This window comes from Notechis scutatus, chromosome 1 (assembly GCF_049901735.1).
Source record: "Notechis scutatus isolate UNSWTSFEM ecotype Mainland chromosome 1, rNotScu1.2, whole genome shotgun sequence".
Taxonomy (NCBI): Eukaryota; Metazoa; Chordata; class Lepidosauria; order Squamata; family Elapidae; genus Notechis; species Notechis scutatus.
In genome coordinates, this window is record NC_142009.1 from 127,823,684 (window position 1) to 127,895,772 (window position 72,089).

The 72,089-nt window shown below is 40.1% G+C and overlaps 2 protein-coding genes across 13 annotated transcripts in view; both read right to left on the reverse strand.

The window, feature by feature from the left end:
- Positions 1-1,011: 1,011 nt before the first annotated feature.
- TINAG (tubulointerstitial nephritis antigen) lies at positions 1,012-44,865 on the reverse strand. The gene is made up of 11 exons (XM_087945691.1): positions 44,514-44,865; positions 37,878-37,941; positions 36,871-36,960; positions 34,729-34,843; positions 34,202-34,325; positions 33,247-33,397; positions 21,946-22,123; positions 21,553-21,598; positions 12,877-12,991; positions 9,332-9,377; positions 1,012-1,259 (listed from the first exon to the last, which is right to left on the reverse strand). Exons 1-11 carry the CDS (start codon positions 44,863-44,865, stop codon positions 1,143-1,145), a joined length of 1,398 nt encoding a protein of 465 aa, XP_087801817.1. The 3' UTR covers positions 1,012-1,142.
- A 7,227-nt stretch (positions 44,866-52,092) lies between these two features.
- Positions 52,093-72,089, reverse strand: part of MLIP (muscular LMNA interacting protein) — a 71,644-nt gene continuing 51,647 nt past the window's right edge. For 6 of the 12 annotated variants that reach the window (XM_087945782.1, XM_087945778.1, XM_026665248.2 and 3 more), the window contains 5 exons: positions 71,220-71,264; positions 68,715-68,759; positions 66,401-66,526; positions 54,240-54,293; positions 52,093-52,477 (listed from right to left, as the gene is read on the reverse strand). In XM_087945782.1, coding sequence (XP_087801908.1) covers positions 52,334-52,477; positions 54,240-54,293; positions 66,401-66,526; positions 68,715-68,759; positions 71,220-71,264 — 414 coding nt within the window. In that variant the 3' untranslated portion in view covers positions 52,093-52,333. Of the gene's footprint in view, positions 52,478-54,239; positions 54,294-66,400; positions 66,527-66,886; positions 66,947-68,714; positions 68,760-71,219; positions 71,265-72,089 lie in introns of all 12 variants that reach the window. The other 6 variants (XM_087945775.1, XM_026665247.2, XM_087945755.1 and 3 more) reach the window with 2 other exon arrangements.

Here is a 72,089-nt window from a genome sequence, read left to right on the forward strand (position 1 = left end):
TTCAAAGTTACAACGGCAATGAAAAAAGTGACTTATGACCACTTTTCACACTTACCACCATTGCAGCATCATCCCCTTGGTCATGTGATTTATATTCAGATGATTGACAACTGGTCCTTATTTATGATGGGTGCACTGTCCCAGGGACATATGACCCCCTTTTGTGACCTTCTGACAAGCAAAGTCAATGGGGAAGCCAGATTCACTTAAGAAGAATGTTACTAATTTAACAACTGCAGTGATTCACTTAACAAATGTAGCAAGAAAAGTTGTAAAATGGGATAAAACTCAATTAACAAATTTCTCACTTATAGTAATATAAATTCTGGGCTCAGTTGTGGTTGTAAGTCAAGGACTACCTGTATAGGCCCCTTACGATTTATGGACGTCAACTCCCAGAATTCCTGATACAGCTCAGGAATTCTGGGAGTTGAAGTCCGCAGATTATAAAGAGGGCATAGTTGTCCACCCCTGCTTTATACATTTAATAAAAATATTTGTGTGGTGTGGGGGAGAAGAAAGACTTGAAAGTATTCCTGCACTGCTGTATTCCATCAAATTGGCTCTCAGAGGTAGGAATGAAACAGCCAGCCACAATTACTTGTAACTATCAGGAGGCCTCTCTTTCTTAACTCCTTTGAAAGAAAGACATAGTCATGCAAAGAAATATGTTCAAGCAAAGACAGGATACAAAGGCATGTGATTATAAATATAGTTAAATAATGATATTCATCTGTTATTTTTGAAGCAAGCCAGTTCTGGGGTTTTTTAATGCATTTTTCTCAGGGACTCTGGTGGTTAAAAATACACAATCTCACAAGACTGAGATTGATCAAAATTCAGAAGAAAAGAAAGAGACTGACCCAATTGTTCTCATTCCGTGTTTACTGCATTTGGACTGTTTCAATAATGAATATGATCATCTAAATACCAGTAGAAGTGAAGACAGAATAAGAGTCTTTCACTATGCTGGACTCACATTTAAATGTTCACCGACAGTTTTACAGCTGACATAGAAATGCAGTATATTTAGTGAAGAGAAAATAACAAATATAAGTGTGCCTCTATTGAGGTTAGAGGTTATATATTCTATTTGTACAAAAAAATATGTAGAACAAAATAGTGGCCATAATGAAAATCTCCTAAAGGTGACATTTGGTAGCTATGATCAGTTTTTCAATATCACATTCATTTTGTCCTCGTAAAATCCTGAAATAACCATTTTCTCCCCAGGAAATTCCCCAGGAATTTGCAGCAATCTAGGGGTGGAGAAGAGAAAATATTTTATTATAGCAAACACAATCAAATTATAACGAGAAGAAAAAGAAAGCGAAAGAGGAGCTTTCTCATCCAGTTTACAATTGTCATTTCCAAATATTTCTTTTAAAGAGCTACTTGAAGACCTAACATAACTATATCTCAGGCTGATGATTAATTAGCAATCAATGATCCTTTTTTATAATGCCAGGTAGGGTTATCTTGATCTGTATTGCAGGAAACAGGGAGGGAAGAGAAGTTTAAACTTTCTGTCTTCAACTGAGAGCCTAATAAATAGACTTCTTCTTGTGACACTCTACAGACCCTATGAGACTAGACAAAGATTTATTAAAGACACTTTCTCCCAAGAGGTTACCTTCATATAGTCTGGGTGCTACATGTCCCATGTTACCTGGTGTTTTTAGAGATAAGACGGTGCAAAAGGAAATGCTGCAAGATAGCTCTATATAGCAATGTTTTTCAAACTAGGCAATTGTTTGCTGGCTGGGGAATTCTGGGAGTTGAAGACCACATATTTTAAAGACCTGTAAAGTTTGAAAAGACCTGTAGACTTCAACTCCCAGAATTCCCCAGCCAACATGACAGCAGAGACATCAAAGTTTACAAGAACCTTGGAGTTGATTAAATGATAAAGTCTAATCAGAGTCTACTAAAATTATATTCCTAAAGAGAACGTCCCTGAAGAGGTTAGCTGCTGTTGGACAAAACTGTGATCAGTTCATGACTTTTTTAAAAAAAGTTTAAGAGCCACCTGACCATTTTTTCTTTTGTGCTTTTTAAAAATGTTCAAACACCTTATCAGCAACCAAGCAAGGCAATAACAGGATTAGGATTGACACATGTACTGTTTTTCAAGATATGTAATCTGCTTTGACTCCTTAGAATAAAGAGTTGGAGCAACAACTGTTGAAAGAGTCTGATGGTTATTGACCTTGATAAGAGCTATTAAGAGCTATTACCAAAAAGAGCTATTAAAAACAGGACAGAGAGGCTCACTTGGGAAAATTAATGCAGGGGGAAAATGTCATTTAGACTAATAAGGATTCTGCCCCCTGGTAATCCAGTTCTATCCCAAAGTGACTTTAGTTGCGGGAACTGAACTAAAAAGGGATTAACAAAATGGATGCTCTGAGGGGGAAACCTGTTTTAAGGATGTCAGTAATGTTGTGAATCAATAAAAGTGAATAACCTAAATGCAAATTAGGGGTTGAAAACCTGTACACTTGATTGGTCCTTATACAACAACTTGGGATTGGGCCAGAACTAGTCCCTGATTGGCCACTTTTGGGACTATTCTTATTGGTTAGTAGTTTGAACTTGTTGCACATTTTCATTGGTTAATAAGGCAGCAGCTAACCTTATAAAAGGGTTACTGCTGCCCATAGCGTTGCTCTGTTATGTTCTATTACTTTATTAAAGAGTTGAAGTCACTGGTCAGATGTCTGGTCTCCATTACTCTCCAAACTTAACACTGGCGACGAAGGTGGGATCCGGAGACCGAAGAGCTGACTAACCTACAGAGCAACTAACAGAGCACGTGGTCGAACACGCACCATCAACGGCAACATGGCGAGCGGTGCCGTACCACCCGCTCCATTCAACCCAGAAACCGAAGACTGGGAGGCCTACATGGATCGGTTCCAGATGTTTCTGGAGACCAACAATTTGAAAGATGCGACAACCGGCAAAAAAGAGCTATCTTTCTAACTCATTGTGGGCCAACCGTCTTTAAAATGGCAAAGTCGCTTGCCAAGCCAGCAGAGGTAAAAGAAATGGACTGGGACGTCCTCGAGCCGTTACTACGGGCTCACTTACGCGCCACCGTACCAACCCTAGTAAGAAGACACCAATATTACCAGAGGGACCAACGGAAGGGCGAAAGCCTCGCCAATTACATTGCGGACCTCCGGAACCTAGGAGGCCTCCGCGGGTTTGCAGACTTAGAAGAAGCCCTCCGGGACCGCCTGGTTCTGGGCCTAGAAGACGGCGCGATCCAGAGCAAAATTATGGCTAAGGGGACATCAGCCTCACCGATGCCCTTAAAGAAGCCTCGGCAGCGGAGGCGACCAAGAAGTCGGCAGCCCAAATGCGCCGCACCAACGCACCTGTTAGGGATAACATTGTTTTACCCTAACTGTTTTGGGTAAAGATAATAAAATGATGAATCATGGTTTGTCAGATAAAGTGTATGTGACTTTAAGCTAAAGGAATGTAATTAAGGGTGCAGCTGTAAAAGTACTATATAAGCAGCAAGGCACTCTCTGGCTCTTACTGGCTGGCTTATTGAAGACTGCGTTCTTGCTGAAACGGGGAGTGAAGAAGTGTGTTGATATTTCTCAACGGAGAGAAGATTGGACTGATTTATTGTAAGTGTACTGACATTGGCTATTCAACACGGACTTTGCAAATAGAGTATCCCTGACAAGACTTGACTGAAATTGATATATGACTACTGGACTGTTTACATGACTATGCTATAATTCTTAAATGGAATAAATTATAATTTTTGATAGCACAAGCGTATCTGTATTTTTACTGCGTGTTAACTAGAAAACTTATCTCACACATTTACCTGTCTTCCTATCTGACTTCGCTGCACGTTCTGTTTAGTTTGTTTTCCTTAACACCCGTTGGGGAATCCAGGCTTAACAGCACCGCTCACGTAAACTCGCCACTGATACCTCGCCTCACTCGGAGAGACACCTGGTATCAACTCACCACGAAGACCTAGAGTCCCCGTCCGACAGCGATGAGGAAGAGGTCAACCGACTTCGAACGGAGAGAGACCAGTCCACACAACACTCATTGCGACTGCGTGCCGGCTGTGGAGCCAATCACCCACGATCCGGCTGCAAATTCCTCGACGCACTCTGCCGCCATTGCGGAGACGATGTCACATCGCAAAGGTTTGCAGAAGCAAACAGAACTCCAAACCCCGACAGGCCGAATACCAGTCTTCAGGATTCTTCGGCACACACCGAGAAAAATTGAACCACTCCTACAGAAACAAACCGGTCCACCACTTCCACCAGGCGTGAAGAAACCCGGCAGGAAGAGACCCACCAAACAATCACCATAGGCCACGCCACATCCCTTGATGCCGAGAAAATCCGAGTAAAGGTCGCCATCGAAAACAAACCTTGCATGATGGAGGTAGACTCGGGATCTTCCTCTCGATGGTATTGTGGAAAACGCTCCAACAGCTCATTCCCACGATCCGCCGCCAAGACCTTAACCCTCAAAGGGTTATACTCAAAGACTATCAGGGTAACAGAATTCCCGTTGTCGGGTCCCAAATTCCAGGTCTCATTCAAGGACCGCACCGTCGCACTACCACTAATGGTCGTGGATCGTGACAGGCCTAGTCTTCTAGGCCTTCAATGGTTCAGGCCGCTCGGGATCACCGTGGCCGGAGTCCACAAGGCCGAGAGCGTCGATTGGGAGGAAGCACTCATGCAAGAATTCCAAGACGTTTTCGTGAACGGACTAGGCAAGTATAAGGGGACCCCAATCTCGTTTAACTTGAACCCTGAGATAGCACCCATCCGCCTTAAGCCGCGTCGGGTGCCATTCGCCTTGAAGCCTAAAATCGACGAACAACTTGATAAACTAATAGCGCAGGGCGTACTGGAACCCACCGACCACGCCCGTTGGGAAACCCCGATAGTGACGCCTATCAAGCCTGATGGGTCCCTAAGAATTTGCGGAGACTACCGGGCCACATTAAACCACGCACTGCAGCAAAGTGCTTATCCAGTACCGGTAGTGCAACATTTACTCCATTCCCTGGGCGGCGGAAAGTTTTCGCCAAACTAAATCTAGCCCAGGCGTATCAACAATTGCCTGTAGACCCAACCACAGCCGAGGCGCAAACGATCGTAACACATAGGGGCGCATTTAAATGCAACCGGCTCCAATTGGGTAAGCGTCGCCCCTGGAATCTTCCAGAGTTTAATGGAAAGGTTGTTACAAGGGATAAAAGGCGTTGTCCCCTATTTCGACGATGTACTCATCGCGCACCTAACAAAGACATCCTAGAAAAACGACTCAGAGAGGTTTTACGAAGATTCCAAAATGCAGGCCTCAGAGTAAAAAAAGGTAAATGCCAGTTATGTACCGAAAAAAGTAGACTTTTGGGATATCTCCTGGACAGCCAAGGAATTCATCCCACCTAAGACAAATTACGAGCAATTAAAAGGCACCCACTCCAAGGAACAAGGCAGACCTACAGGTTCCTTGGACTTATCAATTTCTATAATGTGTTTTTACCCCACAAAGCAACAGTAGCTGAACCATTGCATAGACTATTAGACAAAAAAGCAACATGGGTTTGGGGGCAACGGGAACAACATGCTTTCCAACAAGTAAAGAAATTGCTAACTTTTGATTCAGTACTTATGCAGTACAACGAGACTCTGCCGCTCACTATCACGTGTGATGCATCACCTTTAGGGGTTGGGGCAATTCTGGCCCACGTGTTACCAAACGGAGCGGAGGCCCCATCGCGTTTTTTCGCGAACCTTAGCTAAAGCTGAACGAAATTATAGTCAGCTGGACAAAGAAGCTTTAGCTATTGTTGCTGCAGTTAAAAGATTTCACGAATATGTTTATGGCCGTATGCGTTTACAATAATCACTGATCATAAACCGCTACTGGGGATCATTGCGGGAATAAACCAACCCCGTATATATTGTCCCCCAGAATGACCCGTTGGTCAGAATTCCTGGCGCCTACAACTACACCTTGCAACACCGCCCGGGAAATCGATTCTCCACGCCGATGCATTGAGCAGAACACCGCTCCCAGACGCTGTTGTGGATCCAGCCCCAACCCTCTCAACACTACAGATCGAAGCTCTACATGCACCACCCTTAACGGCTAGAGACATTGCTTTTGAAACGAAACGTGACCCAGTTCTGCAACACATACTGCGCTGGGTTGAACGGGGGTGGCCGACGGACCAAATAGCACCTGAATGGCGCCCTTCAAAGCCCGCCAAACTGAGCTGTTTTCCCAAAAAGGCTGTATCTTGTGGGGCGATCGAGTCGTAATCCCTGGCAAATTGCAACAGACTGTTTTGGCGGTATTGCATGAGGGACATCCGGTATTGTGCGGATGAAATCACTCGCACGCAGCTATGCTTGGTGGCCGGGAATCGACAAAAGAATCGAGGCCTGGGTCGCTACGTGCCAACGCTTGCAGGACGTCAGCAACGCCCCACCTAAAGCAAGCCCAACCGAATGGGAAACGCCGAGGGACCGTGGTCCCGTATTCATATTGACTTTGCGGGGCCTACCAAAGGTCACACTTTCCTGATTACTGTCGACGCCTATTCTAACTGGCTCGAGATTCATCGAATGCACACAACTACAACAGACTCAGTTATTAATAAATTAAACAGACTATTTGCTACACACGGGTTTCCGGACGTGTTCGTCTCGGACAACGGCCCACAGTTCACTGCATTGCCCTTTGAACAATATCTTGCTGATTGGGGCATCCGCCATGCGTTAACCTTGCCCGCGCACCCTGCGGCGAATGGACGTGCAGAACGCATGGTACAATTTGTGAAAAAGACCCTTCACAAAATGGAATTTGGCAACATCGACGAGAAAAATCAATCGAATTCTCTTGTTGCAGCACATCACGCCCACAGCGTGACCAACAAAACGCCCGCTGAACTTCTTATGGGGCGGAAAATACGATCGCACCTTGACCGGCTCCACCCCGCTTTGCACCGGAAAAACCTTTCGGCTCCACTAGCAAATGCCGGGAATTTAAGGTAGGCGATTTAATCTTTGCCAAAAACTTTTCCGGCGACCCGTTATGGATACCGCAACCGTTACCCACCTCACCGGGCCTAGATCTTACCGCCTGCTAACAGACGATGGGAGGGTGTGGAAACGCCACATAGACCAGCTCCGATCGAGATTACCACCCAGCGGCCATGACTTCCCGGTTCACCAACTCAAGGGGGAGGAAGTATCGAGGGAATTGACTTTGATACAACTAATAGCAGGTCAACGGGAGCCCTACAGCCCAGCGAAGCACCGGAACGTGAAGCGGGGGAGGGAGTTGACGTTTTCAGGGAACTTTAATACGGGGAAAACGAACTGCAAAACCCCGAAGAAACACGGAGTAGCAGAGACAACCACAGTGAATGCAGCACGGAATCGCCGTGCAGCGAAATAGAATTTAACAAAGGTCATCCAAACGCTCCACGGAACCAGACATTAGACAAAACCCGGTGGAGCCTCGAAATATCCAGGCAGACCTAACGGCCTGCCTATCTTGAGGATTTTATTACAGCTCCCTCAAACGGAACCCAAGGGGAGGGTGTTGTGAATCAATAAAAGTGAATAACCTAAATGCAAATTAGGGGTTGAAAACCTGTACACTTGATTGGTCCTTATACAACAACTTGGGATTGGGCCAGAACTAGTCCCTGATTGGCCACTTTTGGGACTATTCTTATTGGTTAGTAGTTTGAACTTGTTGCACATTTTCATTGGTTAATAAGGCAGCAGCTAACCCTATAAAAGGGTTACTGCTGCCCATAGAGTTGCTCTGTTATGTTCTATTACTTTATTAAAGAGTTGAAGTCACTGGTCAGATGTCTGGTCTCCATTACTCTCCAAACTTAACAAGTAATATGTCCCTTTTGGTTAAAATCAGTCAAGAAAGACCATGAATTTGGACACACAAAAAAGTGAGCACTTAGCTCTTAATTTTGGGTTTGTTTGTTTGTTTGTTTGCTTGCTTGTTTTGAAAGTTCAAAATCAAACTTCTTGCTGCTTTTTTGACTCTCAAACTTCCCTGCTGGGTAGCGTGCAAGGAATAATTTGACCACAAAATGACTTAAGGGGAAGCTAAGCTTAAATATCTTCTCTCCATCTGTATTCCATAGCTGATTTAGATAATTAAAAATGCAGAACTGTATGTGATAGGAACTTTGAGCTATAAAATGGGATGGGATGTAGAATACATTCGGTGGACCTTTCACTTATTTAGTTGAACTGCAGTCACTGAACAATGATTGTTATTATCTAGTGAGGAAAAAATCCTAACGTGGCATTTTTTTGCCCCCAAATTTGGTATGTACTGCAAACTTAACACAATATCCCCTGTTTTGATAGTGATGAGCAATTAAGGCAATATACTATAATGCTCAAATTACAAATATACGGCAAATAAAATAAAAACAGTCCATTGAGGTTAAATCAAAAGGAGATTTAGGTGACTTCACTACAAAGTAGCTTTGTGTATATATAGAATATATATACACAAAGCCAGTCCCTGCTCCAACCCCTTGCCCAGGCAGGAAACCCTATACCATTTCAGACAAATGGTTTCTAACCTCTTCTTAAAAACTTCCTGTGCTGTCCCAGCCAGTCTATGGGAATTGGATAGTTACTTAGGAATTATGAGCTGTCCCCTTAAGGGAATGCATCATGGTAAATGTAGTTAAAGGTATCCTGGGAAATGTAGTTCATGTCACGTGGCGACCTCTGTAATCCTGATTGGTCACTAAATTGACCCTTGAGGGGTTGGGAGAGGTTTCCCTCCATTCTTGCCGGGACTCATGACCTGATAAGCAGCTTATCGCTACGAGAAGGGTTAGGAAATAACCATCTTTTACCTGCAAGGTTGATATACAAAGGATTGGTCATTATAGAAGAATTTTTGTCATAAATGTGAGTTATGAAGAAACCTGATGTACCAATAAATGTGCTTTGTTATGGATGTTTTGTGGAATTTATATATCTGCATCTGCACAGCTACAAATCCACCTCTGTGCACGAGACAGGACAAGTCCAGTGTTGGAGCATCCACAACTTCTGGAGGCAAGTTGTTCCACTGCTTAATTGTTCTCATTGTCAGAAAATTTCTCCTTATTTCTAGGTTGGTCCTCTCCTTGATTGTGGAGTGGATATATGTTTTGCTGAAAACTGAGCATGGTTGTTAATTACAGCTACTTTTTCTACTGATTTCAAAGGCAAACAAGCACAAATAACTTTATATTTGGATTAGAGCTTTGTTCCTATGCACTTACCCAATATTTTTGCCATTGTCCTTCTGCATCTTCTAGCATGCCCCATCTATTCAAAGAAAAAACACAAGTAATATACTTTTTTTTGGGGGGGGGGGGTTGGACAACTTGAGGGTATCTGTAATCTTACAATTCAAATCCTTTTTTTTATTATGTTCCCAAGAGTGAATATGTTGCCATCATTCTGTGAGCACACAGCAACCCTCTTTTTTCCATTACTTGCTTTACATTTTAGAGTATACCCATTATTGAACAGCATCTGTTATAAAGCACTTGTTTCCAGGTGTTTGGTTTATGGGCAAATTACACTTTGTACTGCATTTCTTTGAGAAATAGGTGACTTTGTGTTATAGCCAAGCATTATGTGAACAGCACAAGTAATTTCATTTGATCTATTAGGCTAAAGGATTTCTGCTCTGTCTGAGTGCAGCCATGGTTTCCAATAGCTTATTTCATATTGCTCTATTTGTATAGAAATCAGAATGCATAACGTTGGCCTTATTTGTATTCTCAGTCAACCCCACAACTGCATCTACTCAGCTTGAATTACCAACAATAAACCACCACAACAAAATAAATCATGGTGTACCTGGCTTTTTGCTGAAGCTAATCCATTGCAAAACATAATAATTAATATTTTATCTTATTGTTAAAGAGAGACAGACCAGATCATAAGGATACTATTTTTTAAAACAGACATCTGGTCCAAGGACTAATTTCAAAGGCAGAACACAGGACATGCCAACAGGATGTCCCATTGGGAGAAGAGAAGAGAAGAGTTGGAAGGGACCCTGGAGGTCTTCTAGTCCAACCTCCTGCTTAGGCAGGACACCACTTCAGACAAATGGTTATTCAACATCTTTTTAAAAACTTCCAGTGTTGGAGCATTCACAACTTCTGGAGGCAAGTTGTTCCACTGATTAATTGTTCTAACTATCAGGAAATTTGTCCTTAGTTCTAAGTTGCTTCTCTCCTTGATGAGTTTCCACCCATTGCTTCTTGTTCTGCCTTCAGATGCTTTGGAGAATAGCTTGAACCCCTCTTCTTTGTTGCAGCCCTTGAGATATTGAAACACTGCTATCATGTCACCCCTAGTCCTTCTTTTCATTAAACTAGATATACCCAATTCCAGCAACCGTTCTTTTTTATGTTTTAGCCTCCAGTCCCCTAATCATCTGTGTTGCTCTTCTCTGCACTCTTTCTAGAGTCTCAGCATCCTTTTTGCATCATGGTGACCAAAACTGGATGCAGTATTTTATCCCTCTATTAATGCACTTTAGGACTGTCTAGTCTAGTGCAATGAAGGACTGGGCTGACATGATAGCAGTGTTCCAATATCTAAGGAACTGACATTAAGAAGAGGGGGTCAACTTATTTTTCAAAGCATTAGAAGGCAAGACAAGAAACAATGGATGGAAACTAATCAAGGAGAGAAACAACCTAGATTAAGGAGAAATTTCCTTAGAGTTAGAACAATCAATCAGTGGAATGGCTTGCCTTCAGAAGTTGTGGGTGCTCCATCACTAGAAGCTTTTAAGAAAGCCACTTGTCTGAAATGGTCTAGGGACTCCTGCTCAAACAGGGGGTTGGACTAGAAGATCTCCAAGGTCCCTTCCAAATCGGTTATTCTGAGACAAAATTAGTAATAACCCTTGTCAGCACTAACTGTATTAAACTCAATAAACCAAGAGCTTGATTGAATAAAAACATATTTCCATTTCTATAATGTCTCCTGTAGGAAAATGCAAAATGTAGGATCAAATCCTACAACAGTATTTCAATTTCAATTCAATTTCTAAGTGGAAGTTGAAATAGAAAACAGGAATAGAGATGTGTGATATCCAACAGAACAAAGAAAACTTGACCTTCCTGTTTAAAGAGTGTCCTACAAACCCTGCTCTTGGCAGTTCCCTCTTCTGTGCCCTTAACTCCATTCTCAATATTCACACAAGACAAGATATATATATATAGACAGACAGACAATTTCACAAAAGGAGGGGATGGGAATTTATGGCCTCCGGTGCTCTTCCTTCATGGTGCACTAGAATGGCTGCATCTCCAAACTGCTAGAACAACTTTCCAGAAGGGGAAAGAACAGACTATTTCAAAAGAAGGTGTGTTGATGCTCTTCACTCAAAATTTATAAGGAAGAGTAAGCATGGTGGAATCTTCAACTAGATTGGAGGAAGGGGGATGAGCGTAGAGGTCTTGCACTGCAGAAAGCAGCATCGAACGGACCTCCCCCACAATCCTTGAAGCCTAATCTGACCATCCCCAAGGGAATACAGTCAGTCTTAATGAGATTCTTGTAACATAGGGGACTAACAATAAAGCTTCTGCTTGAGAACTAACTATTCATGAGTGGTTGTGGTTGCTTGTGTCTGATAATAAAGCAATGGCTGTCTTAAACAGCAGAAAAGCCAATCTTTTGTGAGTTATTTCATATTATCACCATTGTAGTTTTTGTACAAGGAGAGAAGTATCGCTGGAAGCTCCCACCTCAGATAACAAAATAATTTAGGTAATTCTTTGTGTGACTCAGATTAATTAAATCAAGGAAGGACCATTTTTGCGTCATCTCAGGCAGAACAGAGAAGATAAAACATGCATAATGAGCTATCCCTAATTTTATAATATTGTATGCGTGTGTACTCATGTCTTTTCATTACTTGTTTGTCTTATCTGTGTATAATACAGGGTATGGGATGAAATTTCTGCCCTGCTTCAGGCTACAAAAGACTTTGCCACATGGGTAATATCTATTAGCACTACAAAACCACTCAGAAAGCAGAGAAGATTATCTTTGCAGTTGATATTCCCTCCTTTCATGAGGCATGAAACATTCTTGCATCTTAAAATGCACCACTGAATAAGACTGAATAAATCTTAAATGCGTTGAAAATGTCTTTTAAATATGTATATCAAAAGTAAACAATATTTTAATAACCCATAGAGTTATAGTTATGAGATGGCATTGTGTAGATGAAATTTGACAGCTGCATTGCAATGAAAAGGAAAGTGAGAAAAGATGTGTTGCATTGGCTGAAATCCAGTTGTATAGCATGTATCCCTTTACATAAACCACTATGTCACTATTCTATAGTTGTGGTCAATTTTAGTCTCTTGAGAAAGCTTCTCTCCACTTAAACCGAACCTTCAAGCATCAAAAGAAGGAAAAATTCCATGTTCCTATGCAAAATCCATTGTCTGCCTGTTATATACAGGTAGTCCTCGACTTATGATCAAAATTGATGTTGCTTAGTGAGACAGTTGTTAAGTGGGTATTACCCAATTTAATGACCTTTCTTGCCACAGTGGTTAAGTGAATCACTGCTGTTGTTAAGTTAGTAGCATAGTTGTTAAGTGAATCTGACTTCCCCATTGACTTGGATTGTCAGAAGGTTGCAAAAGTGATCACATGACCATGCTGCAACCATAAGTGTGAAAAATGGCGGTAAGTCACATTTGTCAGTGCCACTGCAACTTCAAAATGAAAGATTGTAAGTATGATGGAAATGAGAAGGAGCAACAGCCATGGATTCACTTACCCGACTAATTTGACAGAATGGAGTCTCTCCTGGTGCTCATACTGTGGTTCTCCACTGGTATGCTTATAAATCCCACTCTTATAAAGGAAGAAATCATCGTATACTTTCATGATGGCTGAAGGGTAGCAGTGAATGGAAAAGGGCAAAAAAAAGATAGCTGTAATTTTAACTAGTGTTCATTACAGAGACATCATTTTAATACAATGGAAATTATTTCTCAATCCTCCGCAAGACTAAAAGCTAAAACAAATAATTCACAGGAGACCTTGATGTGAATAGAAAATCTACAGTCACAGTCTCTGGTGTATTCCTGCCCGTTTCCCCCAGATTTAAATATTTTATGCAGGGACATGAATCCACTGTTTCACTTGATTTCTTCCACATCTTACGTTACCGTTTTTCATACTGTTCTGAGGTTTCAGTTAAAACACAGAAACCAGTGAGAGTCCTATTCTGACTGGGAGACAAAAAGGGTGTGTGATAAGCATCTGTTGTGGAAAGAAGGGAAATGATGATATGTCCATCTGATGCCATGACACAGATGATGTGGTTGATGTAGTTCCATCAGACATCATGACACGAGGCGAGTCAGCTGCCTCTTTTGCATGATAATGGCACAACACAGGTGTCACTAACTTGATATCAACCTTAATATTGTAATGCCTCTATCTGTGAATCTTTGTGGTACACCACAGCCTGATTCATGCTTATAAGGAAAGGAAAACTTGCACTACTTTCAGACAGCTAATAAAGCATCATTCAATCATTTTGAGAAAGCAGATTATTTGTTTCTTTTCTTTCATTTTCTTCCTTCATTCTTATCCAGTCAAGATGGTGTGTTCCTCCTTATACTCCATCTTATTTTTATATCTTGGCTTTTGCTACCCTCCTTTTGGAAATATCTGCCTCTGTCTCATCCAATCCCTCTCATACCTACCATTCCCTCAAATCTCTCATGCTAGAATCTCTTCATTTCTTTCATGTTCATTGAAAATAGGGATTCTCTTACATTAGAAAGTAAGAGAAGATCTGCTAGACCTGGCCATTGGTTTATCCAGTCCTGTATTATATGTCATCCAGCCATCAGCTGAATGCCTTGAAAAAGTGCCTGTGTGCCTAGACTGGACAGTTATTATCCCTGTTGCTTGTAATAGAATCATATCATAGAATCCGAAGGCCAGAAGGAACCTTGGAGGTCTTCTAGTCCAATTCCCTGTCCAAGGCAGCAGTCCTTATACTGTTGTGAATCAATAAAAGTGAATAACCTAAATGCAAATTAGGGGTTGAAAACCTGCACACGTCATTGGTCCTTATACAACAACTTGGGATTGGGCCAGAACCAGTCCCTGATTGGCCACTTTTGGGACTGTCCTTATTGGTCAGTAGTTTGAACCTGTTGCACATTTTCATTGGTTAATTAGGCAGCAGCCAACCCTATAAAAGGGTTACTGCTGCCCATAGCATTGCTCTGTTATGTTCTACCACTTTATTAAAGAGTTGAAGTCACTGGTCAGATGTCTGGTCTCCGTTATTCTCCATACTTAACACTGGCGACGAGGTTGGGATCCGGAGACCGAAGAGCTGACTAACCTACAGAGCAACTAACAGAGCACGTGGTCGAACACGCACCATCAACGGCAACATGGCCAGCGGTGCCGTACCACCCGCTCCATTCAACCCAGAAACCGAAGACTGGGAGGCCTACATGGATCGGTTCCAGATGTTTTTTGGAAACCAACAATTTGAAAGATGCGACAACCGGCAAAAAAAGAGCTATCTTTCTAACTCATTGTGGACCAACCGTGTTTAAAATGGCAAAGTCGCTTGCCAAGCCAGCAGAGGTAAAAGAAATGGACTGGGACGTCCTCGAGCCGTTACTACGGGCTCACTACGCGCCCACCGTGCCAACCCTAGTAAGAAGACACGAATATTACCAGAGGGATCAACGGAAGGGCGAAAGCCTTGCCAATTACATCGCAGACCTCCGGAACCTAGGAGGCCTCTGCGGGTTCGCAGACTTAGAAGAAGCCCTCCAGGACCGCCTGGTTCTGGGCCTAGAAGACGGCGCTATCCAGAGCAAAATTATGGCTAAGGGGAATATCAGCCTCACCGATGCCCTTAAAGAAGCCTCGGCAGCGGAGGCGACAAAGAAGTCGGCAGCCCAAATGCGCCGCAACAACGCACCGCTACGTAAACTCGCCAATGATACCTAGCCTCGCTCAGAGAGACACCCGGTATCAACTCACTACGAAGACCTAGAGTCCCCGTCCGACAGCGATGAGGAAGAGGTCAACCGACTTCGAACGGAGAGAGACCAGTCCACACAACACTCATTTCGACCGTGTGCCGGCTGTGGAGCAAATCACCCACGGCTGCAAATTCCTTGACGCACTTTGCCGCCATTGCGGGAGACGCGGTCACATCGCAAAGGTTTGCAGAAGCAAACAGAACTCCAAACCCAGACAGGCCGAATTCCAGTCTTCAGGATTCTTCGGCACACACCGAGAAAAATTGAACCACTCCTACAGAAACAAGCCGTCCACCACTTCCACCAGGCGTGAAGAAACCAGGCGGGAAGAGACCCACCAAACAATCACCATAGGCCACGCTACATCCCTTGATGCCAGGAAAATCCGAGTAAAAGTCGCCATCGAAAACAAACCTTGCGTGATGGAGGTAGACTCGGGATCTTCCCTCTCGATGGTGTCGTGGAAAACGCTCCAACAGCTTATTCCAACGATTCGCCGCCAAGACCTTAACCCTCAAAGGGTTATACTCAAAGACTATCAGGGCAACCGAATCCCCGTCGTCGGGTCCCGCAGATTCCAGGTCTCATTCAAGGACCGCACCGTCGCACTACCACTGACTGTCATGGATCGAGATAGGCCTAGTCTTCTGGGCCTTCAATGGTTCAGGCCGCTCGGAATCACTGTAGCCGAGTCCACAAGGCCGAAAGCGTCGATTGGGAAGAAGCACTCGTGCAAGAATTCCAAGACGTTTTTGAATGGACTAGGCAAGTATAAGGGACCCCAATCTCGTTTAACTTGAACCCTGAAATAGCACCCATCCGCCTTAAGCCGCGTCGGGTGCCGTTCGCTTAAAACCTAAAATCGACAAACAACTCGATAAGCTGATAGCACAGGGCGTACTGGAACCCACCGACCACGCCCCGACCACGTTGGGAAACCCCGATAGTGACGCCTATCAAGCCTGATGGGTCCCTAAGAATTTGTGGAGACTACCGGGCCACATTAAACCACGCACTGCAGCAAAGTGCTTATCCAGTACCGGTAGTGCAACATTTACTCCATTCCCTGGGCGGCGGGAAGGTTTTCGCCAAACTAGATCTAGCCCAGGCATATCAACAATTGCCTGTAGACCCAACCACAGCCGAGGCACAAACGATCGTAACACATAGGGGCACCTTTAAATGCAACCGGCTCCAATTTGGAGTAAGCGTCGCCCCTGGAATCTTCCAGAGTTTAATGGAAAGGTTGCTACAAGGGATAAAAGGCGTTGTCCCATATTTCGACGATGTACTCATCGCCGCACCTAACAAAGACATCCTAGAAAAACGACTCAGAGAGGTTTTACGAAGATTCCAAAATGCAGGCCTCAGAGTAAAAAAAGATAAATGCCACTTATGTACCGAAAAAGTAGAATTTTTGGGATACCTCCTGGACAGCCAAGGAATTCATCCCACCGAAGACAAATTACAAAATACCTCCTGGACAGCCAAGGAATTCATCCCACCGAAGCAATTAAAAAGGCACCCACTCCGAGGAACAAGGCAGACCTACAGGCGTTCCTTGGACTTATCAATTTCTATAATGTGTTTTTACCCCACAAAGCAACAGTAGCGGAACCGTTGCATAGACTATTAGACAAAAAAGCAACATGGGTTTGGGGACAACGGGAACAACATGCTTTCCAACAAGTAAAGAAATTGCTAACTTCTGATTCAGTACTTATGCAGTACAACGAGACTCTGCCGCTCACTATCACGTGTGATGCATCACCTTTTGGGGTTGGGGCAATTCTGGCCCACGTGTTACCAAACGGAGCGGAGGCCCCCATCGCGTTTTTTTTTCGCGAACCTTAGCTAAAGCTGAACGAAATTATAGTCAGCTGGATAAAGAAGCTTTAGCTATTGTTGCTGCAGTTAAAAGATTTCACGAATATGTTTATGGCCATGCGTTTACAATAATCACTGATCATAAACCGCTACTGGGGATCATTGCGGTAATAAACCAACCCCGTATATATTATCCCCCAGAATGACCCGTTGGTCTGAATTCCTGGCGGCCTACAACTACACCTTGCAACACCGCCCGGGGAAATCGATTCTCCACGCCGATGCATTGAGCAGAACACCGCTCCCAGACGCTGTTGTGGATCCAGCCCCAGCCCTCTCAACGCTACAGATTGAAGCTCTACAGGCACCACCCTTGACGGCTAGAGACATTGCTTTTGAAACGAAACGTGACCCAGTTCTGCAGCACATACTATGCTGGGTTGAACGGGGGTGGCCGACGGACCAAATTGCACCTGAATGGGCGCCCTTCAAAGCCCGCCAAACCGAACTGTTTTCCCAAAAAGGCTGTATCTTGTGGGGTGATCGAGTCGTAATCCCTGGCAAATTGCAACAGACTGTGTTGGCGGTATTGCATGAGGGACATCCGGGCATTGTGCGGATGAAATCACTCGCACGCAGCTACGCTTGGTGGCCGGGAATCGACAAAAGAATCGAGGCCTAGGTCGCTACGTGCTAACGTTGCCAGGACGTCAGCAACGCCCCACCTAAAGCAAGCCCAACCGAATGGGAAACGCCGAGGGAACCGTGGTCCCATATTCATATTGACTTTGCGGGGCCCACCAAAGGTCACACTTTCCTGATTACTGTCAACGCCTATTCTAACTGGCTCGAGATTCATCGAATGCACACAACTACAACTGACTCAGTTATTAATAAATTAAACAGACTATTTGCCACACACGGGTTTCCGGACGTGTTGGTCTCGGACAATGGCCCACAGTTCACTGCATTGCCCTTTGAACAATATCTTGCTGATCGGGGCATCCGCCATGCGCTAACCTCGCCCGCGCACCCTGCGGCGAATGGGCGTGCAGAACGCATGGTACAATTTGTGAAAAAGACCCTGCACAAAATGGAATTTGGCAACATCGACGAGAAAATCAATCGAATCCTCTTATTGCAGCACATCACGCCCCACAGCGTGACCAACAAAACACCCGCTGAACTTCTTATGGGCCGGAAAATACGATCGCACCTTGACCGGCTCCACCCCGCTTTCGCACCGGAAAAACCTGTCGGCTCCAGCAGCAAATGCCGGGAATTTAAGGTAGGCGATTTAATCTTTGCCAAAAACTTTTCCGGCGACCCATTATGGATACCTGCAACTGTTACCCACCTCACCGGGCCTAGATCTTACCGCCTGCTAACAGACGATGGGAGGGTGTGGAAACGCCACATAGACCAGCTCCGATCGAGATTACCGCCCAGCAGCTATGACTTCCCCGGTTCACCAACTCAAGGGGGAGGGAGTATCAAGGGAAGTGACTTTGATACAACTAATAGCAGGTCAACGGGAGCCCTACAGCCCAGCGAAGCACCGGAATGTGAAGCGGGGAGGGAGTTGATGTCTTCAGGGAACTTTAATACGGGGGAAACCGAACTGCAAAACCCCGAAGATACACGCAATAGCAGAGACAACCACAGTGAATGCAGCACGGAATCGCCGTGCAGCGAAATAGAATTTAACAAAGGTCATCCAAACGCTCCACTGGAACCGGACATTACACAAAACCCGGTGGAGCCTCGGAAATCATCCAGGCAGACCAAACGGCCTGCCTACCTTGAGGATTTTATCACAGCTCCCCTCAAACGGAACCCAAGGGGGAGGGGTGTTGTGAATCAATAAAAGTGAATAACCTAAATGCAAATTAGGGGTTGAAAACCTGCACACGTCATTGGTCCTTATACAACAACTTGGGATTGGGCCAGAACCAGTCCCTGATTGGCCACTTTTGGGACTGTCCTTATTGGTCAGTAGTTTGAACCTGTTGCACATTTTCATTGGTTAATTAGGCAGCAGCCAACCCTATAAAAGGGTTACTGCTGCCCATAGCATTGCTCTGTTATGTTCTACCACTTTATTAAAGAGTTGAAGTCACTGGTCAGATGTCTGGTCTCCATTATTCTCCATACTTAACATATACCATCCTGGATAAATGAATATTTAATCTTTTCTTGAAAATTTCCAGAGATGAAGGACTCACAAATCTGGGAGGCAAGCTATTCCATAGATTGTTGTCACTGTCAGGAAATTCCTCCTTATTTTCAGGTTGGATTACTCTCTGACAAGCTTCTACCCATTGCTTCTTGTCCTTCCCTCAGGTGCTTTAGAGGATAAACAGATGCCCTCTTCCCCATAATAGCCATTCAGGCAGAGGTGGTATTCAGCAGGTTCTAACCAATTCTGGAGAACCGGTAGTGGAAATTTTGAGTAGTTCGGAAAACCGGCAAATACCACCTGTGACTGGTCCCACCTCCATCTATTCTCTGCCTCCCTAGTCCCAGCTGATTGGCTGGGTCTTCTTTTGTTGCCCTGCACAGGAGAATGAAGCTGGAAATCAGGTTAGTGGGGTGGGGAGGGAATGGATTTTGCAGTAACCTTCCCCCAGGAATGGGGAGGGAATGGAGATTTTGCAGTATCCTTCCCCTGCCAAGTCCACCAAGCCATGTCCACCAAGCCACACCACACCCATCAAGCACCACAGAACCAGTAGTTAAAATTTTTTTAATCCCACCACTGCCTTCAGATATTAGAAAAACAGCCACCATGTCTCCCTGAGCCTTCTCTTCATTAGGCTAAATGTACCTAGTTCCCTTCCCTAGATCCCTTCCACCAGTCAGTATTTAAGGCATGCTGCCTATAATCCATATAAATTGTCATTAGCATTAGACATCGTAAATTGCCTCATCCTTCAAGAACTCTTCCAGACCCATTTTACAATCATCCAACTTGGCTGCCATTATCTGTCTTTCACTCTGATAGGGAACTGTGGGCTATGTGAACAAGCCTGTTTGTTGTTTCTGAATCTCCCTTCATTTGAACTTACATTCTGACATGTGGAAGAGGGAGGAAAAATATTTGCACAGGTGTCCGTGGGAGGGCAGGAAGACGCAACAGCTACACGCAGAAGCTGTATTTAGCCCGTTTTCTAAGACTCCTCACTCACCAAAGAATCTGATCATATAGGCACGCATCAGACATTGTGATGAAAGTACATCCTTGGCATTTGCACAATGACTCATGTGTAGATGTCAATGTTTGAACATAATTGTTATGGATGCCCCTCTCTTCACTTGTGTTTGCCACAAATGATGTTATATGCCTCCATCACTCAACCTCTGAGTCAACTTCCTCCAAGCTAAAAAGCCTCAGCTGTCCTAACATTTCTTTGTAAAGCAGACTTTCCACTCCAGTAATTTTGAATGCTCTTTTTCTCCTTTTCTCCATGGACACCTCTGCAATGGTCAGGGGTGTCCATGATGCTTCAAATGAAGTCTCCTCAGGGATTAGTTGTTTTGGTTTTTTAAAGCCGCTTCTTAAACCTTTCCTTTCTGAGGAGCCTAAGCATGAAATGTCTTCAGGAGTTCTAAGGTTGATTGTTCCACTTTCATCAGCTTGTTTGCCAAACTAAGGTGGCATCCTTCTATTTCTACGCCTCAATTTCAGAATTTAAAATTCCTCTGGAAAAAACTGGCGGGTTTTCCTGTGCCCAGTTCAAAACCAAACAGGACTTCTTAGCTGTTACTTGATGCAATAAAGCACCATTTCTGTTCCACCAATTCTCCGGTGCTATTTGAAGCCAACCTGCCTGACATCTTTTGTAACTCCTGATGGTCTCGGAATGCTGAAGACATCAAGAACCAGTCAGCACTTTCTCCAGCTGACCAATAGAAGAAGCAAAAAAAAAAAAAAGATAATTATTTCTTGTGCTGATTGTTTGCTTCCAACACAAATTGAGCTGGGACTCCTGATTCTTCAAATATTGCCCATTCCTATCCAATGTGATCAGAGGTGGTATTCAGCAGGTTCTGATCAGTTCTGGAGAACCAGTAGCGGAAATTTTGAGTAGTACCACCTCTGACTGCAGATTTTACAGTATTCTTCCTCTCCACCAAGCCACGCTCACAGAACCGGTAGTAAAAAAAAAAATTGAATCCCACCACTGAATATGATGGGATTAACACTCCTCATCCACATTTAATACCCATAAATATAGATCTAGACATAATTAATCCATGTTCCTTGTTTTGGAGTGATGTAGTTGTGAACAATGAACCTATGGCACCAGCTCCTGAAGGGACATATGGAGGAGTACACTGTAAATCAAGCTTTGCTATTTTGTTGTATATAACATCTTGGTTTAGGATTGTAATAAAACATCTACGGCAGATACCAGGAAAATTGAAACTGAGTCATGCAGTAGAATATGCAGAACCTTAGGAAGAATGAGTATTATTTTTGTTATTCCAAAAAATAATAATAACACAGACAACTAATATTCTTAAGAATTGTCTGTGGTAAGAGTTTGCTTTTATGCATGTCATGCTTATTAATTATTTTAAATCAAACTTTCCTTTACCTTGCACTGGACCATTTTCTCTGATTTCTCTCATTATATCGGCCTCCTAGAATTCGAGAACAAAAAAAAATGTATACTTAATTTTTACATCTATTTTCCCTCGTATTTATGTTTCTGGATTGGACACGTTATTTAGAGAAAAGAGTACATTGCATATATAAATTATTGCAAACAGTTTGATCTGGATGCACCCTGATTTTACTACATTTTCCTTAGAGAAAGGATTTCAAATCAATAAGCTTACCTAGTGATGAATCCATTTTTAGAAAGAAACCTCACTACATGTGCAAATATATCTATCGATGGACTTTGGGAAAAACCAAGAAATTGCCAGCATTTGAAGTAACAAATGTAAATTGCAGGAGTTGAAATTTGCTCACACTGAGCACTTACCTTTGAAGAGATTCGATAGGGAGAGCCACACTGATAAATGTGGTTTGATGTTTCAAACTGATTTGGACACGGGTTTGTGGCCCGTCTTTTCCCCTCAGCATCCAACACACTTGTAATGGCACAAATCATCGGGTGAAGCTGGCTCCAGAATAAAGGGTAGCAGGCATGGGATACCAGCCTATTTAGATTAAAATACAAATCGATATATTTTTTTTAAAAAAAAAGTTTTAAAGAGCTAGGATTCTTGATTTTATCCAAGGAATTGTTTTTAAGAAAACAATTCCTTGTTTTCTTAACAACAATTTAAGAAACCTTTTAGATTGCTGGCAGGCAATGTTTTTGTAGGTTTGGAAACACAATAATAATAGTTGTTGTTATTATTATTATTATTATTATTATTATTATTATTATTATTATTATTATTATTATTATTCAGCATCAGCATTATCAAAAGAGGATGGGAGGAGGAGAGCAGCTGTAACTCAAAGTTGCCTCCAGCAGGTCCAAGACAGAATTCTTCTTTGGGAATATTTTGAATGGTGATTAGTCAAGTGGGAGCTTCATCTCTGCAGGATTTTAAGAAGAGATTGGACAGCCACAGTGGTGTAGGGTTTCTTGCTTGAACAGTGGGTTGGACTAGAAGACCTTCAAGTTTCCTTTCAACTCTGTTATTCTGTTACACTGTTCAAGTAAACATAACATGCCTATTGGAAGCTTATACTTTTTTTTTTTTAAAAAAAAGTATAAAATATATTGGTGCCTATGTTATAATGTAGAAGTTTGGAAGTAGTTCGGAGGTGGAATCCTTAGAGCACAGGTGTCAAACTCGCCACGTCACGTTGCCATCATGTGATGCATCGTGATGTTTTTTTCCCCTTAGGGGAGCTGGGGTGGGTGTGGCCTGCGTGTGATACATCCAGTCCATGGGGCCACCAGTTTGACACCCCTGCCTTAGAGCCTCTGGAAACAGTAAAAGAGAGGCTTGAAATTTGTATTTACCTTCCATGTCATTGGTTTCATACATGCCTGTGTTAGACTATGGGTCAGAATCCTGTTCAATCTAAGGCCTTTCAAATTAATTTATACCTTATTACTTGAAAGAAAATGATTTTTAACTTACAGCATAGCTACCTGGAATTAAATATGAGCCCATCTTGATCCTCTCTGTGCAAATAAGAAGTTAAGCTCCTTCTTACTGCCAGAATCTAAGCCCTGTTTGAAACCAGCTACTAGATCCAATTTGCATCTCTGAAAAAGTGAATCCTGGTGACCGAGGCCACATTGTGTTTGTCTCTGGCTCTGCAATCACTCTACTGGTATCTGTATGAAATATCCCATACTAGGTGAGATATATCAAAATGAAAAAAAAAATCTGATCTAAGCAACAAGTTAGTAAGAGGATATGATCAAACCTGTATCTTTAAAAAATAAGGTAGTCTATACCAGGGATCCCCAACCTTTTCGCCGCGGCCCGGTTCGCGTCAGCTGGCGCGCCCCGGTTCGGCGTCAGCTGGCGCCGCCATCTTTTGAAAAATCACTTCCGGTGATGTCACGGAGTGATTTTCGTCAAATAGGCGCCAGCGCTTCTGGTGAGCTTTTCGTAGAAATGGCTTTCCCGGAAAAGCTCACCAGCTGCGCCGCCATCTTTTGACGAAAAATTGCTTTTTACCAAAAAGATGGCGGCGCCAGCAACCAGCGGCCGGTAAGGCTTGTTCCCGCCCGGTACCGGTCCGCGGACGGCGTTGGGGACCCCTGGTCTAACTATTATATATTTTTTCTACTCTTAACTTGAAAGCATTTATTGCATTACTTATTCTTTTTTTTCTGAATCACTCAGAAGTCAGGAAAGCTTTTATATCCCACAGTTCAAAATGTATACCCTAGGAATCCTTTTTATCTTAAAGAAACAGGCTCCTTGCAGCCACCGTGTCAGATAGGATTGTTCTACAAAGCAACAGCTCTGGAATTCAGTTCAAGAAAGTTATTTCCTAACAAGCTATTTTATTACAATTTTTTTGGCTACTTTGCAAGATAAGGCAGCTACATTGTGAAGTTTGATGCAGACTTTCCGTATAGCCGACAGGGTTCCTGGGATCTAATTTGGAAAGGGTTGTGGTAGATTGCGATCTATTGGTAGGATATTAAATGTTTTATGGAGGAAAACAATGTGTTCTATTTTTCTGTGTTTTCTTAACAATGGCAACAAAAACCTCTTCTTAAATAGTCTATTAGATTCTCTGATCCATAATAATTCACTGATAGAGTTGTATTAATATATGAGTCATTCGAGTGTATGGCTGAAGCGCGTAGGGCGTAGTTGAATTAATTTCCTGAGCTAACATTTTGTGGATCTCAATCTTAGTTAAATAGGATCCACAACAATGTAAATCTTATACTTTTGAAGTCTGCACTCTCACCTTAGAGATGCCTTCTTCAATCCAGGTGCTTCAAGGTGCTTTGTCATACAGTTCCTATCATGAATGAAAGTGAATATACAGTACACGTCCCAGGATAATGTTACAGGATCTAATCTGGTTTTGGGACCAGAGGTTTAGTCTAGCTGTTCCCTGTCTGTTAGTAATGCTGATTGCAACTGAAGGAAGTAAGCTGCAGTGCCTAGAAAGTGTTGGTTGAGGAAGTCTGGGAATTGAAATTGAAGCTCACGGTCACTGAGGTTGACTTTAAACACTGATTTAGATAATTCTTCCAGCACTATAAAGGGTTTAAGGTTTAAGGCAAAGGACATGGTAGCGTCTCATACTATTTCCAAAGCAGAAGCTAATCTAGACTAAGAGTTGGTTTTTCTTTTAGAACCAGTGATGGGATAGCATCCTGCATCTCTCACTTTAATTGATCTCAGGGACAAGGGCTAAACTGTCTGGAACAGAGAGTTTGACCTTCAAACAAAGACTGATGTTTATGATGCTGTTGATAAATGTTTATGGAGATTCTCGGTCATCCAGGTCATGGTTGTCCCAAATATGTTTTTTTGAAAAAGCAACTGGACTTGGTTTTTTCTTGAAGATGTTTTGCTTTTTATTCAAGAAGCATCCTCAGAACTGAAGAAGCTTCTTGAATGAGAAGAAAAATGTCTTCAAAAAAACAACAACCCCAAAGTCCAGTTGCCTTTTCAAACAGCATCTTTGGGATGTTGTTGATAATATCGCTTCCATGCCACCCAATATCCAAAGTCATCATCTCATTCTGGCTAACAATAAATAGAACTAGCCTTTTCATGATCCCAGTGACTTGTAGCCCCATGGAGATGCATGTATATTTTACGACATTTGTCTTACACATGTCAAAGCTTCATTCTTTGGCTTCAAATTATTTACATTTTATTTGCTCTGATTGGAAGATTCTATAATATACTGTCAATGTTCAAGCCAATATATGAGAGGGTAGATTCTTTGAAGAGGGAAACAAAATCAGTAATTCCCTTTTCATAATACCAAATAAATAACGAAGAGGTTCTGTCCAATGCTGCTAACAAGATTCCTGTCTTCACTCCATAAATAAATATTGAAAACTCAAGATTCAAAAGGATTAAGGCTTCCTATTGTTACACGGCTATTATTCTGAAAAAGTTCTTTTAAAACCACAGATGTACAAAAGTTCTGGTTCATATCTTGGACCTTCTTCAGTTCAGAATTAATCACCAGCAATTATCTGTGAACAATTTTGAGAGGGGAAGTTGAGAAAAGAGAAAACAAATCCTTTCAGAAAATTTTTAGTATCTTTGTTCCACTTTGGTGAATAATATGGTGGCTTCTAAAATCCTTAAGCTTCAAATACATTTTGAAGTAAACTAACAATTGAGAAAGACATTCGTAAGCATCTTCTTTGTCATTTGTTTATTTTGCTCTGCTTAAAGTGTCACAGTGTCATGGAAACACAGAGAAAAGTATTTTCCCCAACAGGCTATAGCTGGAAACTGATCATTCTGAATAATGTTAAATGTTTGTTCCATACAATCACAAATCTGTAAGATTTAAATTGGTAAATATTTGATAAATTATCAAATGCTGAAGGTAATTTATAAGCTAGAAATTATATAATTATAATATAATTATATAATTATGTAATCATAGCAGTTAAGCTTTACCATAAAACTAAGGAAAGCAAGAGCAAAGCAATTCCACTCAAATAAGCCAGTGTCTGTGGAGAGGAGATTATGTGTCAGAAAAGCCAAGATGGCGGCAATGTCTGCATGACTGAGCCCCATCCCTTTTGTATGTGTGGCAATCACCTGCATGTACAAAGAGGTGGAGCTTCTGCTATATACTCACATCCACTACCTTGACATTTTTGACTTGGTCTTGCTGGCCTTCTCAAATTTGCCCTACTCTTGACCCCTTGAAATGATCGATAAATTTGTGCAAAGCCTTCCCCCTCCTCCCCTGAATAAAACTAGTGATTTATTTAGTTGAGGTTAAGATGGAATCAGAAATAAAACTACTACAGTAGTCCTTGATTTATGACCACACTTGAGCCCAACATTTCTGTTGCTAAGTGAGACCACGATTAAGTGAATTTTGTCCCATTTTATGACCTCTCGTGCAACAATTGTGAAGTGAATCACCGCAGTTGTTAAGTTAGTAACATGGTTGTTAAGTGAATCAGGCATCCCCATTGACTTTGATTGTCAAAAGATTGCAAAGGCGATCACTTGACCCCAGGACACTGCGACTGTCATAAATATGAGCAAGCTGCCAAGCATATGAATTTTGATCACATGACCACGGGGATGCTGCAATGGTTGTAAGTGTGAAAAACCAGTCATAAGACACTTTTTTTTTCAATGCCATTGTAACTTTGAACAATCACTAAATGTACTATTGTAAGTTGAGGGTTACCTGCACTTCCTTTTACTATTTCAAGGCTTCTCAAACATTGTGGATGGGCTCATGCAGGCTAAGCATGGAGTAAATTTTGAGAGTGCTGAACCTTTATCTGTGCAAGCCTAAACAGTTTAAGGCAAGGGTCTTCAAACTTGGCAAATTTATGACTTGTGGACTTCAACTCCCAGAATTCCTGAGCTAACACGACTGGAGGAGGAATTCTGGGAGTTGAAGTCCACAAGTCTTAAAACTGTCAAGTTTGAAGACCCCCTGGTTTAAGCTAATCATGAGCCCTGAGTTCTCACAACCCATAGTGAGCCCTGAACTAAGCTTTGAATGAAGCCTGAAAAAGAATGATAGAACATCCAGAAAGTTCTAAAATCACCATGGTGCCAGATTGTCTTCCCTCCTGATCAATAAGGGGGAAGCCAATCTTTTTTTTTTCCCCCTTTGGAAAGCAATTGCAGGATTGGGACGCTGTTGTTTTTGGGAAAGCTCTGCTTTGAGTATCCACAACCTCCCTTCCTGGGCAGTAGAAGAACCAAAGGAATTGATTCCAAGGCTGCCATGACAAGTTTGACAAAAGTCAAAGTGCTGCCTTTTGAAAACCTGTGATTTCCAGTTTTCAGGGATGGTCTTTTTAAAAAAATATAAGGGATATGCGATGAAGGAATGAATCCCTATGAGTAATTCATGATGATGATGATGGTATCCATTCAGTCAAGTCCAACTCTTGGCAATTCTATGGCCAGGTCTCTCTACATCTTCTGATCTTGCACTATTTTTTTTAGTTTTTCTATGCTCTGGCTGGTATCAGCTTTGATGGTGTCCAGCCACCATGTTCTTTGACTGCCTGGCTTCCTTTGATCACATACAGCCAATTCTTACCTGCTCACAGAAGGATGCTGCTGGCACCCCAGATGATCCTGAGCTGAGCAGACACTTTTTCAACTGCTATCAGCTGAGAACAGCACTGGACCAACAAGCTCTACTTCACATCCGTCAAAGGCCATACTGTTTTAGAAGAAGGTTGTACTTCCATTCCAGGTCTGGGAATGTATAGATTCCACTGACCTCCATCCTGTCCTCTCATCTGTCTGTATACCAGAAATTATCTGGATCTGTTAATAAGCAGCACTCAGCAGACAGAGAGCTGTCAAGATTTGGAAGAATCATGCAGAATGTGTTTTCAGCCAAGGCACAGCTTAAATGCACAAGGACCTCGGGATTTTATTTTTTATTTTTTTGATGGATGGGAGTCTTCAGTTTGCCCAAACTTCAGAAACATGAGAAGTGAAAACAAACCCCCTTAGTTTAAAGTTTAATTTACTTATGACTCTGAAACAAAAGTACACTTGCCAAGTGAACCGTATGCCCCAGTGGTGGAAAGAGGGAAGGCAAGTGAATGCAATAATAAAATGGAGGAAAAGGTGCTTTCAGGGACTTCTAACTTGGCACTGCCGACACCAGCATGGGGTCTTGGGCAAAGAACTCCCAAGAGAATGTATACCTTAACCCCAAAATGTTTCTGGCCCTTGCTCTGCTGTGCTGGCAACAATGAACTTTCTAAATCTTTGGTGGATTTTCCCAAATAGCACACGAATAGTCAACAGATGTCTTTGTTCCTACAACTAGAGAGCGATACTTAAACAGTCCTGTGTGTATCTGCTGAGAACTAATTCCTGCCCATTATGAAGGCGCTTGTTCTCAGATGAGTACCGGTTTCAGCTATCTAAATATTGATACAGGTTGGGACTTCCAGGGAAGAAATGGCAAACTGGACACATCTCCTCTAAAAGCACAGCCAAAGACTATGGCAGAACAAAGACTGGCTTTTTGAAATTCCTCTCCAGCCAAGGAGATAACTTGAGATAGCCCGCAAATCTTCCAGACTCCTCATGAGATGACTGCAAGGTGGTGGTTTCCATCAGATTTAGAGCTCTTGGAAATGAGGGGAAGTCACCTTCATTCAAAATACCCTTTCTAATCATTTTTAGAAATTGCTTGATAACCTGCCTTTCGGTTATCAGGAACCAAGTAAATTTAGTTTTTAATGAAAGAAATTTTAAATACAAGTTTAAGGGTTAAAAAAATATTTTCTTTTGGAATAAACAACAAGAGGGTAATTAGAACATTAGAAAGGTAAAAAATGATTTAAGGGTCCAGATGGATTTTAAATTAGATTTTGATGTTAATTATAAGAACCCTTCCCATGGAAAACAAATGCTGCTGTTTTGAATTATTGAAAAAACATGATCGGATGGGACTTTAAAGATTGGACATTAAGTGAACCAGGAGGAACTAAAATTTAAAATTAAAGGAGAAGAACACTTGAATTTGATTTACTAATACAGGCTGGAGCAAAATACTTCAACATTGAATGTACTGAAAGATATTTGTGAACAATGAACCAAGAACTTAATTTTAAAAGTTTTTGCCTATATAGACAGACTGCATTTAGAAGATGTTACGGAAGAGGAATTAGCTTTACCAGACAAAACTGAGTCTGATTTGAAAGTGGATTTAAACATGAGAGCTAACAAGAATGATATGGAAAAGATGCTACACTTTAAATGCAAATGAAATTGCCTTATGTCTTAATAATGAAAAGGCTATAATAACAAATAAAAAACCAAAAGTGACCTGGATAACTTTCCTACCTTGAATTTGCCAAACAGACTTGCTAAACTTTTGAAGAACTATGTGAGAAGGGACAGAGAAAAAAATGAAAAGAAATCAAGTTTTATTATTTGAAGGGATTAAAGTTCAAGTTTGCTAAAAGTAAAAGGAAAGAATATATGGTTGGTTTATTTGACCAAGGTTAACATAGATACAATGCTATCTTGCTGATCAGAACTGAATGAGAAGGCTTTAAGGATTTGTTTATAGATAAGATATGAGACATGGAAGGAAGAGATTTTTGCTGTATTTTAAGAGAAGGTGATAAGTTACTAAAATTGTTTATACTTATTGTGATGAAGGGGGAAGTCATATATTTACATGTTTCATTTTTTCTTTACTATATTCTTTTTTTTACTTTCTTTTCTACTTTTCCATCTTTTCTGCATATCTACCTTTTCTATTATTATTTTAGTTTATATTAGTTTGTAAATTTTAGTTGTTATATTTAATAAAATTAACATAAAATAAATATTGGCTGTACTTTTTGTGCCAGGGAGAGAATGAGTTCTTAAGAACCTTGCTAAACCAATTTATCAATTTAGTATCTCATTGGCATAAACTCTATTTTTATGTCCATCCACTGTGAATAGTTGCATAATTACATATTATTCTGTTTTTATTCACAGCTGCAGTAGAGTATTTAGCCTACAAGGAACAAACAGGCAGAATTCAGATCTGTTTTTGAATGGCAGCTATAATTTTCTTCATCTATAATCTGTCACATCATCCCTTCACATTTAATTATAAGCACTGATGAGGTTTTGTCAGTGTTACAGGACTACATTCTATTTAGATGAACTAAAATGTGGGCTACAAGAAATCTTTTTTATCATATTTTTGTGTTACTGTTTGGATTTTTCTTTCTCATATTATTGTATGTACTTTCACATGGACAATATAAAGGGGGTACTTAACATTTATAAAGAGTAGTGAAATGAGTTGGGGCTTCCGGTTTGAAGGGCTTCGGCGACAGACAGAAATCCACGGTTTCTGTCTGGGGTCGCCACTGGAGCTTCCCGAGCCAGCTGGTTTTGGGGCTAAGGCACCCTGTAGCAGTGGTGAAGAGGGGGGAGACCACCAGCAGGGTCGAGGAGAGCCGCATCTCTCCTCCTCAGCTGGCCATTACTCCCTTTCCCAAAGGTGGTTGCAGCGGTGGTCAGAAATGGCCACCACAAAGAAGAACTCGACTGGAAAAGAACGTGCAGGAGGAAGATAAGAAGTGAAAGTTTTGGCTGACCAGGTTAAATTGTAAAAGCAACAACCAAGGTACCCTGGAATTTAAACATACAAAAAATAACATCACTCCCAAAGAAAAGTCGGAAGCAGCGAGGGAAAGTGAAAAGGGAAAGGTTTGGCTTTTTTTCTTCTTCTCTCTCCTTCCCTATACTGACAACTAAGAGACTTAAATAAGAAATCGGAAAAATCCGCTTTGGCATCAATAGGCAATTAAGCTGAAAATAAAACAAAAAGCCAAAGGGATAATAAAGATTTCTGGACATTAAAAACTTTCTTTTTCATAAGCAGGAAGGGAGAGAAAAAGAATAAGGGCAGGATCTGGAAGAGGGAGGAGACTACCTGGAATTAAAAAGAATCTACAGTAAAACTTCAGCAAGACTTCTAAAAGATACATTTTAACTGAAACTTTGCAACTAAATAGTAACCCCAGGAAGAGAAAGTGAAACAAAAAGAGCAAAAAAGAAACAGTTTGCGTGTATTTGGATTATTTGGTGATCTTTGGATTTTTGGTTATTATATTTGAATGACTAAAATCAATCGGGTGGTTGTTTAAAAATGTATACAATGGCACCACTTCTGGATGAATTGAAAATGGAACATAAAAAGTACAAAGAAGATGCACAAGAAGGGAAGGGTTCTTTTGGCTTCGTTTTTCAATTCTTATTAATAGAGATTTGGAACTATGAGAAACAACAAGAAAAGACTGCAAAACAAGAAGACTGGGACAAAGAAGAAGCCATCTTTAATGAACAAGTAATTCTATGTGGGGAAGAAAAAGGAAAGGGGGGAAAGAGAATGGAGAATTTAAGACTTAAAAAACAACCAAAGAAAAGAAAAATAATTCGAAAAATAAGTATAATACTGGAAAGCAACAGAAAAGGGGAATACAGAAGAGAGAAATAGAGGTAGAGAGACAAGGGGGTAAAAAGGGGAGAGAGAAGAAGAGAGGGAAGAACGAAAGGAAAAGAAGTTACAAAGGACCAGAGCAACATATAGAGAAACAGGACCTATTTAGAGATAATGGGTGAAAATCTAACTGAAAAAGGGATTCTGTAAAGGTACATAAGATTGTATTGTTATATTAGTAATAGAAATAACTTTAGAAAATTGGAAACAACGTATGATTAAAATGAGGGATAAAATAGTTAGTGTAATTTAGTGAAATGTTTGTGAATAAAATAAGTGAAATAAAATAAATGAGAAAACTGAATTAGGAAGGAACGGGAACATTTTAATTAGTTAATGTTTTATAAAATATAAGTGAAGGGGGGGGGGAATTAACTATGGAAAGCTTATAATTGTTCCCATAGAAGTATGATATTTAATTGAACAGTAATGTTAAAGATGTTAAGACTTTAATTAATATTAATATTAATGATAGAATTGAATTGGAATGGAATGTTGTTTTAATTATATACATTTATAATCTTTTTCTTTTTTTAAGAATACAGTATGTATTTTAAGAATGTACCAAGCAGAATCTGAATGGAAGTTATGTATTATATTGAATGTTACAACTTTAGGGAAAAGATATAAAGGCGTCATACTCCAATCAGTAACTACAGGAGAAATTTTGTTTAATGAGAAAAGATAATAGATAATTGAAACAGGACAGACAAAAAAATATAAATACAATGATTTGAATTGAGATGAGATAATTAAAATAAAATTGAGAAAATTAAAAGAGGGGAGAAGCTATGCAGAAAATGTAAAATAGTAATAAGATATGGAATAGAATATAAAAATGAGCATGAACCTGAATTTGTGTCTGTATGAAGAAATGTAACCCAGGATTATTCTGCTTTCAAAAAAGATGTTTTATTTGTATTTTTTTTCTCTTTGTGAAAACTCAAATAAAATTTACAAAAAAAAAAAAAAAAGAGTAGTGAAATGAGTTACAGTTGGAGAAAACCTAATATGTAAGGTTTTTTTTACAGGATGAATATATGCTTAGGTTGATCTATGCATTCCAAATACCTCAATTAACTAGAGGTAATTCCATATCTACATTTTGTTGACTACACATGACATATCAAACCAGAAAGCATGGTTTGCAAATCACAGAGGCTCACTGTGATTTGCAGGCAAACACTATATAGAAGCAGCTATGACTCTGCCAGTTTAAAAAAACAACAACCTTCTGCATACCTATAGATATATTGTACTCTATGAACTGCTAGGGAAGGGCCAGCTTAGCTCTCTTCCTGCCTACCAGACATTCCAAACTCCACTGCCTCTTTGAGAAGCAACCCCTCCTTCCTGGGATTCCAGGCTACATTCCACCATCTGATGGTGAACGGGAATCAGTTGGAGTCTTAAAACTTGCACTCAGCCTGTCAACATAGGTTAATACATTTTGTTTCACAGAAACAACACCAGTCACACTGTCTGTTTTCCGATGAAAATGAACCCCGACAAATAGCTGGTATCCATCCTGAAACTTCTCATCTCTCTAAAATGGATGGTATGTGTATCATAATATTGTTTTCTTTACTTGATTCTTTCTTTTACTTCTTGGAAGAATAACAACAATCTTACTTACCCATGTTTTTTTATATAAGACCAAGCGTTACTTATCCTTCCTCCTTTGCAGCCATGCTGATTCTTGATGACACAAGATATCAGGTTCTGAGGTGAAAGGTTGTCCGTGAAACGGCCTTGGGAATGAATTGCTATTCTATCTGCAGCCACACCTATCCAATGGAAAAGGATCAGGTGTCAATTATAAAGCTCTCTGCGTGAGAGGTAGTAATAAACCGTTGAAATGGAAGACATAGAACCAGCTAGCATTCCTTAATTTTGGTAGATTACTGTGAAGATGCAAGAGCTTTTGAAAGGATTCTCATAAAATTGGGGATATTCTTTTATCATTGTTTAGGATTGCACAGGAAAATAGAAACAGCTGATAGGTATTTTTTTTTTTACAGAATTGTAGAATAACAGAGTTGGAAGGGACCTTGGAGGTCTTCTAGTCCAGCTCCCTGCTCAAGCAGAAGACCTTTGGCCAATGGATAGTCAAGAAGGAAAATCTATGTTGCCCCAATATGGTTGCCCTACAAGAAATGCCATATATTTACTATATCTAACAAAATTTATATTGTTAAAACTGGGTTACATCAATATGGATGAGATAAGAAGTTAGTTCCATTCAATTTTTATAAGATCTTATCCATAGTCACAATATTCTTTATAAAGAACATCTGTTTCTTGTATCTGATTGCATACTTTTATTGCATATTTTTTATCGCACATAAAAGAATCTACTGAGTTCGAGGCTAGCATTTTAGATTTTTTCTTCTCTCTGAAAGGTTATAGGGGAGAAGTACTCTTGCTGTTATTTTTCAAAAGAAACAATCTAATGAGGAAGAAGAAACAGAAAATCAACTGGAATTGCAAGCTGTCTTTTCAAATGCACCTAGCAAGAAGTCAAGAGTAAGTTTAAGGCAGGTACAGTTCAATCACAATTCCAACAATGCAGCTAAAAGAGCATACATTACTTGCAGTGGAAAACGCCCAGGATGCTGCACAGTTTCTTTGGTCCAAAGGATCATGAATCCAGTCTGGCCATTCGTAGGAAGCCACAAAGAATCCGGGGAAGTCTGCAACAGCTGCTGTGTTTTCCTAAAGAAATCAAACATTTGGGTGCACAACGCTATAGGACTCAAGGCTGTCCCACTGAAGTATCCATAGAGAGGACCATCTCAGAAAGCCTTGTTCATCCTCTACCCCTTCGAGCTGCATATACAAACTGTCATTACAGACCAGGGGTGGGATTTGGGGGTTCTCCAAACTGCACAGAATCTTAGCTATGGGCTCTCCTGAACCCCTTGCGAACCCCCAGCAGCCCACCCCTGGGTATACTTAATGTACATAAATACATAATAATGGTAAAAGTTTGCAATCTTGTGGAGCTACATTACTAACTATCTAGGGCTGCCTGCTGCCTGTGGGCCACAGTTGGGACACCCCTGATCCTTAAGCGATGTTTGTACTTTGAATGGAAAAAAGAGGAAAATGGAGCTACCGTGACAGGTTGCAAGTCCAGGAGGGCAGCCGATGGGTGAAATGTGCCAAGGCGATAATTGAAACCTTCTTTCAAGGTCATTCCCCAGAACTGACTGTAGTTATCAGCTTTCCATCTGTCTCAGAAATAGAAGGCATCAGGTATGTATGTATGTATATTTCTATATAAAGGGGTGCTTAAAGCGTAGCTGTTTTAAATTGTGCATACTTCAAAGGTGCTATCGTTTATAAATCTTTCTCTAAATTTCATTTCCTGCAACCAGTTGATACTAATATCAATGAAGATAATTATTTTCCTCCCTACAATCAGTGTGCTTGGAATCAACACAATTATTTCAGGATTCTGGGACTTACGAAACATGATGGTTGGTAATATGAATCTGTCCTATGATTTTACATTTTTATTTTTCATGATAGTTTTTGGATTTGACATGGACCTAAACCAGAGGTCTCCAAACTTAGCAACTTTAAGACTTGTGGACTTCAACTCCCAGAATTCCTCAGCCAGCATAGCTGGCTGAGGAATTCTGGGAGGTGAAGTCCACAAGTCTTAAAGTTGCTAAGTTTGGGGGCCCCTGACCTAAACAAACAAAAAATTTGTGGCCCAGGGGAAGGATGGGACTATCCAGGAATCCTTAAAAAGCCAGTTTCAAAATTCGATTGATCCTAACAAATTCTAAATATTCCTTAATGATTCCACCCCTTCGCATGCTACTCAACTTGTGAATGTTCTTCAAATAATAAGGGCAAAAATGGGAAAACTGAGATGCAGCACAGGATCTCTTTCTCCTCCATCCCCATCGTAGCCAGAGGTTGTGTTAAGGTGATCTGCTTAGCCAGTCAATTAAAATTCAAGCAACTGCATTCATTTGCACCGCAAGTTGAGCTTGGCTGATTTGAATTTTTATTAGAGATGTTTGGGGTATGGGTAGTCCTCAACTTACGACCATTAGTTCAGCAACCCAGGGCTTCCCCCATCCCTTATGGCACCCCATGTTCCACATAATGATTGCAATGGGGAGAGCTATACAGGTGCCTTGCTTAATGATAGCAACAACCTAATGGCCCTAATTCTGGCCTCAATTGTAATTGTAAGTGGAGAACTACCTTTATGTGTTTGGCTTAGAACACTCTGGAAACAATGCCTGCTTGGTTAGCTCATGATTCAGTATGCTGTGTTAAAAAAAATGGATGTAATTTAGTCACAAAGTTGGACGTGTTGTGTGAACCTAGCTGGTGTGAGGTTTTTTTGTTGTTGTTGCCTTTTTGAAATTTAAAGCGACTCACTCAAAAGTGCATATTTTGTACATCATCTCAAACAGGTCTGCCTTGCGATAAAACTGCTCAAGATTGCAGCCACAATTAGCTAGGAAAACCCCTGTATGTATAAAAAAGGAACAAGCTTTGATCACCAGTTGTGGTTGTCACATTGACTTATTGTAGTCCTCTGTGGACGCCCCTGATCTGATGGCACCTTATTTAAAAAATTGGTGGCAGTATAATCTTTCATATCAATAAATAATAGAACTCATTTCTTCAGATGTATGGATGATTATTTTCAGTTAACGATTATAAATTCACAAGGACAGAGTATTATTAGAAAAAGAACTGCTAATTTCTGATAAGAATAACTTTTTTTTGGATGGTGGTGCATAAACCTATCAAAGGAGGCTGTTATCACAGCAGGAAACTAAATTTACAATTGATGTCAATGCTTTTTTCCTCTCCTGTGAAATCAATTAGATCAGAAGGGTGGGGAAAAGCAAATTTTGGCAATATGCCTGTAGCACATTCTGTCATTACATTAGGAGGACCATATAGATTCCTATCTCATAAGTATAAGTAACAATGATTAAGAATTATGGAAACAGAAAATCATTCCTTTTTGATGTCATAAATTGCAAAAATCTAACATTTGCAAACCCAAAACTCCAGACGGTTCAGCTTTGTTGCTGTTTGGTGATTAACTGATTTTGTAGATTTATTTCTAACCTTAAAATATGTTAGAAAATGTGTATGTATGCACTGGAATTCATATGTAGCACAGGCATTCACAAGAATTAATATATCACGACAACAACCCACTTGATACTCTGTCTGTAAATAAAGGAGAGTCAAAGTCACAACAAATCAAGATGCTTACCCATAGGTCCCACTGTTGATTTGCTCAATTAATTTGAGCTGAATGAGGCACGTTTCATCTGTGCATCTCCAATGACTGTTTACACACTTGCTGAAAGGAAGGGAATAGAGAGTAGTTTTTAATGAAAAAAACAAAATTATGAAGAACCAAACACTGCATAAGCAGATGATTCTGAAGTGATCTGCTTGTGAAATGTTCATGCTCACATAGCATTAGCAATAGCACTTAGCCTTATATACCACTTCACAGTGTTTAATATCCCTCTCTAAGCATTTTACAGAGTCATCATATTGCCGCCAACAATCTGGCTCCTCATTTTACCCACCTCTGAAGGATGGAAGGCTGAATCAACCTTGAACCTGTCAGGATCAAACTCCTGGAGGGAGCAGTGAGTTAGCTCGGCAGTATTGCTTTTTAATCACTGTGCCACCATGGCTCTTGTATGCCACAAATATAAGACCTAGACAGGAAATCTAGTGCAACTGCCCTAGTTGGGAGGAGGTATCAAACTGGGAATTAGTCTGGACTCATTACGTAAACACAAGGGGGCAAGATCTGACACCTCCAGAATGCCTTTGAGCTTTCCCAGGATGACTGCCAGTCTGGGAAGCTTCCTGTGAAATAGGCAATAGAACAATAAAATAGCTAGCTTAGTGTATGGGTCAGGTTGTTTGTGCCTGACAGCATCCTACTGATATTGGGTCTCCGTACTTCTTTTTTCAGCGTAAATACTTATCAGGGTAGGCAGTTCCACCTTCAAACTGAGTAAATGTACTCCTACAGTACCAGTTTATCCACATTTATCCACCAGCAGTACAGCAACATATTTGCAGATAATTCATGGGTTGTTTTGATGCAGGCTGGCAATCCTTTATAAAAATTGTTTTCTCTTTCATTTGTCTTTATGAGGGGAACACTCATTCAAATTAACGTGAATTTAGGACGATAGGCGTTTCAATCACTTGTATCAATGAAGATTTTTCATTCCTTTCTCTTAGGGACATTACCAACTGTTGCAGTTATCTTTAAATGTTGCTTCTTCTTCATAATGATGGCCATCTTTGAAGCAACCTGCCAACACAATACATAGAAAAAGGAGGTAATAATTAGAAAATTGCTTGTGAGGCTGTTGTGTGCAATTGTCCCCAAAGATGATGCTCCCACCCTTGGTCATGTCAAGTAGAAGGCTTAATTTTTTGCATCAGTGAACTGAATTAATAGTTCATCCTTGCAGAAAAAGGATAAATTAAAGGAAAAGAATATTTGAAAAAGCTGTTCGGAAGCATGCCCACTAGTGTAACGCTTGTAATGGAATTTAAAAGTCATTCTACTTCCATTAATGTTGCTTCTATTTCTTTCCTGAAATACAGTTTTTTTGAAAATAACTTCTACTATTCCTTCTTTAATTTTATGCTTTATGCTTCTTTTAAAAAGTCAATTTGATGTAGTGGTTAGGGCACCAGGCTAGAGACTGGGAGTCCTTGAGTTCTAGTCCCATCATAAGCACAAAGCCAGCTGGATGACCTGTATGGCCATTCACTCTCTCCCAGCCCTAAGAAGCAGGCAGTGGCAAACCACTTCTGAAAAACCTTGTTAAGAAAATGGCAAAGACTTGTCCAGACAGTCTCCAAGAATCAGACACATTTGAATGGAAAAAAATAAAGCCTTGAAAGATATTTGCAAGCAGGGCCTAAAACTTAATTACTTCTTGTTTAATGGTGGATGCAACATAGCTGGCAATGTAATCTGTTTGTTGTGGCTCAAAAAATATAATTATTAGCACAATCTGAACTCCAGCATTTAGCAGCTAGACATAAAGTAGGCAATTGTTTTTTTTATATCCTTTTCAGAGCCCAAAGATATAGAGAAATTGCCTAGATAGATGGGGATTATCACCTTCCTTTCCAGCCCAAGTGGTTCTATTTGATTAAAACTGTTCAAGGTGAGATTCAATTATGCTTGAAAGAAGAAGAAGTTGGTTCTCCCCGCCTCCCTCCTGCTTAACCATGAAACCCAGCTGGGTGACCTTGGGCCACTTACTCACTCTATCCCAGCCCAATCCACCTCACAAGGTTGTTGGTGTGTAGGAGGGGGAAGGTGTGTTGGATATATTTGCCGCCTTCATTTACTTGTAAAAAAATAATGAAGGCAGGATACAAGTAAATAAAATCCTATAGTTCTCCCCATTTAGAGGGAGCCAAGTCATGAAACTTCTGGGTTTAGCATTTTGCAAACAGATCATTTTGTCTGTCCCCTAAAAAAAAAATATCTGGTCCACCTCCTAAGATTTCATATTAGTCCCTTCGTCTCTGCCCAATATCCTGCTGCCAAACCACCCTATCTCTCCAACAGAATCCTCAGCACAAAATAACAATATCAAAATAATGATACATAGGGGTGGCATATCTGTAATGATGCTATAAACACATTAACTGAATCCCCTGTTGCCAGCATGCTCACGTGCCTCCCCCCAGTAGTCTCCCATGCATCTCTCCTGCCACTCTGATCATGATTTCTTCAATTCATGATGGTGCTTTCTGGTTTCTTTCTATGTTTAACTTAATTGGGTCAAATTTTCATTCCTCCAGCCCCGTCATTGCTCTGTAGTTGAAAGTCTCATGTTGTCTTTCAGCATCCTCTTCCTTTGTATAGTACTGTGGTTCTTTCTCCATTATCAACTTACACCATTTTTGAATTATTCAACCATATCTCGCAAAATCACGAGGACGAGTGTCCCACTATCTGAGGGACTGCCACAAAGAAGAGTGGGTCAACCTATTCTCCAAAGCACCTGAAGGCAGAACAAGTTACTCCAGAGGAAGCCGCTTAGTTCCTAGAGGTTCATATAGTCTCATATGTAGATTTCAGTTGGCGGAATATGTGGAAAACTAATTGGGGTTGAAAGGAAGTTGATACTTTCCTAAGTATTTGGGAATCAGTCTGGTTTCTTTCAGATTAAAAAAAAATGAAGTTGATGTGAATAGAAAAGCATGAAGTTAACATTTCTGAACACTACTTGGATTAGACACATTATTAGAGGAAGGTTCATTGCAGTTTACAAATCTTCTTTATTCTAAGCCTTCTTTTCCTTTTGAATGGCAAGATTACAGACAGCCGTTGTGAATTATATCACTTGATGATCATAGGATGCAGCTGATGATTTACATGAATTGTTAACAATTAATAGTGGAACAACTTGCCTTCAGAAGTTGTGGGGACAACCATTTTTCTGAAATGTTATATGGTTTCTTGCTTGAGCAGAGGTTTGGACTTGAAGTGACCTTCAAGGTCACTTCCAACTCTGTGATTCTGCTAAGAAGCCATGGATGGGAACTAATCAAGAAAAGAACCAACCTAGAAATGAGGAGAAATTTTCTGACAGTTAGATGAGTTTTGCTGTATATTACTTCACTTATGGCTGGGTGATACTTAGGAAAATGCTAGAAGTCATTAAGTGGGAAAATGACATTTTCTCTCTTAGTTCCATCAGATCCTGCCTCAACTTCTGTTCTTCATACAAAACCATTGGCTGAATTTCCTGGTTTAGGAAAAGCAACTTGTTCCCCTTCTTTGGGTTACACTTTGGACAATCTGTTCCCTGTTGGCTTTGCTGGGTAGTGTTAACAACAGGGGTGGGTTGCTGGGAGTGTGCAGAGGTTTGGGAGAGCCCCTAGCTAAGATTCTGCACAGTTTGGAGAACCCCCAAATCCCACTCCTGGCTGGCCTCGCCCACCCTGCCCTGTCCCTCCCAGGAGTCCACAAGGGGCCTGTTTTGGATGCAGGCAAGTGCAGGGCACATGCAGAAGAGGCTCAGGGAGGGTGAAAAATGGGCCTCCCGGAAGTTTTGGGAAAGCTAGAAATACATCCGTTTCCGGCTTCCAAAGATCCTCTGGAGCCCAGGGAGGCCATTTTCGTCCTCCTGGAGGCTCAAGGAAAGCCTCTGGAGCCTGGGAGGGGGGAAAACGCCCCACTGCTGTGGTGCAGGAAGCCGACTAGGCCACGCCTACCATGGCTACACCTACCCAGCAACTGGGCAGAGAACCCGTTGCTAAAATTTTTGAAGCCCACCCCTGGTTAACAATATTTGAAGTGCCAAACATGAAGGGCAACTCATTACTTACGCCTGTTCTAGACTTAAAGCATAGTGTGCTGTAAGTTCATCAGAAACTAAACTTAAATTGATGCTCTCGTTTACTGCTTCCCAGTTTATATTGCCTACATGCTGCTTTTATTTCTCCTATCTAACATTTTAAATTGTAAGCACTCAGGGACTCAACCAGGTCTTGGGAAAACAGCTTGAAAACTGATAAGTGTTAAATAAATGTGTGAAGGAACCCAGTCTCTAATAGAATTGTTTTAGCTGGACCAGGAACTTTAGTAATAATATAATTCCTATCATTTGCTGGCCACTGTGGAAACATTTGCAGATATTGCAAAATCAAAATAATAATAAATTCATGCCCTCTGCTAAAGACGCTTTCTTGTTTCTTGTTTTAATAATTTTATATTGTTCCTTTTTTAACATATATATTTTTTTAAAAAAAAGAATCATTATTTTGTGCCCATGCCTTGCTACAGGTCTTCAGGAATTGTGACATTCTTTAAGAAAGTAAGTTCCACTGAACTTACTAAACTTACCAAAGATCTGGACAGGAATCTTCTGATATGCTTGATGTCACACCAGGGAGCTTCAGCCCCAATTAATAGTAATTAAATGCTCTCCAACCTGGGCTTCCCTTGGCAAGGAGAGCTGCATAGCAGATTGCCAGCCTGAAGAAAATGCGCTGATGAGGTTGGGCTATCATGCTTAGGGAAACTACAATTTGTACTCAGTAGGGATTACAGAGCTTGTATGTGGATGTATGTGGAGAGAAAGTACCTTTTTTTTTTTTTTTTGCTTTTGCTTTTGCTTTTCATGAGATTCTGGTTGTAGCCAAATTAAAAAAAAAAATCCCCCCATTTATCATGAGCAACGTCTGATATGTAGAGCTTTTAAAATACTGACCAAATTTTTATATGTTTAACATGCAGGGAGAAAGGTACTCATTCAATTCTCATGGTGATTTTTCCAATCTGATGGTCTTCAAATGGAATTATAGCAATAGCACTTAGACATACATGCCGCTTCATAGTGCTTCACACCCCTCTCTAAGCAGTTTACAGAGTCAATCTGTTATGTCTGGGCAGTGGGTCCCAAGGAGAGACGAGACTTGAAGTAGTGACAACAGCTCTTTATTAGGAAACCAGATACTGAGACAAGACTCCCAGCCACGGCAGCTCTTTTTATAGAGCTGGCTGCGGCTAGGCAGCCTATGACATGCTTTTGAGCTTGCCACGCTTGGTTTTACCCAATCGCGGCAGCCGAATAAGAACCAATCAGAATGCTTAGTATTGTGCAATCACGGCCCGGCTTTTCCGGACCAATAGGAATGCAGGCCTACAAGCCTGCTAGTATGGAACACAATCTATTGCCCACAAGAATCTGGGTCCTCATTTTATTGACCTTGGAAGGATAGAAGGTGGAATTAACTGTGAGGAAATTGTGGTATTTCATAACCATAGCTGAAAACTAATATACTTTGCTTAAAATGCTAATATGGTATAGTTGTCCTTATTCCAACATTTCTTACAGTTTATTTAGAAGTAAATCCTGCTATGTCCCATTCATTTGAATTGGTTTCGGATTGCAGGCTCACATGGAAACCTGCCTCCCTTCCTTTGGTAGAAAGCCACAATCAGTCTTCTTCCAGTAAGAGGTTCTAGAATTGCAACTTGGCTTGCTTGGAAGCCATAGACAATATTTGAATGAGAACCTATAGCTCCACGTGAAAAGCCAGTTTGGTGTAGTAGTTAAGACAACAGGTTAGAAACCAGGAAGTTGAGAGTTCTAGTTCTGTCTGAGACACACAGCCTATCCAGATAGTTGCCAGGAATAAACACTGGCTCAAAGGCACAAAAAGAAAAGAAAAGAAAAAGGTTCCATGACAGAAGATATTTTCATACAAAAGATTTCAAATTCTTCTAGTATATCGAGACCAGGGAAAAAAGGCTTTACTAAAACTCTTCTAAAATAAAATAAAAACAAATTTTAAAATCAGACCAATGGCCTGACACAGTTTAAATATGTCAGAATTGACAGATTGCAGCCTTTTAATCTTCAGATGCCACATGTAATATGTGGTCAGATGATATCACTGTTACTAATCCTCATTTATCTTGTCATCTATTTAGATTTCAAAACAGCTGACATAATGCTAAAAGAATCCTCTTGAAACCAACAGGAAACATATCCAGCAATATTTAGTTTTTAAGTTAAAAACAAGATAGTGGAAAAGGCCAGTTTAACCTTTAAATAGGACATAAATAGGAGCAACGTTATTCCATCTGTTGATCTCCATTTTGGGAACAGTTGTCTGGCTGCATATAGCCTTCAGTCACTTGTGGTGCTGAGAAGATAGAACTGCCATCTCAGAGGGATAGCTCTTTTTAAGCTCTTGTTAGGCATGTTTTAATTTTTGATAAAAGTGAGAAAGACCCACCTTCCCAAATGAGCAGAACTTATTAAAAGAACTGAAATAAAAGCTTAAAGAATATGGTAATGACAGATGAAACAGCAATGCACGGTGATACTGAATTTTAAACACTCTATTAACTTGTACTAATAATTCAGTTTATCATCTTCCATTTTCCCAATACTGCTTTTATAAAAAGAGGAGCGACTGATGCATTTTCTAATAAACTATTTTTTTTAAAAAGACAAATGCGGGAAACTACAGTATAACCAGGGGTGGGGTTCTACAGGTTCACATCTATTTTCTAGAACCGGTTGTTAAACATTCTAAGCAGTTCGGAGAACCGGTTGTTAGAAGAAATTACTGGCCTAATCCTGTAAGGAAGGCAGGAAGGAAACATTCTGGTGTTGCTTACAGAAGCTGCCTCTCTGTTAACCCTTATTACATTCTGGCCAGGACTAGACTTCCTGTCTCTGGAACGTCTCTGGAGTTTTTTTCCCCTCCTTTGCTGGTACTTTGCTTGTGTGGAGTGACCATTCAAAGTTACAATGCCCCTGAAAAAAGTGACTTATGACCATTTTTCACACTTACAACTGTTGCAGCATCCCCACGGTCATGAGAGGCCAGGTGAGGAGATGCGTGCCTCGATGTGAGTAATATTGAGTTAACCATGCCCAGCCAATAACATGACCACCAAGCCATGTCCACCCAGTCACATGACCACCAAACCATGCCCACCATCTAAGCCACACCCACAGAACCAGTTGTTAAAAATTTTGAATCCCACCCCTGAGTATAACTTCCTCTCCCCCTTCCTTCCTTCTGCACATTTACCATTATCTTTTGCAAGCTCTTAAGAGTATTCATCACAGAATAACAGAGTGGAAGGGACCTTGGAAGTCTTCTAGTCCCAGCCCTTGCTCAAGTAGGAGACCTTATACCATTTCAGGCAAATGGCTGTCCAGTCTCTTCTTGAAAACCTCCAGTGATGGAGCACTCATAACTTCTGAAGACAAGCTGTTCTAAGGCTCATCTCCAAGACTGAAACTTTTTACAGCATTCAGTCAGTCACATTCCAGAAGGACATCAACTTTTGTCTGGTAGAACTAGAAGTTGGAACATAACACTTACCCCATTGATGTACCTGAGGTCTTATATGCTCTGGAGTATGCTTGTGGCAGACTAGCCAGAAGTCTGGGCAGCAGTCGATAGAATCGGGAGGCTCTGAAGCACAAAATTCATCACAGTAGCATGTGGCATTTCTGGCATTGTATTGAAAGATGCAGTTGTCATCTCTGCCTGGGCAACAGCCTCTCAGCCAGCAGTAGATTCTTCTGGGTGGAATTCTTCTGACTCTCTTCCTTCCGGAACAATCTGGAGGACAGTCCTTGTGTAGGGTATTATTTCTGGGGGCAAATAGTTCTTCTGTGCAAATCATGATTGCAAAGCAACATAAAGCTAAACTCCAGGCCCTGGCCCACATTGTTGAGTATAACAGCAAATTGCTGTCAGGATGGCTGCATCAGATGTTGTGAAACTCAGAGCGGGACTGTCTGAAGTGTTTATCTATGTCTACATTGATGTCAAAACTCCTAAAAAAAAAAAAAGCCACGCAGATTCAGCCAGCCATCTGCCACAGGAACATTCTTGGGGAAAACATTTGTTCTTTAACCATTAGTCAGAGACGCTATAAAATGTATTATTTACAAGGTTAAAAAAAAGGAGGGGATGACAAATGCAAGCTGTCTCTGCAAATGACTGGGAATCTTTTTAAGATCATTTGGAACAAAACAATTGAGCAAATCCTTACTATCAGTGTTTCTTGAGCTTTATCTCTACATATGACATCATAGCTTAAAGTATATGAAATTATGAAAATTAAGTCAAGGCCTGGAGGTACAGTACTTCACTTACAAAGTCAGTTTGAAAGGTTGTGCTTACAAGGAGAGGAGACAGTGTTGGGGATTTCCTTGCCAAAGTCCAGTAGCAGAGGTGAAAAACATCCTATTCAACTTCTGGTAAGTAGTTGTTATCTTACTTGTAGCATCATGGCAGCCATTTTGTGGTATATATTCATATTGGTAACTGATATCTTTCTTCCCCACTTTATTTTTCTTTTCTGTATTTTTTCTGTTGTTTTATATACAATTTTTGTTCTTTTAATAAATAAAGGAGAAAAATACCCACACTGCTATTTAAATGATTATTTGAAGGGTCATTTGCCCTTGTATGGGCTTTTGTGGGTCTTGTGATCATTGATGGAAATTCAATTATGTTCCCACCAGTGAGAGGCATCTGGTTGGCAATAATGAAAACAAAGCCAAAACCTTTAAAAAATATAAGAAAAAACAAACATCTCTTGGAAAATGTATACAATACTGTACTTCCATTGATTTTCTGTAAAGGTGGTGTTCTGTAAAGGTGGTGCTTTTCTGTGTTTTGCACAAGTGTATTCAAAGGTCGGGAGGAAGGAACCTGAACAGGGACCCTTACACTTCTGCTGAAGAAATTAACCCTGGGTGAAAAAGCAGACTAACCAAAGTGGCCTGGCGCATCAGGTGGGAAAGTTGTACCACAAAGACGCAGAACTAGATACATCTGCTTCATTATCTAGTCCTCTCAGCACAATCAGCTGTTATTTGGGTTGACTTAGGTCTTTCTCCAACCAGCAAATGGCGGAAAACCTGGCAGATATTAGAAGAAAGTTCAGTTTGAAAGAATCTGATTTTCTCACAGTCCAAATAGATTGCCTTAGGAGTTTTAATGAAAGAAGTGTTCCCAGTCGTGGGAACAGTGGTGGGATTCAATTTTTTTTTACTACTGGTTCTGTGGGCGTGGCTTGGTGGGCGTAGCAGGGGAAAGATACTGTAAAAACTCCAGTCAGAGGGGGTATTTATTGGTTCTCCGAACTACTCCAAATTTCCACTACCAGTTCTTTATAGCTGGTCAGAACCTGCTAAATACCTCCTCTGTATGGGAAGTAGGCTTTGTTGACATAACAGGTCTCACTAGTCTGGGGAACCCTGTACCTACCTCACTAGCTGCATTTCAAAGAGCTATTGCTGAAGATAATTAATTGAGGCATGGACTGGGGATCATATGAAATCAACCTCATGTTTAACACAGCAGGAAAGAAAGGATTGCTGAGCATGTATGGATTGCACTTAAGTGCAAATGTAGAAAGACCTTATAAGTGTCAATTGTAAAATAAAATCAACTTATTTTAGATCACGTTTCATTTTACAGATCATATCCCTCTCCTTCCTCCTGCATGCACTTGGCTTTTTACCCTTTTTCCCTTAAAAATGAAACATCTTCATATGTGCTAATTTTAATTCTGAGCAGAGAAGGTATTCAGCAGGTTCTGACCAGTTATGGAGAACTAGTAGCGGAAATTTTGAGTAGTTAGGAAAACCGGCAAATATCACTGCTGACTGGAGATTTTACAGTATCCTTCCCCTGCCACGCCCACCAAGCCACACCCACAGAACTGGTAGTAAACTTTTTTGAATCTCACCACTGATTCTGAGGTGCATAGTTCCTCCTCTTTAATCATTTTGATTCTCCTTTTCTTCCCCATTTCCAGGCTTACATAAAATCTGTATTTTACAGTAAGAAAAGTATTAATTATGATTGTAAGCACAAGATATATGCACCCAGTCAACACACATTGAAATGAAAGATGGAATTATTGTAAATACAAAATAAAAAACTTTTTCAAAAAGAAAATCTGTATTTTACACTTTTATCAGAAAAGTATAGATGAGGAGACATAGAAGAAAGAGAAAATGCTTGCTGTAGATCACACTTTCTTTATTTTATTTATTGGCGTACGGCCAACACTCCCAGCCTCATTCAAAAATAACGAGCAAAGAATCCAGCTGGGTGCTTAAGGATTCGAAGAGGAGCTCTTCATATTGATGCATGAGTAAACACTGCCCCTGAGTATTTAAACAAGAAAAAATTTCAAGACCACATTTTAAAATTAATGGCCTAGGTCCAAGAATGACTATGTTTAATAATAAAGCAAAACATTGCATCTTCTCCCACAATTGTGTCACCACTTGATTCTTCCTGAAGTATTTAGGAGAATGCCTGAATGAGACTTTGGAAAAGGTCCTAAATTACTAAGCTTATGAAACACAGGAATGAGTTTTTGGATTCTACCAGAAAAACGGTGCTTGCAAGAAAGAAGAAAATGGTGGACATTTCTGAATACTTTTAGAAAACACTGGGCACACAACCTGAGACTGACTTACAGCAATGATAACTTCTGGATACCAAAGTTCAAATAGGAGAATTGCTGGCCAATCTTTCTAGCCAGTAATCAATAGACATAACGTTTTGTACAATATATAGTTTCATTTTATTTCTTTTGAAAGCATTACGTGATTTTTTCCAAACCAGTGATTTTTCTCCACTACAGACATTAAATGCTCAGTCAACAGTTTGGGATACGGAATAAATATTTTCCTCAGTCAATCCACATCTCTTTGGGGCTGCCATATTTTTGAGCCTGCTTGCCATGTGCTAAAATAGTTTATTTTTAGTATACCCAGAGAAGCAATGTTAAGTTGAAACACTTCTGCTTACTTCAGCATGGGTTGTGTGCCAGTGTTGTGCCAGACTGATAAGTCTCTGCATATCCTACATTATGTTTAAAAAAGAAAAATAGATACACATTCATGTCAACCCCAAAGAAGGAATATCCTATGTACAAAAAGCAAATCTCCGACTACAACAATTTAAATATTTGCAGTTCAAATATTATGTACAAACAGTTTTTGTAAATTCTTTATATAACATTTTCGTGATCAGAAAAAAAAATATGGCACTAAACTAACATTTGAACGTAGATCTAACTGCCTAATACATTTGAAAGTAGCTTGAACTCAGAAATGATATGATTTCTGAACAGAACAGATGCTTGTTCCGGTGACATTATTCTTTCCCACCTCATTTATTCAGAGGAAAACCCCACAGTATTCAAGATGGCTGAGTTTGTGATCCGTGCCATCCATCTGAAATTTCCATTTCAAAAGGCACAGCAACCAAATTCATTACACAGAAACATACCAAATTTCAGATGATCATTTGAATGGTGTGATGGTAAAATACTACAATCTACAGGTAATCCTCAACTTACAACAGTTCATTTAGTGACCATTCAAGTTACAACAGCACTGACAAAAGTGACTTATGACCATTTTTCAAATTTATAACTGTTGCAGCTTCCCTGTGGTCACATGGTTTACATTTGGATGCTTGACAACTGACTCACATTTATGACGGTTGCAGTGTCCCAGAGTGACGATCTTTTGATAAGCAAAGTCAATGGGGAAACTAGATTCACTTAACAGCCATGTTACTAATTTAAGAACTGCAGTTATTCACTTAACAAATGTGGTGAGAAAAGTTGTAAAATGGGGCAAAACTCACTTAACAAATTTCTCATTTAGCAAAATAAATTTTGGGCTCAATTGTGATCATAAATTGAGGATTATCTGTATAAGCAACTTTATAGCTTCATCCTAACCCATTTTACAGTGTATGTAGATAATGTTGGCTACCAGTTCAGAGCACAGTCCAAAATAGTACTTCTGGTTGCCTTAAAATCTGGTTTGGATTTATTCTTACAAAAAGGAACATTTCCACTGTTATTCTCCCGTCAGCTCTCTAAAATTTAAGGGAGAGAATCATCTCTGTATCCTTCCAGAGCTTGAATCAGGATGAACCAAAAGAGTTTTTCCCTTATAAAAAAAGATCCTAGGAACATACCTAGATATAAGCTAGTCAGAGTCACTTTCATGGTTGGCAAATAAATTTCATAAATAAATAAAAATAACTCCCTTTGACCACTTTTGTCTGTCTTCTATCCAGTTTTATTGTTGGTTTTATTTTTAATGTCCAATCCCAATGATTTTTTTTCTTTGGGTTTTATCTTTTATCCTTCATTATTTTGCTACTCTGGCAAATGATTCTTTTGCTTGGTTTCTGCTGTGGAAGAGCTACATATTTTCTCTAAAATAAGCTAGCATAGACTAACTAATGTGTAGAACAGCCATGCATTCTTAGCTGGATTATCCTACTCATTCAGATTTTTTATTTGTAATGTAATTAGGCTGTTTCAGCCATAGATTTTCTCTTCGCTTTTTTCTCATTTTTAATTCAGTTTTTTTTAAAAAAATCAGTTTGTTTGCCAGGCCTATTGGAAAAACTAATCCAGTTTTCTGTGTACCCTCTCAATATTATTATACATGTTTTTACCAATCATGCCATTCTTTATTTTCAGTGCCAGCATGTTGCAATCCAGAATCTGGTTTACCTTTCTACCCTGCTGATTGAATGTTAAAAAACAGACTACAGGCAGATCTGTTTCCTACAGTGAAGTACCGTAATTATAAAATTCATCTTTTAGGCTGGACAGTCATGGTGCACAAACCATTTTGAATTCAAACCTGTGTGAAATTGGAAAGAGCCAACTTTATTCAAAATGGGCTCTTTCTGGTCAACGTAGAACCATCTTGAACTTGAAACCACTTATCTTTACCTTCAGGTTGTCCCACCACCAACAGAGGCCAGCAACCATTTTTGGATGATAGGAATAGATGATGTCAACCCTGTATTCACCCTTCACAGGATCCAAAGCCACTTCCTTGTATATTTTTTTTTCCTGGCTTCCCTTTAAGAACAGCCATTCTGCTTTTGTCCTTACTGTTGGCTTTTTAAAGCTATGGTACTATTTTTCTTTCTCTGAATTGCCTACTTTGCCCTTTTTCTAAAATAAATAAATAAGTCAACCTATCTGCCATATTTGTCCAGTGGCTGGAATGTGAGAGGAATGGGGTGTTAAGAAAAAGGACAGTGTGAAAATTGGCAGGTCAGGGCCATGTTGTCTGAGCAAGGTGAGATCTTCAATTGCTATGTTATTGAACCTCTGTTCTTCATTTATCTGGAAGACATTAGGGACGAACAGGGCTGCAAGAAAGCTATTCTTACTTTAATCCTGGTTCTCATACCTACATAATAAATGCAATAATAAATACCTTTTGATGGTTTGACTTTGCATATGTTCACTCAAATTATCTTTGCCTATGCATATGCATGTGTATTTGTGTGTGTGCGTCCATATGCATGAACATGCATGTATGTGTCTACGTATATACCTATCAAGAGAGAGAGATATGTTTATATCTCCAATAAAACCTTCCCTCAAGAAGGAAAGGAATTGACTACAAGTGGTTTTCAACTTACTGTCAAAATTGAGCCCAAAATTTCTGTTGCTAAGCAAGACAATTGTTAAGTGAGTTTTATTTCATTTTACGACCTTTCTCACCACAGGTGTTAAGTGAATCACTGTAGTTGTTAAATTAGTCAATGTGTTGTTAAGTGAATCTGGCTTCTCCGTTCACTTTGCTTGTCAGAAGGTCGCAAAAGTTGATCACATGACCCCGGGGACACTGCAACCGTCATAAATATGAGTCAAATGCGAAGCATCTGAATTTTGATCACATGATCATGGGGAGGCTACAATGGTCATAAGTGTGAAAACTAATCATATATCACTTTTTTTTAGTGCTATTGTATCTTTGAACGGTCACTAAATGAATTGTTGTAAGTCAAGGACTTCCTGTATCATTTTCCTGAACTAGAAACTGAGAATCATCCAATGGGAGGACATTATAGTCAAGGTCAGGAGCAGCTTTAAAGTTCAACGCCCTCTAAATATGTCCAAAATGAGGGACACTGCTGTGAATGTAGAACTGCTCTTTTGAATACAGAATTGAGTGTTTTGAATTTGTAATCGTTCATTTTTTTAAAAAAATTCACAAAGGAAAACATCTTGATGTCTTAAAACACACATAGGCCTTTTGTGGGATTCCGGTTTAAATCTAATGACTGTGAAAATTCAGTATTAATACACGGTAACATGCCTGCATGAAATATTTTTTTTAAGCCGCTGAGTAATATGTTAAACAGTTTGAATGTAACTAAAATAAAACTAGTGATTAAACTAAAGTAGAAAATAAAGGTAGTTGTCCACTTGCAACCATTTGTTTAGTAACCATTCAAAGTTTGAACAGTACTGAAGCAGGTAATATCATCAGTGCTTGTAAGGAATACTATCCTTACTATCACTGATGATGCTACCTAGTTTGGGTAATAAACATCTGCGGAAAACAGCCAAGCTCAGAGAACACCAAGAAAACCTCAAATGAAAGGTGTTTAGGATTAGGCTGTAAGGCAAAAACAGCTAAAAAGAAGAGAAAATAAGACAGGAATTTGACACAAGAATAATTTGCTCATCCAGCAACCGATTCTAATCGTTTCTTGCAAATTAGCCAAATTGCAATTAAAGCAAACCAGTGCTAAGCATGATGTGTGTAGCAGTTTTATAATGGGACAATCTTTTTTTAGTGAAGGCTAAACTCAGTGTTTATAATCCAGTTGTGAACTGTTATAGAGTTCAGGTTCAGCAGCGTAATGTCTAGGAGTACTAATGTCTTCCTGGACATCTCTTTTCGCACCTTCCACGTTATACCTATTTTACTGGGCTTACAGCATTTTAAACATGAAATATGTATAATGTTCAAGAAATATTTAACATTACCTTGGTATTTTTTTAAAAAAGTAAAATGTTAAAAAGTCAAATGAAAGTTTGTAGCACCTTCTTTCTTTTGAGGAGGCCTCCAAAAGATCCCAAGCATTATTAGAAATTCAAAACAATATTATTATTAACATCTATTGTTGGATCAAGCCACATTGTCCCACATGTGTTGTTACCGAATTGCCAGTTGGGTGCATTTCGAAGATTCACAAATATGGAGATGCTTTCATCCGAGCAGCTGGTATTTAAGGCACAGTGATTCCAGAGCCTAAGAACTATCTCAGGGCCACAAGAAGAAGTAGCTACGTGGCATATAAAGATGTCAGATCTTTATGCATATACCTTAGCTGAGTTTTGCAAAATTATTTCTTGAGTTTCTGATGAGTGGAGAGTGACCTCTTTGGTGTGGACTTTCAGTGTCTAGAAAATTTCCTTCACTTAAGTCTTTTTGGTAGGATGGTTTGTCTTTTCTTCTGACCGAGGAAAGCTGAAAAGAAATCATATGTCAAATGGGTACTGTGGGAGCATATCCAAGTGACTTCTTGATCATGGTTTTGAGGAGCAGTCAAGAAAAGTATCTGATTTCCTTACATCACATCCACAGAGTATGGTTGTTTTTGTTGGAATTATAATACAGATTTGATGAAAAGTTAAGAGGAGTACCATAGATTGAAAGAAGAATCTAATAAACAGTCCTGGACCAAACAAAATCTAAATCAGGGGTGTCCACCCTTGGAAACTTTAAGACTTGTGGACTTCAACTCCCAGAATTCCCCACCCAGCCATGGGAATTCTGGGAGTTGAAGTCCACAAGTCTTAAAGTTTCCAAGGGTGGACACCTCTGGTCTAAATAGTCCCTTGAGGTTTTGATCAACAAAGAAAAACAAATGTACATTATGCATATGATGCAAGCAGATTATTATATTTTTTACAAAATGATAGATTAGCAAACAAAAAAAAACTTTATTGACTTATACTGGATCGCCAGGCCAAGCCTGCTTCCTTTAGCTATCGCACCGATAAAAGTACACCCAAACTACCGTATTTGCCGGCTTATAAGATGACTGGGCGTATAAGACGAGCCCCCAACATTTCCACTCAAAATATAGAGTTTGTTATATACTCGCCGTATAAGACGACCCCCACTTGGAGGCATGTTTTTCAGGGCAAAAAGTCATCTCATACGCCGCACATACGGTAAGTTGTAACACTTGGGGTATTCTGGATATAATTCTTGATTGACACCCCGCCCCTTTCCCCCAAACTTACAAAGCCACCAAAATGCTTTTAGAGAGGCAGCCGCCTTTCTCAGGCTGGCACTCAATTCCTCTCCCTTTCTTTGTGACAGCCCCGCGTGCGTGCCATCGGGACTCCAAGGGTGGGGGATAGACAGCTGCCAACTCTCTCTCTCTCTCTCTCTCTCTGTGTGTGTGTGTGTGTGTGTGTGTGGTGTGGAGGGTAATTCGGCTATCTCTGGCCTCCGCTCGGTTTTAAAGTCGCTTGGCCGGTTCCCAAGTCGCAGCGCGCTGGCCGGGAGACGCGGCGCCGGGTGGCAGCTCGGTGCAGGGGAGGCGGATCTTTCTCTTTAAGTGAGGAGGGGACAAGAGGAGGGATGGGACGGGACAGGGGGTGGGAGGAGGTCCTCGCCTTCTTCCACCGCCCACCGGACCCTTTTCTTCCCAAGGGGACCCTGGAAAGCAGCTCAGGAGCCGGGTGGCCCTGCCCAGTGGGGTCCCATCTCAGGAACTTCCCGAGGACACCCCCGCCCCAAGCACAGCCCTCCCGGTCTTTCAAAGAGGGAGGAGAAGCGGGAGGAGCAAATTGCCGCCCCCGCCCCGCTGCCCAGAAGGAGGGGCGCCACAGTCCACCCCACCACCTTCTCCCTCCCACTCCCGGGCCATTATGCGGCTCGGGGCTGGCTGGGCGGCGGCCCCGCCAGAGACCCTCCCGCTCCACCCCCACCCCACTTCCAGATTGGCCTCCCCAAGCGCCCCGAGCCGGGCGGAGGGTGGGGGGTGGGTGGGGGGAGGAGGAGGAAGAGAGACTCCGGCTGGGCTTGAAGGGGCTTCGCAAGTTGCGAGCCCCGCCCGTCGCTCTTGCACCGGTGACAACGTATTTACCGGCGTATAAGACGCACCCCCCCACTTGGAGGCATGTTTTTCAGGGCAAAAAAGTCATCTTATACGCCGGCAAATACGGTAATATTCATTCATGACACTGCATGCTTTCAGAACTGGAAAGTGACTTACCTCTTTAGAACTGAGTGCTTCATTTTCAGGAATAGGCACAATTGGATGAGTGGTCTGCAAATGGACATGTCAAGAACATCAAAAGGCAACCAAAATAGCCATATATGGCATAATAATGGCATAACATTTTTTAAAAAAAGCACTTGGCAAATTGAAAACTAAAGGCCAGTACAATTCGCTTCTAACATCCTCATTATGAATGGCTATCTGAGGACTTATTGATGATGTTATCAGGAAAATGCCAGATGGTGTATTTGTGCAGGCAGCAGATTAGAGTTTTTGGAACTGTGTCTCCTTATGTGCAGAAAGAAACTGTGTCTCCTTATGTGCAGCAATAGTTAACATTGATTGAAAAAAGGACATTATTTTTCCTTTCATTGTGAAAGTGTCTAAACAAGAAAAGGTAAAAGGTAAAGGTTTCCCCTGTCCAGTCATGTCCGACTCTAGGGGGCAGTGCTCATTATTTTCTAGCCAAGGGAGCCAACATTGTTCAAAGATGCTTCTGTGGTCATGTGGCTGGCATGACTATACACGAGGTACATGGAATGTAGTTACCATCCTACTGAGGTGGTACCTATTTATCTATTCACATTTGCATGCTTTTGATTGCTAAGTTGGTAGGAGCTGGGCCAAGAACAGGAGCTCACCCCATCATGCAGTGCTTGGATCTCGAACTGCCGACCTTCCGGTCGACAAGTCCACCATCTTAACCGCTAGGATACAGTGCCCCTTTAGATCTAAGCAAGAAGCTTTTCCCTGAAAGACAACAGAAACTGAAAAGAAATAACATGCACTTTAGGATCCTGAAGACCCTTCATGCAAGACATTGACATCGATGTCACCCTTCTTCGATAGTCAAGCCAATTTTATTTTCACTCATTTGAAAGCTAGGCTCCAATTGCAATACTTCTGTGTGTGATTTCTGATCCCGAAGTTTTGTGAGGTCTAGATGTGAGAGGCTGTTTTCCAATTTATCAGCACTCTTGCTTCATCCCATCCTGGCTGCTTGAGTTTTGAACCTTTATAATAGATTTCACAGGGAACCTAGCCAACAAATCTGATCTTAACCTTAAACCTTCTAAGTCTCTTTTACATTCCCTGGTGTTGTTGGTTTTTTTAAAGATGCTTCTAAGAACTGCTGAATTGATTTCTCCTGCTTTTATAACTAATATTTATCAATGTCTTGCCTCGTCTGTTTTTCCAGTGTTTTGGACTCATGTGAACTATTATTTTCTCACTCACAAATATACACATGTTGACGATCAAGCTGTAATCTACATGCCTAGTTGCTGTTATTTGGGAGAAAAATCTGGCTGTAAAGTACAGCTCAGGAGATGTATTTGCAGGAGATAAAAGGCAAGAGAAACTTCTAGAGCAGTGTTGAAGAAAGGAACAGACCAATCAAGCATTGGTAAGAGGCCATATTATGGATTACATCATGGGAATAAGAATAGCAAAATGTTGTTATCCACACATAACCACCCATCCATCCTGTTTAAGGTGACCCATTCCCTGCTGGGAAGTAATCACAAGACTATCTGCAGGTTGTTATGAAGACGACTCTAGGTATCTAATGGATAAAATTGCTCAGATCCACTGAGGTGCTAAGATCCTGTTGATGTGATCAAGGCATAGATCTGTTTGGTTATGTGGAAAATGCTTGGATCTGTGTCTCTTGGGGGAGTGGACAGAACATGCTATCCAGTCACCTGCTTATTTAAACGATGTCCCTCCTGATCTGCTAAGAGGTGGCATGTGGTTAAATCCATGCAATAGTAAATTTATCCTTGAGAAGAGGATTGTTTCAGTTGGCTTGAAGGAGGCAATGGTTGTTGTGGTTCACTGGCAGCTGGTGCAGACAGCAGCAGAATTGGACAGTGAGGAAGAAAGGGAACTAGTCAGGGAGTCTGGAAAGGACTTGGACAAGGGTCCTGCATCTGATGCAGGGATGGGGCCAGGACCATCTGGAAGTGGGATGCTGCTTTTGGAGTCTTCAGAGTCTGGCAACAGCAAAGCAGAGGACCCAGGGGAGTCTGTTCCCAGTGCGTGTGCGCGGAGAGCTGCTAGAAGGCAAGAGCAGCTGAAACAGAAAGGGTGACTTGGGGATAAGGCTGGGAGGTGATTGCCCCTCCCATAAGAGGTAAAAGCCAGACCTCAATGACCAAAGCTTTGCAGGAATCAAAGTAGTTCGATAGATTCTGAGCCTTCTTTGAAGCTCTATGTCCTCTGGTTAATTTTTTCTGGTACTTCAGTTGATTTCTGTTATACTTCTGTTTTTGGCAACATTCCACAGCACTGAAAGGAGTGTGCTTATCTTGGGGAACTGTTTATAATTAGTTCTGAGTGGGAATGCACGTAATTCCCAGTGTTGCAATAAAATAGATTTTGCTTTTAAAACAAGTTTGATATTAATTCCGTTTGACGAAACTGGGTCAGAACAATGGTGTCCTCACTTGCCCTCAAGAAGCCATCATTGGATTCCATGGTTCTAGATAATTTTTATCCAGAAAATATGAAGAATGTGGTCAGATTACAGTTCCAGACAGCCTGGAAGAAATGAATTACCTGGACTCATTTCAATTGGGTTTCATGTCAAAGCATAGTAGGGAATTAGCATTAATCACACTTGTTGGTGAGCTCTGGTAGAGCTGGGGCAAGGATGGTGCAATCCTCCTGTTTTTTTCTTATATCTCAGCAGTTTCAATATACCAATCATGGTATTCTTCTAGACCATCCATGGAGTTTAGGAGTGCTGGTGCTGGAATGTTTTTTCTTTCTCTGTGGTCAGTTCCAAATGTTGACAGATGTCAAGAAATGTAACTTGAAGCCACCAGGTAGTGAGATACCTCAGGACTTAACGCTCTCAAATCTTCTTCTTAACTTCTAAATGAAACCCTTCAGCAAAGTCATCTGTTGATATGGGATCAGGTACCATCAGTATGTTAATGGTTCTCAACTAAACATTATAATCCCTGGTCATGCAAATAAGATGATTGAGATCATATCTCAACCCTGGAGATTGTTCCAACCTGGGAAGACAAATTCACCATGGTGAGACTGGGTAGCTATGATTGCATGATTCTTTTGATGTCAGTGAATTTTCAATTTTGTTTCTAAATGGGGTGGCACTTCTCCATTCAGAACCAGAACAGTGTAATCCTGGCTCCTGTTCAGTGAGCAGGTGGCAACTTGGCCATGAGAACCTTCACAAAGAACCCTCTGGTGTCCAAATTGTGCTACTTCCTGGGTCAGAAGTCCATTTTCATAGTCACTCATACCTGGTAACCCCACATATAAATTATTGCAATGTTGCCCTTGAAGAACACTTAAGAACTACAGCTGGTTCAGAACATAGCAGAATAAGAAGTGCACCTCAGAATAACCCTGATAGTCTAGCTGTAATGGTTACCAGTGAGCTTCTGGGTGCAATTCCAGATGTCAGTTATTATCTACAAAACCTTTCATGGCACGGCTATCTGAGAGATCACCATTTTTGCATAATTTCTGCTTGCCCCATAAAATCCAACAAGACATGCATGCTCCATGTTAAAGAAAGTCATCTGCTGGGCCCAAGGAGTGCATATTTTCTGTTGCAGCACTTTCTTTCTAGAGCAGGGATGTCCATACTTGGCAACTTTAAGACTTGTGGATTTCAACTCCCAGAATCCCCTCAGTCAGCATGGCTGACTGGGAGTCTTAAAGTTGCCAAGTTTGGAGACTTCTATTCTAGAGTAACATCTCACCAAGAGTTCAGACTGTCCCAACTCTGCAAATCTTTATATGGTATTTTAAAAACTGGATTCCCGCCCCCTTACTTCCAAAGTTCTGGGATAGCTTGGCAGTGTGCCCAGTTGATCTGCAGTGTTTGCCTCATTCAGGTGTATGTTGTATTTATTTTGTCTATATTGTAGGTATTATATTGGTTATAATTGCATGCCACCTAGAGTCAATGTTGAGTTGGGCAGCCATATCAATCTAAATTTTAAATCAATCAATCATATTTCTTAATGCAGATTTATATACAGGAATAAAACTAATGGAAATTCCTCATAACCTGGCTCAAAAATAGCAAAGTCACAGCCAAACATAAGCAGCAGTAATTTCATTGAGAATAACAGGGATAAATGAGAATAAATTTCATCTGGAATACAATTGAATATACTATTCAATTATTATACTAATAATGCAATAGTCACGGTTTGGAGGCTCAGAGCTGAAGGGGATGGTCTCAAGTTATTATTATCAGAATAGAAGCATAAAGATTTAACTAAGTTTGACCCAACAAGGTAATAAATAAATACAATATAATAGGTTATGATTCGCCATAACATAGGCTAACGTATAGTTTGTGGTTTATTATATTCTTTATTTACTTGCCTAGAGTTAGTATTTTCAAGTATAGCCACAATATTAGATAGCTAAAGCACAGCCATGTTGACCAATTTGTGACCCCTGGACATACCAGCTTTTGACTGGAGATACATACCAAGTACAGAATTGTACAGAAAACAAGATAAGGGATGAGATATGAGGGGGGTCGATTGCTTAGCAAATTCGGGTGATAATAAGGGCTTAACTAACTTTATACATTTAGGGCTAATAGTAGATAATACATGGTCGGAAAGCATGGGACTGAACCAGGCCTATCAACTGGGTCCGGCTAGGAAGGACCTGCAGCAGGTGAGAAGTATGTATAAAATATGCTGAGATCTGTAACTCAGGGTGGGCTTCTGTTACTATTACCAGAAAAGTCTCACCACTCTTTGCTTTCTAATAAACATTACTTCTGATTGATCCAAGTATTGTGTGGATTTGTTACGCACAGAACCTAAGACATTGCTGTTGGATGGGGCAGGCGCTTTTTATTGTTATTCATATTTTTATGTTCTTTTCATCACTGATCTAGTTATTTGGGGTGCTGTGTTTGTATTTTATTGGGGGGGGGGTGTTATGTTTGTTTTTATTACCTTAAATGGCCAGAAATCCTTACTGCTTTGGCAGTATGGAAATATGCCCACCAAACAAAGAAATCCTCTGCAGGCCTGTTTTTTTCCTAGATAAACTACACTGAAGTAATTTTTTCCCCAAATAAATTATTATGAATCTTCAGGGACATGGTCTCCAGATAGGTAAGCAAGAAATCTAATTACACATGTGACAAAAGAAAGGCCTGGACAGCCTTATAAGTATGGTTAAAATTGAGAAGTAGGAGAAGAAAAATAGGAACAAAAGATAAAAGAAAGGACAAGGTGACTACAAAAGCTTAGGAAAAGAACAGGGAGTCCTCTTTAACAATCAGTGCAGGAGAGAAAAATATTGCTGAATTTTGGAGATTAAAAAAAATCCATTTTAAGGACTGAGGTAAATTCCAGTTGCTTGAAAACTGTATTTAGATAATTTCTACTACTAAATATAATTACAGTTCGTTGGCGAGGGAAAGTAAAATCTAATGATGATGATGAAGAGAGGGAGGGAGGGAGAGATCTTACTAGAGGCAACTAAGCAGCTTACAGACATTTAATTAAAATATATATAGAACATTAAAACAATGCAGCATTTGCACTATGCTCTTCTCTGTTTCTGAACTTATAATATCTTCTGCTGAGCTCATGTGGGCTTGTTCCCATCTTTGATTAAGATGATGCTTGGAAACTCCTGTAACAGAGAGAGTTTGTCATGACTCAATGAAATGCAGAAACATGATCAAATTAATTATGTATAAATCAAGCATGGTCCAAAAGACAATGATTTCATAAAAATGTATCAAAATGGTAAACACTGCTTTAGATATAGAGCAGGCTTCAGGTTCTTCAAAATTGCAAAAGAGTTTCCAAATGGAAAGAAATGCCTGGGAGAAGAAACATTTGGAGCAACTATATGACAGGAAAGTGATAATGGCATCCAACTGTTAACCCGTGGAAATTGCTGGAACATTTTCTATGAGAAAAGCCAATTAAAAAGCTGATGAAGATCAAATCGAGACTTTTCTCCTGTCAGGACATGCAGATGTCATACAGTGCACAATTATTCCCTGTCAAAGTTCTGCACAAAGCAGAATCATTGAATGTAAGGATTCAAGATCTTCTGCTCCAACCCCCTGCCAATGCCAGTAATCCATTACTGCAAATACAATCTGCTTTTTTAAAAGAAAGAAAGAAAGAAAGAAAGAAAGAAAGAAAGAAAGAAAGAAAGAAAGAAAGAAAGAAAGAAAGAAAGAAAGAAAGAAAGAAAGAAAGACAAACTAGATAATAAATGTGCAGACATTCAACAGCCAACTTCAAATGTCCACAAAGAATACTGAAGAGCATAGTAAAATGTTACAGAGGTAGTCATGCCAAGAAATCAACTCTGAACATGCTGGCATTATCCCTGATGCGTAATGGCACTATAGATTAAACTCAAATGGACAAAATTGATGTACTGGTAAAAGTCATAACAAAATCTGTTAATGAAGAGCTTAATTCTCTAGAAACATGCTGCTTGCCTAATGAACTATGCATTAACACAGAAGGAAAATGGATGGATTTCTTTCTCTTTTTTCCCTCGTCAAAATTTCACAATGACACCACATCACCAACATCCTATCTTTCTGCAAAATGTCTAGCATGGAATTCACAGGAATAATATGACACAGCTGACAAATAGTTTAGTCAATGAAATTAAACATACGTTTCAGCAATTTGTACCACTCAGGACATATTTCTAGCTGTAAGGCCTAAGGCTACAAAACATTGTACAAGCCAGTAACTGCTGTTCTCTCAATTTAACAAATTCAATACCGATGTTCTAACATTCCTTTAATCCTGTTCTAGCATTCCTTTAACCTTCTTGAAAAGAGCCCAAATGACAAGACATAGGCTAAAATACCAAATGAAATATTTTGCACACATTACCGTGTTTCTCATATAATAAGGCCGGGTCTTATTTTTTTGAGCCCTGAAAAAATGGCTAGGCCGTCTTTTCTCGGGGTGACTTAATCCCCCCTTGCATCTTCAGGCGGGCGGGCAGCGATGGCTTGGATGTTGACCTCGGCGTTGGTGGGACACTTCGTATCGGGGGTCAATGCAGGCAGCACCATATCCGGGTGTGCAACAAAAGTACTTCCTAACAGCAAGCCCCCCACCATTCCCCACCATTTCACATGTTTTAATATAGGCCTTAATATGGGGAGGGGCTTAATTTCATTTCATGCCTATAAAACATGCTGGGACTTCCTATTGGGGAGGCTGTATTGTTGGAGAAACAGGGTATATAAATGCCCATTTTGTTCAGTTTTTGAGTAAGCAACATTATAAAATTTCAGAAAGGGAATAAACGCATACGTTATTTGGTGGGACTAAAGACATTTTTAAAACGTGAAAATAAAAATGCAGCAAACCTTGCAAAGCATGGTTGCTTCCCTCGCATCTATACACCAGTTGATATATTGCTATTTATGTTTTAAACTTGCTACCTTTCTGTTTTTGAGGATATCATTGACTGCATACAGCCATGGCTTTCACAATCCTTCCACCTCTCTCTCCAGTTTGTTCTTCTTCCATATATTTGTTCTGGAAATCAATCTTTATTCATTCTCTGGCCAAGAAACCTGGAGACAGTGAGTTCTAGTCCCACTTTAGCCTGAAAGCCAGCTGGGTGACTCTGGGCCAGTCTCTCTCTTAGCCCAACCCACCTCACAGGATTGTTGTTGTAAGGGAAAAGAGGAAGAAGAAGGATCTTAGGTTGAGTTACTTGTAAATAATAAGGCAGAATTTTTTAAAAATCTAATAAATACTTCTTTAACACTCAGTTTTGTATTTTGTTCTTATTCACTCAGCAGCCATTTATTCTTGGGTCCCTCTTCCTGTTTTGCTATGCACACTTTTTAAACCATCTGTTATGATTCTATCAGACCCTTACTCCCATATCAGAGCATGGTCAAAACCACAAAGTTATACGCAGCCATTTTTGTTTATTTCAACAAACATTCATTTAGCAATATATTGCTAAACAATATAATTGTAAAATGGAATTTAATCTTTTATGGTTAATTTCTAATCAAATACACCCCCAACACCTTACAGTAATTATTTTGTCCAGTTAAAGATGCTGCATTTCTGTACCAGTCTTTATTTTATTTCTTTTCTCCTTTTGCCTCTTTGTTTGCTCCTTTTTTTAAAAAAAATAATCAATTAAAAAAATAAATAAACAAAGAGTAATTTCCCTTTCACATTTAAGACAAATTATTTCATTCTTATTTGATTGGGAAGCAGGGAAACATTTCAACTCTACACATTAATGTTATTATTTTAAAATAATTTAACACAATTTTCTTAAAAATAATATAATGCTATATTTACACAAAAGGATTAAAAAATATTCCTCCTAAGAAAGATTAAAGATGAAAAACTCATACCCAATTATAATATTTTTGCATTTCAAACAGAGGTGGTATTCAGCAGGTTCTGACCAGTTCTGGAGAACGGGTAGCAGAAATTTTGAGTAGTTCAAACAAAGACCACCTCTGACTGAAGATTTTACAATATCCTTCCCCTGCCACTCCCACCAAGCCATGCCCAAGGAACCAGTAGTAAAAAAAAAATTGAATTCCACCACTGATTTCAAAACACTGGCGTTTTCAGAAACTGATTTTAAGTTTATTATGCACTTGGATATTCTTCTAAAATGGTAAGATGGGATAAAATGTTTTGCAAAAAATAAATGAAGACGTTAGATGCGAAGATAATAAAAAGCATTTTTAACTGCCTATCTATTGTTAACATGTCATGCTGGCTGGTCTTTTGACTGGGGACAGATAATTCCTGCAGGTGGATACATGAATCAACCTTCAGACTGGAAATATTCAAAGCTTGACCTTTTCCAAAGATGGCTGGCTCAAGGCCACTTGACTCTTAACTGATGGAAGCTAATCCAAGCCAGTTCTATGGAAAAACTGCTTTAAACTTAACTTGAAATGAAACTGATTTTAAAAACTGATTGTAATTTTACACGACTAGTTTGTAATACAGGTGAAACTCAAAAAAATTAGAATATCGTGCAAAAGTTCATTTATTTCAGTAATGCAACTTAAAAGGTGAAACTAATATATGAGATAGACTCATTACATGCAAAGCAAGATAGTTCATCTCAATTATGACACATCATGGCTTGACCTATCTTGCTTTGCATGTCATGAGTCTATCTCATATATTAGTTTCACCTTTTAAGTTGCATTACTGAAATAAATGAACTTTTGCACAATATTCTAATTTTTCAAGTTTCACCTGTAACAGGAATCCTTGCAGAATCTTGAAACAGTAATCTTCAGAATTAAGATATAAAAAGCAATGAAAAATGCTTGTCTGAACTAGACAGACCACAATGGTCATTTTGCTCAGCAAATCTTGCTCCCTAGTGGTAGAAAAGTACACAATGCATTTTTGGCTGGTTAGCTCAGGCATTTGAACAAGCAAGAGGAAAAAAGTAAGATGCTCAACTGAATAATTAAGTTAAAACCTGGCTATTTCAGTGAGGCTGAAAAAAAGCAATCCTTCCTAAAAACGCTGCAAGCTAATCCAAGATAACAGTGAAATTGTAACAATAATATATGACAAAAACTCAGATGATTTCCATATAAATGGTAAAAGTCCAGTTATTTTAGTCTCCTGAAACTAGAGAGAATGGGCCCAGTAGAAAGTAAGGCAAACTCGTATTGCACTAATTGATCAGACACAAGTGTGTCTCAATTTTTTGGCCCATATGCTCAAGTCTGTTTTTGGCACTGAAACTAACTTTATTACTATAATGGATTGAACTTACACTCTACAGTCGCCAAGCAGAATTATCATTTCCATAGTAAAAATTTCCTATTCTGTTACATTTAATTATGATTTAAGTTATTACCTTTATTGTCAGAGTATAGATGTGTACAATGAGATTGGCTAATAATGTTTCCCCAAAAAGTACTTCTCATTGTCAGCAACTCAAAGTTGCCTTCCATACTTCTGAGATTGGTAAAATGAAGACCCAGACTATTAGGGGCAATAGACTGATTCAGTAAACTGCTTACAGTGGGCTGTAAAGCACTATGAAGCAATAGATAAGTCTATTGCTGTTGCTATTCCTCCCTTCCTCCCTTCCTCCCTTGTATTTCTATACAAATACAAATCTGTCTGACGATAATATTGTCTCAGAAAAAAACTGACTCTATCCTGAGACTTCTGTCTTATTTCCTTGGAAGATTTACACTTTCAGATGAACTATTTAAGAAGATTCTCAGTAATCCAGGTAGAGCAGTTTAGAAGTTGAGTCATAGCAACTGTACTTGTTTGTTTGTTTGTTTGAAATGTTTCTATGCTTATCCAAGTAGCTTCTTCAGGTTAAACAGTGAAATATTTCAACCCAAAACGAAAAGAAATCTAGTTGCCATGACTCAACTTCTTTTCACTGTAGTTTATGATTGATAACCCTAAATACCAGTTTACAATAAGCTCATCTTTTTCCACACATAGAGGTTGGAAGGAACAGTTCAGATAGAGAAACCAAAATGTGTCATTTCGTGTTTTTAGGAAAGCTATCAATTGACCCCTAGTACTGCTTGTGAAAGGGAGACAGAAACAAACTTGTAATCTCTGTTGAAAGTTAGGGGCCGAGAAGTTCTCCTTTGAGAAGAAGGGGTTCAACAAATCTCTGACAGGCAAAGGTTTAATCTCTTGGCATCTTTTTTGTTGATCCTGAGAGCAGCACAAACCAGAGTTTTTAAATGCACTAATTCAATGGGACTAAGCTGGCCCTGTGAGATTAAGCCTATCTCAAACAGCAATTCTAAACATTTTTAGTGAGTGCAGTATCTACTTATTTCATCAGCTTTCCAGCACACTTTATGCATATGATAGAGAAGTGAATGGAAGCTTAAATCATAATAGTGATTATGGTTATTTAAAGTCCCATTGTATTTTATGTTATTTTGACTAGGGCAAACTATAAAAGCATATGTGTTTGACTCAGAGTATTGTTATGGCTAGTGTTATCTTTTAAACCCTGCACTAGCATCCAAAGGCATTTTAGAATACAGGTGTGGATTGATATCTTTTGAAAAGAACATTTGGTTCTGTCCTCAGGGGTCAATGTCCGACCGACACCGTCGTGAACACTATTTTCTGAGTTATGAACATCTTTCTCGCGCCGCCTCTAATAACCCTATGTGAGCTTTTGCAGGTCAGATAAGCTAACCGAAGCTTCTTTCATGAAAAATTATGAGGCAATCTGGGGGTGAGCTTTTCCAGGAAAGCCATTTCCAAAAGCTCACCGAGGACCTCTGATCGTCAAGAAGGAAGGCCCAGTTGTTTCCGGTACCGGTCTCCTCGGTGCCCAGCTGGGAAATGCCAGCACCCGGAAAGAGGAAAAAGGTTGGGGATTCCTGCTCTATGTAACTGGATTTCTTTCTTGAGTTATTGTATTTACATCTTTTCCTCTGTTTTTCTAACCCTAACCCTATGTGAATATCTTTGCATATTATTCAGATAATAACCCTGTGAAGTTTGGCTCTTCTGAGAAATAATTATCACAGAATCTGGAGGCTGAGCCTCTTTCAGAAAGCCAGTCCAAATAGTCAGAGGACCTCTGGATCAGTCAGAGAAGGAAGGAACCCATTTGTTTTCCGCTCACATAGATCTCCTTTCTGGAGGATGCTGGGGAGTAGGAAATGGGCAGCCACACAACAGAAAGAGGACTATCGTGTGCCAGGTGTTTTTAACTTATTTTTTCTAAAATCTTGCTCATAGGCTATTCAGAGAGCCAAGTGCTAAAGTAGGAATGGGGGCAGTCATTTGCTAGTTCTCCCTAAAGCCCAGAAGCTGCCTAGGTGGCCTTGGCACAAACGCTTCCTCACAGCCCAATCAGGACAGGGTTCTAAGGCAAGACAGCTGACAAACAAAAACCTTCATTACATCATGCACTGATAGCGTTGGTGTGAGAACTAGGCAGGGGCAGTCCAAAACAAGTGAACTCTGCAAAAAATTCAGGAAGAACAATAATCACTGTATGATTATGTTATTTGCATGGTGCACCTCTATTAAATGCCCACCAAGAGAAGCCCTGGACCAACTCCTCTGTGAAGGTCCATGCAGAAAGGAAATCCTGATAAATGATGCAGAATTAGGAAAGGAAAGGGGAAACTCTACCTGTTCGGTCTGAAGATCACTTCTTTCTTCCAAATACTTTCTGAATGGGTTTGGCTGGACAGGCTCTTCTTCTTCTTTTATTATTTTTGCTTTTACAGTAGTTGGTCGGATTACCCCAGGTTTTGTCTAGTAGTGAAGAGAGAACACGATACAGAAATATTAAATAAGTCAGAATATATAAAAGCACAACTATAATGACGTGGGAAAATACCCGAACAAAGCTGAATACCATATATATATGCCAGTTTGTATATATATTTCAGGTCATGGAAATCCTCAAACTGGCATGTTCACTGTTCCTATATGGTAAACCTTCTATGCTGGTACTAAAAATGAAGCACCTTAGCCCTGGGAAGCTTCAGTGTAGCATAATGGTTCACTGATTGGGCTTTAACTAGGGAGAGCCAGGTTCAAGTCCACCCTCAACCATGAAAACCTACTGCATGACTTACTATTAACTCATTGCTATCCCTCAGCCAGACCTACCTCACAGGGTTGTTGGAGGTATGCCTCCTTCAGCTCCTGGAGGAAAGGCGGGATATACATCTAATGAATAAATAAAGTAAAATGAAATATGTAATAGCTATAATGGTGCTTCCATGCATCATGCAGGTGGCTACCACTGATGGCCTGGGCATTCAAAAGAGGCTAAGTCAGACTCAGAACTATTAATTTATGGGAAAGATAATGAATAGAATCCTTAAAATATGAGAGCTTGTCTCTATCTCTCTAATTAGAATTTTACAATACAATAAAAGCAAGAAAAATAAAAAGTAAAGGTAGGAAACAAAAGTGGAAAAAAAGAAAACATAGACTTTCTCCTTCTTTCTGTCAAATATTTGCCATCTTGCTCTTTCCCTCTCCCTCTTTAACTCTCTAATCCCCAAATTTAAAAAAAAAAAATAAGTTCTGTATTTTCTTCTTTTAGCAAAACATTCATTGAAGTCTTCCGGTCATTTCAAAGGTTTGTCTTCTGTGAATGTTTATATCAACAGAAGCGCCTGAAACCTCAGTGTTTCTCTCTACCTCTAAGACGGCCCTTATTTGTACCCCCCAAATGTCATCCAGCAGTGCAACAGTGGAGAATACAATTGGATAAGAAGTGGAGGACAATATGTTTTGTCAGTGGTGGGATTCAAAAAATTTTTACTACCGGTTCTGTGGGCTTGGCTTAGTGGGCGTGGCATGGCTTGGTGGGCATGGCAGGGGAAGGATATTGCAAAAACTCCATTCCCTCCCCACTCCTGGGGGAAGGTTACCACTGGTTCTCTGAACTACTGAAAACTTCCACCACAGGTTCTCCAGAACTGGTCAGAACCTGCTGAATACCACCTCTGAGTTTTGTTTCCACAAACCATACTTTAGTTTTTAAGGAGACTAAACTCTACCACGAGCATGAGGCCTTATCACTCCTGTGGGAGTTTTGTTTTGCTTGTAAGATACACAGGTTAGGGCTTCTGCTAGAGTTTTGGTTACTATAGCTATCATAACTAATTATGGGTGATCAAGAATGATAAAAAGCGAATGAAGGCAAGTATATGTGTCCCAGGATAATGTTGCAGGATCCAATCTGAGTTGGTCACTGGGACCAGAGGTTTATTCTTCCAAGCTTTTGGGCGCCCGCTGGAGCCCATCATCAGATATTCTGGAGAGAGAGAAGTTGTCTGATGATGGGATCCAGCATGATCCTGAAAGCTTGCAAGAATCAGTCTTTGGTGCTGGTGACTGATTCAGATTGGATCCTGCGGTGATAAAAATATCTAATGTGGCCTTAGTGCCATAGGTTGCCCACTCCACGATAGCAGCTGGGGATGCCCCAAGTTCATTGCATTGCCATATTTAAGACTGGTCTGCTAAAGATTGTTAGTGAAAAAGTATCACAAGTCATCTCTTTCTTCCTTTTTTCTCTCCATCCAAAGCAATTGACCTTAGAGATCTTCTATCTAGTCCAACCCCCCCACCCCACAATACCATTTCAGATAAAGGGTTGTCTAATCTCTTCTTAATTACAGATGGCCCTACACATACAACCAGGTATATTGTTTCCAGCAGAGCCAATTTATTTGCTTTTGACTTGGCGCATTCTTTCTTCTTGGAGTTATGATATTAAGAGAAATATTTCCACAGGACTTTTTCAAATTAATGATAATTCATTGTGCCTGTTTTGATGCTACATCTTTATTGTTGGTTCTGCCGCAGTTTTGCATTTATGTGGAATTTTTATTCAAATCACATGGAGTCTGAGAATGTGATTCACTCAGTCACACAACCTAATTAATATTCTGAAGAGGATAGTAGTGAACTAGAAATGTACCTTATGTGTCCCAGTCACTGCAGGAGCCGTTAAGTAGAGGTTGGCCTGGAACAAAATATTTACGATATTAGCTCAGTGAAAAGGATCTTCCAATTAGATCAGGGAGAATTACTTATATTAAGAAGAGAGGATTCAACAGTACACACTTCTGTGTCCATTTTTGTGTTTTTTTATTATTTTGTTTTGACTTGGTTTTGAGCATTTCTTTTATCTTGAGAAAAAGCTACAAATGGGTGACTTTCAAGCAGAAAATGAACTGAGGGGCCAGCTGTTCTTTCTTTCCTTTTTTAATATAAACAAACAAAAATCATCATCATATTGTAGAACCACTTGAGATGTAAGTAAAGGTGCTAAGAAGAAGTATGCTCACTAGCAATCTAAAGTATTCATAGTATTTACCTAGTATTTAGATTATAGACACACTAGCGATGAAATCTATTTAATAGAAGCTTCCACATTTGTAGCAAATAACCTACAATTGCATATGTCTTGCACAATGATAGCGATATTTCAGCCGAGTGACAGAATAATCACTTCCATGCTGGTAACTGATCACAGAGGACTGGCATAACGTAGGCAGACCAAAGTTTGATATTTCTCTTTTTTTACTTTTATTGACTAAGCTATATAGAACAAAAATAAACCAGCTTTTATTGTTTCTCCTTGGAACTGTCCCTCAGAAAAGTCAAGAAGCCAGATTATAAATAGGATGACTATGAGATTCATTTTACAACCCTCTATTTTGAGAGTACTTGAACGTGCAGACCACATTTGATGTAAAGATATGAATAAGAAGTCTTTTTATAAAATTAACAGTGCTTGTATGCTGGATTTTCTGATGTTACCTAAACATGGAACATTAACCTACCTTGAAATAGTCTTCACTTAACAATGGTAATTGGGACTGGCAACTCCATTTCTAAGTGACCTGGTCATAAATGTGACATCACATGACCATGCCAACTCACAATGACAGTTGTGGCAGTTCCAGTTGTCATCATTCAGTGAATCCTGCATGGTTATTAAGCACAATGTTTCATGGTCATCATTTGTGACTTCCTACCGTCTTCCCCATTGACTTTACTTGTCAGAAGCCAGCAGCAAAGTTTGCAAATGGCAATCATGTAACTGTGAGACAATGTGACCATTGTAATTGGACACCATGATTGCCCAAATTGCAATTATGGAACCACAAGGATGGTCGCAGTTATGAGGACCGGTCATAAATCTCCTTGCTAAGTGCTGTTATAATTTTGAACGATCACAAAAGAATGGTCATTCAATAGGAAAATCTACCGTATATATGATTGTCTGTTTTAACTCATCTTACCATAAGTACTTGAGTGCTTACATAGATGACCAAGGAATCAATAGTCCTGTATTTTGCTCCAATAAAACTATCTTGCTAGACTATTGATTAGTTACGGTACATTTGTTGGAAATAAGCATAGGGACACAGATGAATATAAATCATATTGTGTAAAAGTATGAAATAAAGATGGATTTGAGTAGGTTTATAATCATTATGTCATCCTGGAAAAAGTTGGTAAGAGTCGATAATGACCTGATGACATATAATCAATACTATAGTCATTATGAAATTTTACATTCTTTTCTCTTAACTTTCTTGTTGTCCACATTAACTCCTGATGACTACAGGAAGTGGCACAAATGGCTTCTAGAATTTCTCTTAGTTCCTATCCATCAATCATTTACTACAGTGATCCCCAACCTTTTCACTACAAAGCTTTACAATATAAATTAGGATTACTCTTTTTTTGTGATGCAAAACTTCAGACAACCACTCTGGGATAGCAAATCCACTCTGGGATAGCAAATTTATGTTTTTGCTGGTGTCTGGATTTTTGCAGCTCTGGTTCTAGATTTTTGTGGTAGCCCTAATGAGACTCTTTACTAATGTCTAATACAAAGTACATCAAAGAGAAATTAAAACCATTTATTTATTTATATTGATTTTTTTCACCTTGTTTTTTTAGCAGTTTGTTATAAGGGAAAATGCGGTTACTATCTTTTTGCTTATCTTTATTAAAATTAAGTGGGGTGGGGGAATCCAACTTTGTTTGAACATGTCTCCTCCACAGAAATTTATGATGACAGCTGCTGGGATAGAGATGAATAAAATCCAATACATTCCAAAATGTGCACATTCTTCATTTCTCGGAGATGGATTTCTGTCATTCAATCTGATAGAAGCAAAAATTATTGCAATCGCAACTCACAATGTCAATTTGAATGCAGTATTCTGGCTTCTAACAAAATCACGAAATGCTTTGATCAGATTTAATTCAGAATGAAAAAAAGAGAGAGAAAGAAATGCTATTCTCAGCTCTGCAAGGTCTCAGTCTAAATCACGGTTTTTTGGAGACTCACTTTAATTGTTCCATTATTGAAGGCAGAGTTCTCTACAATTGTTCAGAAATCATCTCAAAGGTGGAGTCCTGCTATTAAAAACAGATATGAAGACCATACTATGAAGATACTTACATATTTGGTTTCCCGACCAGCTGGCCTCTGTGGAACAGTGGACATCTGCAGGGAATCCAACAACGTTGTGTTAGAACAGTTTGGCATTGTGCAGAAACTTTTTTTTTTTTGCTAAATTGTTACATTTGGGCACTGCTGGAATTCATTTTCCTTTCTCACCCAACAGCAAAGACAGTAAGGAAGCTGTGCATTGAATTAGAGACGTGCAAGAGCAAACTGTGTTTGAACAAACCTATCCCTTAACTCACCTTTTAACGCATTTCACTTATCCTCATCTTGCTGTTATGCTGTTTTTAAATTTTTATGAGTTTTATTAAATATACAAAGGACGCAAAACACCAACATATCTGGTGGAAGTAAGAATAGTAATGTGACAAAGGCAACTAACTGCAAAGGGCTGCACCAAACCTTTTTGTAGAAGAACCTCCAAACTGAAGAAAGATAAGCAAACGAAAAACAGGCCTCTCTGAGTTCCAACAAAAACAGATATGTAAGCCTACCCTACCTCTTAAATCAACAGTTGATAAGTACCACATCTTATCTGACTGTGATTCTGACAAGCTCTCATCCTCTGATAAGTAATAGACAAAGACAGAGAAGTAGTCAGAAAGGAATCTGAGACTGGTGAACTGGATTCCAACCTGCTAGAGAACACAAATCTGTCCTTAGTTGCAAAATAACCCGCCTGCTTATGGCCCACAAGGTCATATCTATATATTGATCAGTTTTCAGAGGCCAACAAAAAGGTAGAAGAAAGAAAAAGGATTCCCTTTTAGGAGAAGGATTCCCTGAGTTTGTAAAGGAAGGTGGTGAGAATGCCAATAGAGGGCAGAAAACACACAAACGCGCACACACTGTGAAATACGATAT

Coding starts and splice junctions, on each gene's coding strand:
- TINAG (XM_087945691.1), bottom strand. CDS start 44,865: ATGTGGGCCAGGGCCTGGAGTTTAGCTTTATGTTGCTTTGCAATCATG. Junction 34,326..34,728: donor TGGACTTGCAACCTGTCACG/GTAGCTCCATTT, acceptor TGATTTCTTTAG/GAAAACACAGCAGCTGTTGC. Junction 12,992..21,552: donor AGAAAATGGTCCAGTGCAAG/GTAAAGGAAAGT, acceptor GCTACCCTTCAG/CCATCATGAAAGTATACGAT.